Below are 72,089 nucleotides of genomic sequence, written 5' to 3' on the forward strand. Positions count from 1 at the left end.
TATAATACAAGGGACTTTTGATCCTTTGATTCTGCTTGTAAAGGAAGCTACCTGTACCCTAATTAATCAAAAATACTATGATCATCACATTACCCATTCTCTCCTCCATTTAACATTGGGCATTCTTTTGGTGTCAACTGTTTGTCTGTCCAACAGCCTGAATCCTTACAGGTATCAAGACCACATATTTTGGAAGCAATAAATTACTAGGTATTAAGGCCTCCTTTGCTCGAGTTCCTGACCAAGTGCTGGAGTAACTCAGCAGGTCAAGCAGTAACTCTGGAGGATAGGAACAGACATTTCAGGTCGGGACCCTTCATATCAATCGTAATATTTGTATTCTGATTCGGCACCAGGCACACCTCTCCTCCAGATGTGATTAAGGAACATGAAGCAGATACTGTCACCCTACCGATGTGTCGAGATGTCTCCAGCCCAGTTTAACTGCAACTAGTGAACATTGAGGCTGCCATATCTGCTGTTGATGTATTCACTCTCAGCGTCTCGACAGTCTCAGTGTCCGCATTCTTACACATGTATGAGTCTAGATGTCTGACACTCTCCGTCATGTCTTAGTCAACATTATTTATGTCCAGCAAGACCAGGTAACATCAGAACAGGTCCTTGGCTCTGTCAGATGATGACAAAGTTTACATTTCTGAGACAGATCAAATGATTAGTGTCTTACCAGAGACTCCAACTACTGCAAGAATAGGGTAGTAAATCTTTTCCACCTGATGAAGTATTGTTAGCGCGTGCATATCCTCTGGGATGTGTTGGCTGCAGGAGGCAAGTATTGCAGCTTGTTACATGATAAATTAGGAAGAGCAGTGTATTTATACAGGAAGAAAATCCCCTGTGTGATCCTTCACTTCATCATTATTAATATTAATTACAGATCATTGAACAAACAAGTGAAGAAAATGATGGGCGAAATCAAATGGAATAAAATATAATGAACTGTTATTTATATAACCAGAGAAACGTGCAAGCTGCTTAGTTAGTAGTATGATATTTCTTCAATGCAGATTGGTAATTTTGTATTTTGTCACTGACGTTATCTGTACATTATTACAATAATCAGTAATGTAATATTACATACCATTCATTCTCAGATAATCTCCATTCATTGTCATCACAACTATTAAAACAAATTAAATTAAACTAAACTAAAACTTCCCAACAAGAAGGCAAGCGACAAAGCTACAACTGGCACCCAGCCAGACCAAGTGGCTGGCTTCCATATACGCCCACCAGCCAGCTGTGAAGCAATCCATTAATGCCTGGCTGCAGCAAAATGTCATTTTGGTATAGGTTTATTATTGTCAAGTGTACCAAGATACAGTGAAAAGCTTTGTTTTGTGAGCTACTCAGTCATGTCATATCACATCATATATGAGTATAATCAAGCCAGACACAACAGGTCGAGAAAAAGAAAAATAAGCAGAGTGCAGAAGTTCATGTTAGAACGTTACTGCGTTACAACTACAGCGTACGTTCTGTTAAAAAAAAGGTCAAAGTGCAAAGGCAACATTGAGGTAGGTTGGTAGATCGGGACTACATCCTTTGCATATGAGAGAGGTCTGTTCAATAGCAGGTAGGAAACTGTTCCTGAATCGGGTAATATAGTACATGATTCCAAGCTTTTACTTTCTGTTGGATGGGAGAGGGAAAAAGAGGGAATGACAGAATGTGAATGCTTTTTGGCTGCTTTCCCAGTTAGTGTGAAGTGTAGGTGGAGTCGAAGGGGAAGATGAATGGTTTGTACGATGGGCCGGGCTTTGTGCAAAACTCTTTGAAATTTCGTGCAGCCTTCTGCCAAATTTACACCTATGTCTCCAAGCCTGTGCCTAAGGTCCATGGTCATTATTGCTTATTTTAACCTATTGCATTTGCCTTGTGAGCAAACCTGCTTTAAACCCATGGAGATTTAAAAAAATGTAATTGTGGGGGCATTGGGGTCATTGACCATTCATGTGGAGCATCGCTCCTGCGAGCTGCTTTAATTAAAATTAGACTCTCCCTGTGATGGAAACTGCTGCTATCGCCTATACTGGGAGGCTGCCAGCTTCCATCCAGTCATTTACAATTGTTTGAAGTTTGGTAAACAGAGGCTTAAGAACTTAGATCTTCTAAGAGCTGACATCTGTTAAGTGTTGTAATAATTCTAAATAAAGCTGGTTAGTGCTGCACATGTACTAGTGCTGAGCTTGTAACTCTTTTGACAGCTGCTATATAGGTTTAATCGTAGCGCTGATGAATGTACAACATAAAACTGCTTTATTTGGATTTTACCAGACACATGTGAACAAGACTATGATGGTCAGAGGTTGTGGCTGATATCAAGATGTTAAATGAATTAGATAGGATTTATCGGGCCTCCAGGAATAGACCCAACCAGAGCTGGCAAGAGAGTATGAATCCTGAAATCACTTTGCTCTGTTGTTGGCCTGCTTGGCGATGCCTTTAGTCGCCCCCGAACATGTCCCTTTTTAGCTCGGAATTGCATTTGTCCAATCGTGCCAAAGGGTATTACAGCAAAGTGACTTTGATGCAGAGGGCGGAACTGTGATTTTACAGGGATAGATTCCTTTCCTCTGAATGGAGAGGGAAGGGTAGTGGCAAGCAAGGACAATCTCACCCTGATTAACGAGGAACGAGGGAGTGGGAGGAAGATGGTATGTCGACCTTGTCATTGGTAGTAAGGACACACACAGCAACAATCTGAAGTAGGGATCACCTATTCCTTTTCTCCAGAGATGCTGTTTGACCCGCTGAGTTACTCCAGCTTTTTGTGTCTATCTTCAGTTTAAACCAGCATCTGCAGTTCCTTCCTACACATACAGCAATAATTAATACTTTATTTCTCCAACTTTGTGACTTTTAGACCTGGAATGGGGCCGTACATCGCCCGGCGCGGTCTAAAATGGCCGTGGGACTTACCAACGCCCGCTTGGGGCTTCAACAATGGGAGAAAAATGGTGCAGGGGTGAGAAAAGACTTGCCTTCCATCACAGTGAGGAGGAGATTCACTGCGATGGATGTTTGTGTGAATTGAATTGTTTGTATGTCTTGTAGGAATTGTTTCTGGTTGTATGGCTGTGGAAACTAAGTTTCGTTTGAGCCTCACTGAGGTTCAAATGACATGTAATAAATATTCAATTCAATTCAATTTATTTGATGATTTCTTAGCCTGCTGGCTTTTCCAAGCTAATCTATCTGTTTGCTTGTGTCGCTTGTGTCGGGCTATGTGATCCCAGACGTGCCTGCAAATGATAGTTTATTGTCTTCCTGGTGCCTGATGATTTTTGGGGCATTGAGGCTTTGTGTCAAGTTGTGTCATTTATTTGAAAGATTGCGCTCTTTTTTAAATTCTCAAACACTTCAGCTTTTTGCCATGAGGTGACATTTAGTGACTTGGTGACATTTGGTTCACTCGACGGTTTGCACTTAAACTTCTCCCTTAATGCAGCCTGTTATAGACTAGAAAACTGCAAAATACCTGTCGTTCTGGTCACAGTTTGGGCGGTAACATTAACGTAACCTCAATGTCCCTGCACTAAATCGGGAGGAGGATCAGTTAGCGAACTGTTGTTTGTCACTCCCCTGTGACCCACGGTGAAAGTGCTTGTGTAGAGGTTAGTTGAAAACAGAACATGAGAACCATGCCATGCCCGCAGCTGTGTTGGAACGTTCTATAAGGCACTAAGAGAATGATGAAATCTCGAGGTGGACCATTGACTGGAAATGTACCCCAATCAAAGTCAACACTTTCCAGACACATGAGAGGGGGAACTGCTGTAATGAATCAGTGAGGAGTGAGTGAGACGATTCAAACTTTATGGATTTAGTTTGGCTCCGAGGGCCTTTGATTCAAGCCTCGTGTCAGGATGGAAATGTTGGCCTGCAGCAGACAAGCAACTTAGAAGCTGAAAGCATTTCCTCCTTGAATTCAATATAAGAGTCAAGAAGTCAGGAAGTAGCTCTGTAGGACTTTGGTTAGGCTACATTTGGAGTATTGCGTACAGTTCTCGTTGTTCCATTACAGGAATGATGTGGAGGCTTGGGAGCGGGTACAGAGGAGGTTTACCAGCACATGGCCTGGATTAGAGGGATTCAGCTGCAGGGAGAGGTTGGATAGACTTGGATTGTTTTCAGAGCTTGAGAGTATACAATATGTTAGGCAAAGATAGGGTAGATAGTCAGAAACCTTTCCTCCTCTCTCTCTCATCTCTCCTCTCTCTCACTCCTCTATCTCTCTCTCGCTCTCTCATCTCTCTCTGTCCCTCTCCTCTCTCTCTCTACTCTCTCATCTCTTCTCTCCTCATCTCTCTCCCAAATCTCTCTCTCTCTCTCTCTCTCTCTCTCCTCTCTCTCCTCTCTCTCTCTCTCTCTCTCTTTTCCCTTTTGCTCTCTCTCCTGTATTTTGTGCAGTCTCTCTCCCTCTGTTCCTTTCTCCCGACTAGCCGAATGTTCCAGTATTTTTATTTATCTGTAGTTCAGATTTCTGGCATCAGTACAATTTTGCTTTTGGTTTGTAGAGTTTCAGTTTATTTCATTTTGGTTTGTTTGACTACATGTTCGGGGGTGAATATAGGCTGACTAAAACACAGCAGAACATAAACAGTTAGAGTAAACTGTTGTCCATTGCCCAGAGCTCCTTTAATTCCCAGTCCAAACCGCCCCTTCCCAATACATTTCTATCTCCAACCTGCAACCAGTGCCTGTCTACCACTATGTCCATAGTAACTGTTTGACTGACAAGCTGAAGCAATCTTGGGACTCATTGACTGCTCAAAGCTCCCTGCGTGGAATTTCAGAACAGCATCATATTTGGCTTACGAAGCCTGTGGGAATCCCATACATTTGTGGAGCCCCAGAAGAATGTTGTATCAGCCCACTCTATGCCCTTGGATCCTGACATGGGGCTTTCATATTCAGAATTAGGTGCTCCACTAAGCCCAGCCGTCTCCCCGGTTTGGATTCATCCACAATCAAGCTCAACCTATGCCTGAAGCAAATGAACAGTGATTCCCAAGCCAGACGTTCTTATAAAAAGCGTTCAATAACTCTGCCAGAGAAAGTCATTGGCCCCTTTCCCCAATCAGAACCCTATCTCTGAATTTCATAACCTCCCCCCCTCTACACGCATCAGTCCAATCCTCCAGCTGCCTCCCTCAAACTATCAGAACACCACTGCCAACATTCGGCTGATGATTGCCAACCAAAGTCCCAGCCCGGGAATAGTTTTGGGCTCCCACTGGGAGAGCTGAAGCAAGCCGCCTTCTGAGTAGTATCGTGGCCTCTCCTGATCTTGCTGTTGAAATGGAGCCTTTGTAACCATTCACCACAAAAGCCTTATTGTTCTGATAGTGTACATGTCCAAACATCCCTCACCAATTGGCTGAGTATTTCTGATCACAGCATTGGCTATAATAGTCAGTGACCTTTCAATGTAGCCTCCCTTCCGAGGTACCTTTTGAAATAATGTCTTTGCCTTCATTTTGTCTGGACTTCACTCAACCCTTTCCGGTTTCCACACACATTGAGCACATCCAAAGCTCTACAAAACTAGAGGAGATAGATAGATAGATAGATAGATAGATAGATAGATAGATAGATAGATAGATAGATAGATAGATAGATAGATAGATAGATAGATAGATAGATAGATAGATAGATAGATAGATAGATAGATAGATAGATAGATAGATAGATAGATAGATAGATAGATAGATAGATAGATAGATAGATAGATAGATAGATAGATAGATAGATAGATAGATAGATAGATAGATGAACCCTGTTCACCCATGGTTGGGCCTACTGAGGCCTCTGCCGTCGCCGCTACAGCAGCCCGATGCTTCAGGTTTAAGGTAAGGAGGAAGAGATTCAACGACATATGAAAGGGACCTTCTAAACCCAAGGAGTGGTGAGCACCTGGACCACACTGCATGAAAGAGTTGTCGAGGCAGTGTTACTGACAGCATTTAAGAAGTGTGTAGATGAATACTTTAATTGATTAGGTCTAGAGTGCTGTAGACTGAGTTGTAGGCAATGTGGTTGGTACGGAAGGATGTGCCCTGATCTGTGTGGATAAGTTACCAGCAATTTCCCTGCTGCCTTTCTTGAAAAAGGGGACAATGTCATTCTCAAGACAATAATAAACCAGTACCAATAACAATCCGGTACCTTACTTGTGTCCAGTGAAGATTTAAAATCTCACCCACACCCATAGCAACCTTTTCCTTCAGTAGTATCATGGGTTAAATCACAATTGGTCCTAGGATTTTATCCACCTTAAAGATCGCCAAGGTATCGACTGCCTCCTCTTTATTTAAGGAGACCTGGAAGTTTAATTTGCCCTTTAACTGAACCCTCCAACTACAAAGTCCATTTCCCTTGTGAATACTGATTGAAAGTATTCATTTAGGGTGGCACGGTGGTGCAGCAGGTAGAGCTGCTGCCTCACAAAGACCCGAGTTCAATCCTGACTATGGGTGCTGTCTGGGGGGAGTTTGCACGTGCTCTGTGTGACCATGAGGGTTTCCTCTCGGTGTTCTGGTTTCCTTCTGCATTCTAAAGACACGTGGGTTTGTAGGTTAATTAGCTAAAGTGTCCCTATTGTTTTGGGAGTTGAGGAGAAAGTGAGATAACATACAACTATTGACTGGATGCATCACAGCCTAGTTGGGAAATTGTAATTCTCAGGAATGAAAGAGGATGCAGAAAGTGATGGATTTTGCCTGGTCCATCAAAGATATTGACTTTTCACAGGAAATGCTGCCTCAAGAAGGCACCAATATCATCAAACAGCCATAGTTACCTAGCCATACTGTGCTCTCACGGTTACCATCAGGAAGAATGTACAGGAGGCTGAGAACCGTGACCTCCACACTCAAGAACAGTTTCTTCCTCTCTGCTATTTGTTTCTTGAAACACGCTGCCAAACCCAAACTGCAATCCTACCTCAGTTAGGACATTGCTCCACGGTGCCTCTGTACATCCATTTGCAACTAGATACTTGACTTCCTGATCAATTGAAGATAATCAGTAAAATTGGCAATGACACTTCCTCCTCAATAACCATCAGCAGAGGGGCACCTCAAGACTGTGCTCCCCCTTCCCCCCCACCCCTCCCCTGTTCTCTTCACTCCATACATATGACTGTGTAGCCAGACACAGTCCCAACTCCATCTTTAACGACACGACTGTTGTTGGATGAATTACAGATAAAATGAGAATTCCCGTCATGGGACATCTTTATACATAAAACTCTGATCTTGGATGTGTATTTATTTGTGTGATGTTCGTGTGCGTTTCACATCTCCTCGAAAATATGACGCACAAACGGTGAAATGTTTACATATTCCGATAGAGATTTACGATATGATGTCAAAAATCGCTTTATCTGAAAATTTCATGCATTATTTCTCGAGATATTTATGAAAATGTTCAAAAATTTCAAATAACTTGGAAAATAAACGAGATGGTCTCGTTGATGACGTCACAATGGCTCTACTCCTCACGGCCTGCTGCGCTATGTTCCACGTGCGGTGAGTGATTCACCCCACCCCTCTCTCTCTCTCTCTGCCCCTCTGTGTCTCTGCCCATCTCCCTCTGTCTCTGCCCCACTCTTTGCGTCTCTGCCCCCTCTCTCTCTACACCCTCCCCTCCCTCTCTAGATGCGCCTGTGAGTTGGGGACCATGCCATGAGTGGATAGGGCAGGGATGGGGTAAAAGGAGCGAATGAATACTATTAATATAATATCAAGGGGGGTGGTTAGTGTGTGTGTGGGGTTGGTTAGTTTGTGTGTGTGTGTGTGTGTGTGTGTGTGTGTGTGTGTGTGTGTGTGTGTGTGTGTGTGTGTGTGTGTGTGTGTGTGTGTGTGTGTGTGAGAGGGGTGGTTACTGTGTGTGTGATGCGCATGCCGCCCCCCCCCCCCCAACCGCGCATTGAGGAGACGGGACCCAAGGGGTCCCACTTGGTCTAGTATGACAATAAAACACTAATGACTCATAACTATAGTATTTGTTTTTGCACTATCTTGGTCTACTTTACTTAGAATAACCAATAAAGCATAATATATTTATCACTGTTGTATCTAATGTGCCTATAATGCTGCAACAAGTTAGAATTTCAAATTGCTGTCACTTCAGAGTTGCTGCCTTACAGCGCCAGAGATCCGGGTTCAATCCTGACTATGAGAGCTGTCTGTACGGAGTTTGGATCAAAGATGTTTGGTTTGGATTTCTCCACATGACCTAATGGGTTTTCTCCAGGTGTTCCGGTCTCCTCCCACACTCCAAAGATGAACAGGTTTGTAGGTTAATTGGCTTCGGTAAAATTGTAAATTCTCCCTAATGTGTAGGATAGTGCCAGTGTACAATGTGTAATGATAGTGCTAGTGTACAATGTATAATGATAGTGCCAGTGTACAGTGTGATGGCTGGATGGCGCGGTCACGGTGGGCCGAAGGGTCTATTTCCGCGCTGTATCTCTAAACGAAATAAACAAAAGTAATTTCATTGTTCCGGTTCATATCCCGATGCATATGAATTTATAAACACTCTTGATCTTGATTTTGATTAACAAACTGACAAGAGAATGAGCAATGAATAGTAATTTTATTTCAGTCCTTCCAAGCAGTTCAGTTTAGTTTATTGTCACGTGTACCGAGGTACAGTAAAAAGCTTTTTGTGGCGTGGGAACCGATCAGCAGAAAGACAATACATGATTACAATCAATCAATTTACAGTGTACAGATACGTGATAAGGGAATAACGTGAAAAAGGACTACATGATAAGGGAAGCACTATAACGTGATACATCTTTTGATATAACCATCAGACAAGGATAAAATTTCACACAGTATTAACTGAATTTGGTATTGTGTAACCCAAACGTTTCCAATAAAACGACAACACGATGCCTGAACTAGCCCGGCGCTGCAGTGAGAGGAAGGAATCCATTTCACAGCCATTTCCCAAATATACACCAATGAAGCATTTTTGAAATGTTGTCAGTGTTGTGCTGTTGGAAACATGTTCGCCAGCTCCCCACAAATTGCAGCTAGATACTCAGCAGATAATCGGTTGAGGGATGGATGCACTGCCCCTTCTTCAAAGTGCTGTACTCAGAGGGTCGTATTCGGCCGGACCACAACATTGTAAGCTCAGACACTACACTTCTCCTTCCGCATTGGTCTGGAGACTTAATGTTGCGTTAAAAACCTCAGTATTGCACGGCCTTGCAACAGAAGTGAGTGTAAAAACATTCGCTGACAGAGTTATAACAAGTGTTGGCAAACGGAATTCACAGAGCACAATTTGTGGGTTTAACGTAAATCTTATTGGATTTCCCAAGACGATCAAGTAATTAACTCTGCACATTCTAGTTTCTCAGCTGGCTCTCGACTCGCTTGGTGAAAAAAAAAAATTGGGGTCGAGATTAGCCTCACAGTCAGTGGAAGACTTGTAGCTCATATCCGGACTCTGTGCGTGTTTCTCGGGAGCCGGTTTCGGGTTTGCCTCAGTGCTCTGGTCGGACATTGACCCAAGGTGGGGTGGGAGCAAACGAAGCACTCCGCAGGTGCTGGGAGTGTGGGCATGTGGGACTAGTGTAGCTGGGACATGTTGGCGGGCGTGGGCATGTTGGGCCGAAGGGCTTGTTTCCACACTCACTCTATGACAGGGAGATTGCCTGCTCAGTGACTCTCTGTGTTTGTGAGGAGCTGACGGACATCTAACCTGACTTGTGTCAGTGTGGGGGTGAAACATTCTACAAATACCGTATCACCCATTAGGGTCAGCTATGGAAAATAACACAAGGGCTTATAGGGCACAAGGGAAAATAACAGAAACCCATTCCCAAGTTGTGAACGATGATAATTCTGTCTGCTTCATTTGTTCTTCCTCGCTTGATGCCATGATCTGTGTCAACAGGGCTGATGTGTGCGTTGGCTACATGTTCGATGGTAAAGGACCTGTCCCACGAGCATGCGACTGCATGCGGCGAACACGACCAAACCGGAAGCGGGGGCCGCGCGGAGGTCGAGTGATCCCGTACGAGTTGACGTGAAGTTCGAGCGAAGTCCGCGCGAGACGTACGGCGTCGAGACGCTCCGCACGCCCATCGAGGCGCTGCGTATGGCTTCAATGCGGCTGCGGGCCGCCAGGCCGTTGCCGCGCGGAATTTTTGGACAGTGTCAGTTTTTCGGAGCCCCGCATGATGTCGGGACCAGCTCCGCACAACTCCATATGGCTCCGGCGATCGAAGTCGGACCGGCCCCGCGAGGCCGTACGGCTCAAGCGACCACGTTAGGTCGCGCTTGCTGCATGCAGTCGCATGCTGGTGGGACAGGCCCTTTATAAGGCTGTTATCAGTCAGGTTCATAGCTGACCGTGTCGAAGCATCAACTTAAACTGCTCACACACTGTTTCAGTAACATTTTAACAGCACTCCGGCTTCACACAAGCTTTTTGTTTCCTGAGAGTAGTTTCCAGATTTGCAGTTTGTTGCTTTTAGCTGTAGATTGAACACTGGCTTCTGTGGAGTGCAGACCATTTTTTTTTTAATTACAAAGGCAGCACAATATTATTTTGCTTTCAAATATAACTTCAAATGAATAACAAGAACTTTCCACAAGAACAAAGTTGCTGCCTTGATCTGTATCAACATAGATAGCAAAAACAAAACCCATCTCCTACAACCTAACTTATTAAAATTCAAATGGCAATGCCTCGAACGTCCTCTCTGGAAGTTCCTCAGATCTACGCGGTCACATCGTCGCTGGCCGCTGGTTTAATGGAGCTAATCTTGTACACGTTGATTGCTTTGCTCTCGACTAAGTGAACCCGTTGGCAGTTGTAATACTGGGGCAATAGCTCCTCGTGGAAACTGACGGAGTGATTTCCTTTCCGTAACTTGGACGAGAGGTAGATGATAGTCGACCCCTTGGATAAGTGGTGCAAAGTCTTCAGTAGCAAGGGGTAGGTGAGGGAGGTATATACAATATCCGAGCCCAGAATAAAGTCGTAATCCATGGGGAAGTGTACGTGATCCTTGCCCCAGGATAGCGGACAGACTTTTGACCGATGTTTAGAGTCAGAAGGGATATTAATGGAGACATTGTATTGTATTTGACTCAACACGTTCTCTCGGTCTGTCAATGTAACATCCCCACCTGGCAAGAAACAAAAAGATAATTTAACAGAGTCCAAACGGAATAATCCTTTTCAGAATAAATTAGCGGTGTTTAATAGTGAAACATAGAAACGTAGAAACATAGAAAAATAGGTGCAGGAGTAGAACATTCGGCCCTTCGAGCCAGCACCGCCATTCAATATGATCATAGCTGATCATCTAAAATCAATACCCCGTTCCTGCTTTTTTCACATATCCCCTGTTTCCTTTAGCCCTAAGAGCTAAATCTAACTCTCTTGAAAACATCCAGTGAATCTGCCTCCACTGCCTCCACAGATTCACAACTCTCTGGGTGATCCCCCCCCCCCCCCCCCCCCTCATCTCAGTCCTAAATGCCTACCCCTTATTCTTAAACGGTGACACCTGGTTCGGGATTCCTCCAAACATCGGGAACATTTTTCCTGCATTTAGCCTGTCCAAGAATTTTATGATTCCGTAAGATATCCGCTCATCCTTCTAACATCCAGCGAATAAAAGGCCCCTTTAATCCTGTCAGTCCCGCCATCCCGGGAATTAACCTGGTGAACTCCCTCAATAGCAATAATGTCCTTCCTCAAATTAGGAGACCAAAATTGTACACCTTACTCCAAGTGCAGTCTCACCAGAGCCTTGTACAATTGCAGTAGGACCTCCTTGCTCCTCAACTCAAATTCTCTCGCAATGAAGGCCAACATTTCATTAGCTTTCTTCACTGCCTGGGGTACCTGCATGCTTACTTTCAGTGAGTGATGTACAAGCATAACCAGGCCTCATTGTACCTCCCCTTTTCCTAATCTGACACCATTCAGATAATAATCTGCCTTCCTGTTCTTGCCACCAGAGTGGATAGCCTCACATTTATCCACATTTTACTTCGGAGTCACGTGAGTGACTACGTGAAGAACCCCGCCAGGACGCATGCGTGTCATATCGCTACACACATTGCAAAGAGTCACAGCAGGGGGAACGACGTTCCCTTAGCGGCAGAATTTGAAAGCCGGGAACAGCAGGTAAGGAGACTCTGCGTTCCTTCCACTTACCTTACAGGTGGAGACATGGACCAGATCCACGAAGGCTGCGAAAAAGCTGGTGGGGGAGAACCGCGGAGTTGCGGGCAGCCGGCAGCAGCAGCCAACGGCATGCCAATCTCCCGAAATGGGAACAGCTGTGCCCGACTACGCTCCCGCACCGGCCACGGCCGGGCGGTAGAGCGAAGCAAAAAACTAACAGAGTCGTTGACTCCGATGAGTCCGACTCTGAATAGCCGCGGGCGGCCAGTGCCCGTGAGCATTGGGGCCGGTTGGAGTAGCTTCAGGAGCAGCCGCGAGCGGCCAGTGCCCGTGCGCATTGGAGCCGGTTGGAGCGGCTGGGAGCGGGGAACAAGAGCAGCCGCGACGGCCAGTGCCCGTGAGCATTGGAGACGGTTGGAGCGGCTGCAGGATCAGGAACAGCCGCGAGCGGCCAGTGCCCCGGAGCATCGGAGCCGGTTGGAGCGGCTGCAGGATCAGCAGCAGCCGCGAGTGGCCTATGCCCGAGAGCATAAGAGCCAGTTGGAGCGGCTGCTGGAGGAAATACTCCAAAGTGGCAGGCTCCGGGAGATGGAGGCTAGCCACAGTGGGCAGTTAGTAAGCCCCACAGCAGTACCTCTTGTGAAGCTGCACAGTGTTTCTCCCTCATCAGAGGGGAGCACGGAGGGTCAATTCTGGGCTGACCCTGAAGAGGGGAGTGATCAACATACCCCTAGTATGCCTGGGGTGAAAGAAAGCATGTTGGATATGGTGTCCCAGTTTATCCAACCCGACCAAACTGGCCTAAACCTGGAGCCGAAAATATTAGCAAGCATTGACTACATGTCTTTTAACCAACTACAGGGACAGGCATTATCGGACACCACAGCACGACACTTACCACCAGGGAACTGCAAGTCGCTAAATGTTCCCAGTGTCAACCAGTGCATCTGGAAACATGTCGGGGCATCAATTAGAACCAGGGACTTAAAAATACAGAAAGTCCTAAAAGTCCTAACAGCAGGAATTACGGCTTTTGCCCGCACATTGAATGAGCAAAACATGACCCAAGACCACCAAGATGCACTGGTTTTACTCTGCAACTCACAATACGAGTTAAACAATATTAGGAAAAGTGCTATCCAACCGGCTTTAGAACGCAAATTTGCACTACTGCGGCCAAAAACATCACCCCTACGCACCCACCAGTCGGCCAAGACAAACTGGAGAAAGCGCAAAAACCAGGAACACCCAACATCGGTCTTTTTTAGGCCATGGGCCAGACCGACCTTCCTGGAAAATGCGCAAGCCCTCAACACCAACCCAACTACAGACCCAGACAACGGCGCCTCAACGTCCACGGAGGATGCCGAAGAAGTAACACACCTACCACTGGTAACCATGGAGGTAGGTGGGTCTGTTTCCTTAAGAATTAAAGGGAGCATGGAAGTTGGTGGGAGATTACGATATTATTTGGATGCATGGAATAAGTTAACTACCGACACTTATATTCTAAGCAGTATCCAGGGTTATACCATAGAATTTATACAAAAACATACCCTCCAGTTCAGCATGTACTGAACCGAATGTTCGTGCTCACAGGCATAGAAAAATCTAAAGCACATGCTAAATTACTGCGGCTATATAAAAAAGGAGTAATTGAGAAAACCCAACACGAATCACAGGAATTCGTGTCCAACATCTTTATAAAAAACAAGAAAGATGGTGGTTTCCGCATCATCATCGATTTGACTACTTTGAATACCTTTGTACAATATATTCATTTCAAGATGGAAACCTTTGTTACTGCTAAGCAATTGATTTCCGAAGGCTACTACATGGCAAGCATCGATTTAAAAGATGCTTACTATACAGTACCCACAAGAGGTGACCACAGATGTTATTTAAAATTCAACTGGATGGGTCAGCACTGGCAATACAGGGCACTACCTAATGGTCTAACATCAGCCCCAGGCTGTTCACAAAAATGTTGAAACCAGCCCTAGCGTTACTGCGGAAACAAAAACACATGGTAATGGCATATCTAGATGACATACTTATTGTTGGCAAAACTTTGGAATTGGCTAAACAAGCGGTAACAGCCACAACACAATTGTTTGAAAAACTGGGGTTTCTCATCCATCCAGTTAAGTCTAAATTAACGCCTTCAACAAAAATGGATTCTGTGGGGTTCACCATTAACTCAGTTCTCATGTCAGTGACTTTGCCGAAAGAAAAGGTTACAGCCTTAATAGAGGCTTGTAGCGAAATCATCGACATCACCAAACCATCCATTAGACTGGTAGCTAGAATAATTGGGAAGATAGTGGCTGCATTTCCAGCCACACAATTCGGACCTTTACACTATCGAAATTTACAGAGCGCAAAAATAAGAGCACTCAAAATTAATGGTGGCCATTTTGACAGACCAATGAAGCTACCAACAGAGGCCATAATGGAACTACAATGGTGGGAACATAACATCAGGTATTGTTCCCATCCAATAATTATCAGCAACCCGTCTATGGTACTACAAACTGATGCCAGTGCACTTGGTTGGGGTGCTACCAATTCCATCTCCAGCTGTGGAGGGAGATGGAATGCACAGGAGGCATCATTATTACAAACACTGGGCATAAACTACCTGGAAATGTTAAGTGCATTCCATGGCCTTAAGTCATATTGTTCTGAGTTAAATCACCAGCATGTTAGACTACAAATTGACAACACCACCGTGGTAGCATATATCAACCATATGGGTGGAAACAAATCGACATCATGTGACAATCTGGTCAACACACTTTGGCAATGGTGTATCCAGAGAGATATTTGGATATCAGCTACCTACTTACCAGGTAAACTAAATTTAGTGGCAGACACCAGGTCACGCAAATTCAATGAAAACACTCAATGGATGTTGGATAAAAATGTATTTGCTGAAATTACAGCATGGTATGGAACACCAGATATCGATTTTTTCGCATCCAGGCTCAATCACCAGTTATCAAATCATGTTTCATGGGAACCAGACCTGGGGCAGCGACAACAGATGCATTTTCGCTGCATTGGGGGAAATTGTTTATTTATGCATTCCCTCCTTTCTGCCTCATCAGTCGGGTATTAAGGAAAATACAGCAAGACTCTGCGTCTGGTATTTTGATAGTACCCGATTGGCCTACTCAACCATGGTTCCCGGTGATACTAGACATGGTATTAGAACCATGCATCACCATCCATCATAGACCTAATTTACTGGTTCATCCAGTAACAAAGGAAAGATCACCCACAGATCTATGAACATCCCGTCTGTTCTGGAATTCCTGGCAAGCCTCCATTACGATGAGAGGCTCAGTCATAGTGCCATCAACTGCGCCAGAAGTGCTCTGTCAACATACCTGTGGCAAGGAACAGAGCGGCATTCTGTTGGGACACACCCTGGTAACCAAACTCATGAGGGATATTTTAATGTTAATCCCCCAAGAACCAGGTACTCCCAAATATAGGATGTGAGCATTGTACTGACCATGTTAAGAAACTGGTCTCCAGCTACAGCTCTGTCCCTACAGAAACTGACTATGAAACAGTCATGCTGATGACCTTGGTCACGGCACAAAGGGTCCAGTCACTATAGAACCTAAGGCTGGACAACATGACTATTTCATCTGGAAATTTAACTTTTCACATCAATGAATTAGTCAAACAGAACAGACAGGGGTCAGCAGGCCTAAAAACAGAATTCAGGGCATACCTGACAGACGATCGTCTCTGTATTGTAACACACTTACTATTATATATGGAGTATACTAAGATCATCAGAGGGAAAGAAATGTCACCTTTAATCAGCTACAAACAGACACTCAAAACAGACAGTCCAGACCATCTCTAGATGGCTAAAACAGGTCCTAATAAGGCTGGAGTAGACATTTTAAATTTCACTCCACCAGGGCTGCCGCTACATCAGCAGCTATAAAGTTGGATGTTCCTATGGACCAAATCCTCAAGACAGCAGGATGGTCAACGGAGAAAACTTTCCAATGATTTTATAACAAACCTGTCATTAAACCTGGAACATTTGCAGAAACAATTTTAAGTTCTGTAATATAATTTACCCCATAAATAGGGGCTATAATTTGGTGTTAATATATTTATCGTTGGGTTTTCAATATCGTATTGATGTCTAATGATGTTAACACTATTCTCCCCATAATCAAGGCAGATGTGATGCATGGACTCGTTTCCACGGCATGAAATCACAGAGCTTTAAAATCTTCACGTAGTCACTCACGTGACTCCGAAGTAAAATAGTAAGATTAAACGAGAACTTACCAGTTTGAAGTTTGATCATTATTTTATGAGGAGTAACGTTGAGGGATTACGTGCCCTCCGCTCCCACCTTAGATCATATACTCAACTGGTATCTCTTCTCTAATCTTACTATGTTTAGTCATTACCGTTATCTGTCATTTCACACCGCTGTTTTGAAGAATGACACGCATGCGTCCTGGCGGGGTTCTTCACGTAATCCCTCAACGTTACTCCTCATAAAATAACGATCAAACTTCAAACTGGTAAATTCTCGTTTAATCTTACTATTATACTGCATCTGCCATGTATCTGCCCACTCACCCAACCTATCCAGGTCACCCGGCAGCCTCATAGCATCCTCATCGCAGCTCACACTGCCACCCAGTTTTGTGTCATTTAATTCCCTCGTCTAAATCGTTAATATATATTGTAAATAACTGGTGTCCCAGCACCGAGCCTTGTGGTACCTCACTAGTCACTGCCTGCCATTCTGAAAAGGACCTGTTAATTCCTATTCTTTGCTTCCTGTCTGCCAACCAGTTCTCTATCCATGTCAATACCATACGCCCAATACCATGTGCTATAATTTTGCACACTAATCTCTTGTGTGGCACCTTGTCAAAGGCTTTTTGAAAGTCCAGATACACCACATCCACTGGCTCTCCCTTATCAATTCTACTTGTTACATCCTCAAAAAATTCCAGATTAGTCAAACATGATTCCCCCTTCATAAATCCATGCTGACTTTGACCAATCCTGTCACTACGTTCCAAATGCGCTGCTATAACATCTTTAACAATCGACTCCAGCAACTTCCCCACTACCGATGTAAGGCAAACTGGTATTCCTACGACCTGCGGACAGGCTGAAATGTGCCTATAATCGACTGTCCGCATAGAAATTCATCTTACATTTGTTCTGTACATCACCGAATATATCTCTCGTTTCCCTTTCCCCTATCTTTCAGTCTGAAAAAGGGTCTCGATCAGAAACATCACCTTTTCCTTTTCTCCAGAGATGCTCTCTGACCCGCTGAGTTACTCCAGTTTTTTGTGTCCATCTTCTAGAAATTGGCCACACTTTAGTGTTTGTGAAAGACGAGTTGAATAAGATTACTTCAAATAAAATCTAATTTGCATGGGGCGAGCATATAGTTTACAACACAGATTTTTGATTCAACACACAATTAATGAACATCGATATAACTTTGGAATATTTTGTCTAGAAACGGGAAACAAAAGGTTACAGGGCTGGAGTGTTAGAAAATAAATTAACCATTGCTAAAGAGTGCAAAAGACACAACGGCATAATTGTCAATTATTTTCTTCTCACCCGTCTGTGGACAAATGGGGCAGCACACTGGTGGTATCCAATGGTGCATACAGTGGCTGCCTCACAGCTCCAGAGACACAGGTTTGATCCTGTTCTCAGATGCATTCCAAGAGTACACTTTCCATGTAGGTTTCCACCCCCGGCCAAAGAGTGTATTAGGTAAATTGCCAGCCGTAAATTTCCCCGAGTGTGTAGGTGTGTGGCGGAATTTGGTAAGAAGGGGAAGTTGAGGAGACGACTCTGTGACTCTGTATATTTTGATTATAAAATGATGATCAAACTCAAATGATTAGTCATGGAGTCAGAGAGTCGTACTGCTAGAAACTGACCCTTTGGCCCAACTTGCCCACATGGACCAACATGTCCCATCTACACTCGTGCCACCTGACCGCGTTTGGCCCATATCACTCTAAACTTCTCCTATCATGCTTTATTACCACTTTGCTTATCTGCTACCGTGTGCATACCTAATAAATCTAACGTAAATAATCTTGTCTTGGCAGCATCCAGTAACTGCTGTGTAGTTTGTCCAGTAGATCACTGAGGGATTTTATTTCAGCAGGTGATAATGCCACAAAGGCCAACGAATCTACGAGAAGGCCCAGCCTCGGTGCATCTAATAATACCTTGTTCAAATTGAAACTAACCCCAATCAGAGCGGTATAAACAGCCCTGGAATCTCTTGAGATTTGCTTGACGATACCTGGTCAAATGTACTCTCTACAATTCAGGTCCTATCTGGTCTTGCACATGGTGATAATAATTCAGATATTAACACCATGCCTGGATTTAGGAATTTAACACCAGTCCGTTCTGAATCTTGTAATCAAATTCAACAAGCTTGGTGTTGGATTCTCAGAATATGGAAAACAATTTATTTAAGTGCTGATATTATATCCCCAGCTGCTCTTGTCAGACATTTTTTTAAATAGGCTGCAAGTGTAGCATTACTGCTGGTGTCATTGATACACGCTTAATTGAAAATTGGAATTCAAAGATGATCCAAAAACAATAATGTTTTCAAATTTGCACAACCCCTTGTAAGGGTCCTTGTGTCTGTGGTGTGTGTGTGGGCCAAGAAACTGATATCAACCATGTCCTTGCCCCCAAACTATTCTCAATAATTGTCCTCAGAATATTGCATTTCAACCCCAACGTTCCTTGGGCAGTGAGCTAATCTTTGGAACTAATGAGAAAGTGTTCCACCTGTGGTTACTACACTTCAGAACCAACATCACTCCCAACCTCAATAGTTGAGCAGACAAAATGTGTAGGAAAGAACTGCAGATGCTGGTTTAAATCAAAGGTAGACACAAAATGCTGGAGCAACTCAGCGGGACAGGCAACATCTCTGGAGAGAAGGAATGGGTGTCGGTTCGGGTCAAGACCTTTCTTCAGACTGATGACAATAGTCGAGCAGTAATATACAGATAACATGTTTGCACACTCACAGAAGCCAAACCAAGACATTATGGACTTAAGCAGCAAGAGCATTCTGCTCCTAGAACCTATGAACATGAACTGTCTTGGGAGAACATGCAAACTCCATACAAAACATGAGAAATCAGGATTGAACCCGTCACTTGACCTGTTGTGGAGACACCATTAATTACTGCATGGAAGGTATACAAAATTGCTGGAGAAACTCAGCGGGTGCAGCAGCATCTATGGAGCGAAGGAAATAGGCGACGTTTCGGGCCGAAACCCTTCTTCAGATATTTGACTTGCATGTGATGATATTCTAATGTGTTCTTGCATTAGATATGCCGCACAGGTTACATTTCCTTACAGGATTTAAAGTGACACTGTGTTGCTGAAAATAACCTTGACATTGGCAATGACATGAAAACGTGTCTATATTTAGAGTGAATTTATGCTAAATTTCAAATATTTCCACCACAGCATGGAAGAAACGATGTTACAATACTTGAGTGTGGAAAGCCTTTCATTGGGAAAAGGAAAATGCCTATATTTAGCAGAATGAATGCCTTCCAAATCACAATAATAACTGGCATAGACATACTATGTCAATTGGCTGTATCACTTTTCATATTAATACGACAGGTTCATTGTCACCCTTCAGCTCACCCAGGAGGGCAGCAAGAATCCCCACGAGTCCAGTGCCAGATCCCAGTTCGATCACCTTTTTCCCCAAAAAATCGATCTTCTCCCTTTCAAAGTACTGGCAAAGAACCAGAGCCTAGGAAACAGGTCAGACATGGTTGGAACAGAATCATTGCAAAAGGTGGTACAAAGCAATCCAAGAGACAAATAGAGAAGGCAAGGAAGAGGGCATTGCTAGAGCCATCTCCTGCAGAGACGAAAAATGCCTGGAATGGGAGCTGTTCTTACCTTGTCAAACTCACGCATTTCCCAGTGGATTTAGAGCCACATAGGCCCACTTCGACTGAAGGCACCTTCGGCAGTGATGGGGTGAAGGGAGGGAGGGTCCGATGTACAAGAGACCAGCGTCACAACATCAGGACTGGAGATGATAGAGAGGGGGTGCTGTGGTTACGTGACTTAAACACAAGGACCAGTAGTTTAAATAAGGTCGTTGTGAGCTGCTGGAGTTGACGGCAGCCAATATTGAAAAATTATATGGGGTCAGATTTCTCGGCAGTTGATGACGGCCAAACCATCCTTACTCCCCAACACTGTCAGCTACTTAGGGATTTGAGAGCCGATATGGCTTTCAAATCCTCTTAAATTGCTTTCATTAATCCACTCTACTTTCACAGGTGGCACTGTTTGTAACCCTCACTTCCACAGGCACACTAAAATCACTTGAAAGGATGTGAATTTGGGGATTTTACTAATTATTTTGCTGAAATGGATGGTCTGGTAGTGATTTTATAGGCAGACTTAAACCTGATTAAACCTGTAATAGCAAACTATTACAACCTAAACATTTGTGCACAATTTTTTTGCATTAATATTTCAAAATAATTGTTTTTAAAACTAATTCTCATTACACAAAGTGCATTATTTCAGCCTTCCACTTTAGTCATGTGAAAGTACAAATCTTTAGTTGGAATGCTTAAACATTTAATTAGAAATTCCTTCCTGGTTTTCTGTCCAAGAATTCTTCAATGCATGGAAATTTTTTTTATATTATTGGCGGCGAAATAGTCAAACAACTACATCGTAGGTTCCTGACCCCAAGGAACCAACTGAGTGATTACCTACCAGCAGCGTGTGTTGTAAAAAGGAGTCACTATAGGTTTGTGGAGAACATTTGGAGGTTAACAGGAAGCATTGCAACTTTCTGCAAAATGCAGGGCAGCATTACTTGAGATAAACAGGGTTGCTAATATTATGAATTGGTTTTATCATGCCAGGGAGCAGTACTGCATGGACAGAGCAAGTGGAAAAAGAAGGTTTGATTACAGCAGGCAATAGCTGTTTTTCTTTAATTTATCACTGACGCTGAGGATGTATTTGAAAGAGTTCATTAACCTCGAGGATCGGTGCGCAAATGAGGCAGAACATTCGAGAATATGCCCTGACAAGCTGGATCCCCGCCAGGGATATGAAAGCTGGTAAGTCTGAATACATACCCAGTAAGGAACTTAGCTGAGTTTCATCCATTAATTTAGTTTACATGTGTGCAGTGGAGAGCAAGAATAGGACAAGTTAGAACAAGCATCTGGAGGGTGTGGAACAAGATAGTATGATCCATAAGATTAATCCAGAAAAATAAGGAAGCATAGTATCTCATGGGCAGGGTCAAAGCCACAACAACTGTGGCTCCAACTTTGGTTAAGGCAATATTAGTGTTAAACTAGACCAAATGGGACCCGTTAGGTCCCTGTCACATGGGAGGCCTGGATCTCCAACGCAACCCATTCCCCAACGCAATATTCCACCACTTACCCGTTCTCCCAGCGCAACCTGTGCCCCCAACACAATATTCCACCACTCACGCATAGCCCCAAACTGCACAGGCGCGGCTCATTTCCCCTCATCCCCAGCACCCCCCCCCCCTCCCCCTCCTCTTCACTCTCCCTCTTCTTTCCCCTCTCCTCCTCCCCTCCCCAATCCCTCCCTCAACTCTCCCTACCTTCCCTTTCCCCTACCCTCAGTAACTCCCTTCCTCCCTCCATAACTCTTCTCCCCTCCCTACCTCCCTCCTATCCCTCTATCCCCCACTCCTCACCTCCCCCTACCCCCCCCCCCCACTATGCCTCCTCACCTCCCCCACTGCCCTCCTCTCATTCTATTCCCCACTCCCTACCTCCCCACTCCCCCCTCCTCGCCCTCTATTCCCCTCCTTGTCCCACTCTCCCTCCTCACCTTCCCCAGGTCCCCCTCCCTCAATCACCTCACTGTCCCTCCTCACCTCCCCAGGATCTCAAGGGTGCCGATGCTTTCCCTCCTTGTGCGCCCGGAGCAGCAGCGCCACCGCTGCCCTCAGAGCCAGGCTCAGCGCCCAGGCCTCGGATTGGCGTGGCCTCTCCACACCCCCGGAGCCTGCCGCGCAGGCCAAGAGCAGCAGCACAACCATCGGCCTCAGAGCGAGCTTCAGCACCCATGCCCCAGATTGTTGGCATGGCATCTCCCTGCCCCCGGAGCCGGCCACCGCTGCCCGCAGATGCAGCCCCAGCCTCAGAGCCAAGGTGGAGGATCCCCGCAGGCCCAGAGGAGAGCCAGCCTCAGTGCCCAGGCCCGGATCCTCGATGTGGCCTCTCTTCGCCCCCGGAGTACGGAGCCTGCCAGAGCCTGACGCCGCCGCCCACAGATGCAGCCCCAGCCTCAACTCCAAGGCGGTGGATCCCCGCGAGCCCGGAGCATCAATTATATGTTGTTTTCAAAATCTTACCTGTGTCGCCGTTGTGAAAAAAACATGGTAATCTGAATTCTGGAAAGGCCCCAACTGCGCAGGCGCGGCTGAGGACCGTCGGGTGCTCTTTGTGTCGCCAGTAAAGATGCGCACGGGAACTCTCCTTCAACTGCGCATGCGCGGGTGGAGACGCTGTTTTAAGTTACCTTTTTTTAAACCTTAATAACTTTTTAAATATACTATCGATTGGAACAAAACTTATTTCATTTACAGCACAGGACAATGGTGAGTAAGGTGGTCCAAAGATCGTAGCACTATCCTATACCGTTTTTGCGAAAATAGAGAAACAATGCAAACCTGCAGATAACAAGATGAGCGTTTTAGTTATATAATAATAATAATTATTATTATAATAATAATAATAATAATAATAATAGATAGATGATGTACTGACAGATTGGAGCAGGGAAGCAATTGCCCAAAGACCACAGGGGAGAAATTGAGACTGGATTATCAGGTCGTATATTGGAGTATTAAGTGTGGGCATTTTTGGGATAGTGACAATTAACTGATAAGGGTTGAAGAGATGAACTGCTTCCAAGGTCATGAAAAGAAGATCAGGGGTTCTATTTTTGGTCCTTACTTATTTACGGCAGAAATGGTACGCTTCTCCCAAACATGTTGTGGCTCACGAAAGGGAAATCAATGAGGAGTCTTGTTCAACTGATGACAGGCACAGAAGTATGCAATTAGGAAAGAATTTATTCCTCAGGTCAATTCAATTAAGAATTATTTCAGAAAGCATTCTTTTTCCACAAAGAAAGTACTCTGAAACCTTCACCTAAAAGGCAATTGCTATTGGCGCAACTGAACATTTTCAAGATGGAGGTGATTGTTAGTTTATGGTGTTAAATAATTGGAGAAAGAAGCCACAATCTCATAAAATGGTGGATCATATCCAAGTGGCCAAATTGACTACTAGATTTCCTGTGGTACCAGGAGTTGGTTGGGTGTAGTGAACTTCATTTACTACAGTAACCTGTATATAAAACGATAATAGAAAGCAGGATATTCATATGGTCTTGGCTCCAATATAATTTGATTGGAGTGGCTCCAGACCCCAATGTTTTGCCTTAAGGATAACAAAGTCCTTCATAATATTGGAACATAGGCATCGTGTTCAAATACTAAGCAAGGTTTCTTATTAACATCATAAACATGACAGAATCACTTTTTCTTGTCCAACCCATCAGCTGACTTACGGCTTCCCAGATAGAAGCAGAGAACCCCAAATTGCTGCCATGGTGTTGAGTGATGAGTATAGAATGTCCGCAGAAATTGAACTGTTTTTCACTTCGGAGGGGTTTCAGAAGTAGCCAGTCAATCGTGATGCAAGGGCTGGCAAATTCGCCTTGATGCTGGTTTCTTGTCACCTTCCCCAAGATTTCCTTGAAACTTCCCTGAGTTTTAGTCTTTCCTTTCTGATCGCCAGGTAGATCCTGACCAGATGTCTTTTCCTGGTCTTGATCATTTGGAATTCCACCTATCCGAGCCTGTCTGAATGAAAAAGAAAGATTTTAAGAACTCTCACCTGTAATGAAATATTTGCATAGAAAAATCATTGGTAGAAAAATATGACCTAGTCTATAAACAATGTCCCATATTCATGTACATTGTCCATGCCCTCTTCTATCCCCTCCCATCTACACCACAGAGATGTGAATATTTGGAGAAGCCAAAATGTTGTAGCCAATACTGAAACATGCTCTGGAAAATTAATTACGATATGCACAATTATGGTGAAGTTCACGTAGAATAAATTTTTCCTTACAGTAACATTTGAGGCACAAGACTCAGAAAACACACAAAAAACTAAGTTACATGTAAATCCTGCAAGAGATTGAAAAAAAAAATAAGAGATTAGTGTAAAACACAATTAGAAATTGTTCATGGTAGTGCAAGAGATGGTCATAGTCGATGTTCCGTTGTCGAGGTAGGATTAGTGTCGTGCAGGTTGGTTCAAGAACATGATAGCTGTACAAGGGTAGTTGTTCCTGAACCTGGTGGCACAGGACATTAGGTTTCTGTATCCTCCTGCCTGATGGTAGCAAGGAGAGGGGAAATCAACAGTAACAAATAATGCTGAGGTTTTCCCCACGGAAGATGCTGACATCCTTGCAGATGCGGATTGGAAGTTAGAAAAATTCCCTCCGCAATGCAAAACTAATTTAACATATTGCTCAGCCAGGAGACCACCCAAGTGCATAAATACAGATAATAATAATCTAATAAAGATATCCTCTTTTGGTCAGTTATATAAATCCATCAGTTCCTTAAGTATATTCAAAATGAAGGGAATGAAGATAGCAATTCCTTCACGAGGAGAATATCGGGCCCTGGTGTATATTACATAGTTTCCTCATGATACCTTTTACAACGGCCCATTATTTGTGTTTCCATCATGTGACTCTTCCCCAAATGGTGGCAAAAGGTTTGTCCAATTGATGACATCAGGATCATTTCCAACAGAACAATATCAATAGCTGGGCAAGGATTACATGGGTGTTTCATTGGGTGTTAGGGACCAGCAATGGGGTCATCTGTTCTATCTCTGGCCAATATTGCACATTATTTGAGTTTCATTATTTGTCTATGTAAAAATATCTATGAGCTCTTTTGATCCCATTTTAGAATTAGCAAGAGAGCCAATCATGTTATTGGAAGATTATGGACATGAATACTCTGATTCTTGATTAGGACTGTTGTCAGGGGTTATGGCGAGAAGGGAGGAGAATGGGGTTGAGAGGGTAAGATACATCAACCATGATTGAATGGCATAGGAGACTTGATGGGCCAAATGGCCTAATTCTGTTCCTATCATATGAATTTATGAACTCGTTTGAATTGTACAATAATACGACTGGATCAGAGTAACGCTTTCTGCACTACATTCTATTGCATATCTCAATTGCAACTTGAAAGCATGCAATATACATACCCAACCACTGTTCTCATTTACCACTCCATCATAAAGAGACGTCTAACACTATCAAGCTTTGAACGCCTATCTTATGTCCCTTATCAATTGGATTCAGCCGCCTCTAATACATTACATGAGATGATAATATCCTTTATGCTTTTGCCCTGTCTAGCAATTAGCTCACGGTCCCAGAGGTGAAAGACCATCATTTAATCACAAAACTCAATTCAACAGGAAATCTTTGACAACCACCCTCCATGGTGATTCAGTTATCGTTCCATGACCACTATTGAATGCAAAGCTTATTTGGGGAAGTAGGAGGGGTGTGCTAAAGACAATTTGAAACACAGCTAAAGCATGAAAATTATGGAGCAGTGTACCCATGGTGGTGTCAGCTGCATCAAAGTCTTCACTTTAGACAGCTAATGAAGAACTTGAGGCATGGAAGAATCAAACACTGGTGGGTCTCTCCATCACTGGCCTTAATGGATTCCTCATTGAGGTAACTACATCGTTTCACTTATTTCACCGCTCTTGACAAAAAGAAAGAGAGACTTACACAGTCTTGGGTCAAGTTGCCACTTGATCCCCTATTCTCACAATTCAAGGCCTTCTGACTAATGATCAAAAGCTAGGTACTGGTTGGTTTTCTTTTAACATTGCGAGATAAACTATTGTTACCTTTTTCATGTGGAATAGAGACAGAAAAAAATACAAGGTAGACAAAAATGCTGGAGAAACTCAGCGGGTGCAGCAGCATCTATGGAGGGAAGGAAATAGGCAACGTTTCGGTTTATGGAGCGAAGGAAATAGGAAACATTTCGGTCTATGGAGCGAAAAAATACAGATTCTTAAGAGTTTTAAAAAAGGGATAAAAAGCAGGCGATAGTGACCTGTGATCCCGCAAGATCATTCTGTAAACCAGGGCAAACCTCTTCTTCGGATCCACTTTCCCAGCCAATCTCATCATTCATTTCCCTCACAAGCTTGTTTGGTCATGAAAATTCCTCTGAATGTAGGTCATTTATTAATTTACTTTTTCTTCCACCCACAAACCAGAAATGTTGCAAGGTCATCCTTAAAGCTTCATCAAAATTCTACAGGTTAGTATGGCTTCAGAAAGTTTTCTATTGATAGTGTCATAGAAGAAGACTCTGCCCAAATCCATTGTTGGCGCATGACAGGCGGCAGTATACCGGTCGATGGACATCTATACCATCAAATAGTATAGAACATTTGCTGGATTTCACTTGCAAAATATTCTACCCTGCATCCCAATGCTGCAAGTTCACCACCACAGGCTTTACCTGGCGGCTTGAGGATTGCTTCAGCATTAAGGGACTAACCCTTACCTAATGCTGCTGGAGAGTCTGAGGTGTCCATCTTCCTCCAGATCCTTCATTAACTCCCCAGTTCCCTCAACACCACAACCCCATGCATGCCCACCATATTTTTCCACATCCTACATATCATCATGTCCCCCATTCCTTCTGCCAACCTCTACACCACCCACTGACATCAACCCCCACCCTCCACAGGCGTCTACCCACCCCACCAACATCCACCACTTAATCTGCCCCAATTTATTTGGCCTTACCCCTATTTACTACCCAACGTTATCATTTCAACTCCCTGCTCAATCATTCGCCAACCCCTGTATTGTTAAGTCCCTGAACAATGCTGTCAGTTGGCCAGCTCTTTCCCCAAATATCTTCTCCATACCCCACTACCATTGCCCCACAACCCTCCCTCCAAAGATAACTTCCTCAACGATCTCAACTTTTTAAACAGGTAAACTAGCAACACAATGGTCTCTTCCATGGTGCTGGATGCCTTGGGCTTCATGAACAGCTGGTTGTATCTATGTCCCATCTAGCAACAAGCCTTTGGTGGACCAAGACATACAGTGCATTCAGAAAGTATTCAGACCCCTTCACTTTTTCCACATTTTGTTATGTTACAGCCTTATTCTAAAATTGATTAAATTCATTTTTTTTAAATCATCAATCTACATACAATACCCCATAATAAAAAAGCAAAAACAGGTGTTTAGCAATGTTTGCAAAGTAATTAACAAGAAATAACTGAAATATCACATTTACATAAGTATTCAGACCCTTTGCTATGACACACAAAATTGAGCTTCGGTGCATCCTGTTTCCATTGATTATCCTTGAGATGTTTCTACAACTTAATTGGAGTCCACCAGTGGAAAATTATATTGATTGTACATGATTTGGAAAGGCACACACCTGTCTATATAAGGTCCCACTGTTGACAGTGCATGTCAGAGCAAAAACCAAGCCATGAAGACAAAGGAATTGTCCATAGACCTCCTAGACAGGATTGTGTCGAGACACAGATCTGGGGGAGGGTATAAAACAATTTCTGCAGCATTGCAGGTCCTGTAGAGCACAGTGGCCTCCATCATTCTTAAATGGAAGAACTTTGGAACCACCAGGACTCTTCATAGAGCTGGCCGCCCGGCCAAACTGAGCAATTGGGGGAGAAGGGCCTTGGTCAGGGAGGTGACCAAAACCCAGAGTTCCTCTGTGGAGATGGGAAAACCTTCCAGAAGGACAACTATATCTGCAGCGCTCCACCAAACAGGCCTTTATAGTAGAGTAGTAGCCAGATGGAAGCCACTCCTCAGTAAAAGGCACATGACAGCCTGCTTGGGATTTGCCAAAAGGCACCTAAACAAGATTCTCTGGTCTGATGAAACCAAGATTGAACTCTTTGGCCTGAATGCCAAGCGTCAAGTCTGGAGGAAACCAGGCACCGCTCATCACCTGGCCAATACCATACCTACGGTGAAGCATGGTGGTGGCAGCATCATGCTGTGGGGATGTTTTTCAGTGGCAGGAACTGGGAGACTAGTCAGGATCAAGGGAAAGATGAAAGGAGCAAAGTACAGAGAGATCCTTGATGAAAACCTGCTCCAGAGCGTTCTGGACCTCAGGCTTGGGCGGAGGTTCACCTTCCAACAGGACAACGACCGTAAGCACACAGCCAAGACAACGCAGGAGTGGCTTTGTGACAAGTCTGTGAATGTATTTGAGTGGCCCAACCAGAGCCTGGACTTGAACCTGATCGAACATCTCTGGAGGGACCTGAAAATAGCTGTGCATCGACGCTCCCCATCCAACCTGACAGAGCTTGAGAGGATCTGCAGAGAAGAATGGGAGAAATTAACCAAATACAGGTGTGACAAGCTTGTAGCGTCATACCCAAGAAGACTTGAGGCTGTAATCGCTGCCAAAGGTGCCTCAACAAAGTACTGGGTAAAGGGTCTGAATATTTATGCAAATGTGATATTTCAGTTATTTATTTTTAATTACTTTGCAAACATTTCTAAACACCTGTTTTTGCTTTTTAATCATGGGGTATTGTGTGTGGATTGATGATAAAAAAAATGACTTTAATCTATTTTAGAATAAGGCTGTAACGTAACAAAATGTGGAAAACGTGAAGGGGTCTGAATACTTTCTGAATACACTGTATATTGCTGCAAGCTTTCTTTAAGCTCAAATTACATTCAGCTTAGGAGAAAAAATAGGCTTTCATAAAAAGATAAATTGTTGGCACAAACTGAAATGGACATGACAAGCCTTTGCAGAAACATGGTTAGACACAAAGTGCTGAAGAAACTCATCAGGTCAGGAAGCATCTCTGGAAGACATGGGCAGACAATTTGGTTAAAACACTTTCTTCAGACTAATTGTAGTGGAGGGACAATAGAAATAGACAATAGGTGCAGGAGTAGGCCATTTGGCCCTTTGAGCCAGCACCGCCATTCACTGTAATCATGGCTGATCATCCACAATCAATACCCCGTTCCTGCCTTCTCCCCATATCCCCTGATTCCGCTATCTTTAAGAGCCCTATCTAGCTCTCTCTTGAAAGTATCCAGAGAACCGGCCTCCACCGCCCTCTGAGGCAGAGAATTCTACATTCACAACTCTCTGTGAGAAAAAGTGTTTCCTCGTCACCGTTCTAAATGGCTTACCCCTTATTCTTAAACTGTGGCCCCTGGTTCTGGACTCACCCAACATCGGGAACATGTTTCCTGCCTCTAGCGTGTCCAAACCCTTAATAATCTTATATGTTTCAATGAGATCTCCTCTCATCCTTCTAAACTTCAGAGTGTACAAGCCCAGCTGCTCCATCATCTCAGCATATGATTGTCTCACCATCCCGGGAATTAACCTTATAAACCTACGCTGCACTCCCTCAATAGCAAGAATGTCCTTCCTTAAATTAAGGGACCAAAACTGCACACAATACTCCAGGTGTGGTCTCACTTGGGCCCTATACAACTGTAGAAGGACCTCTTTGCTCCTATACTCAACTCCTCTTGTTATAAAGGCCAACATGCCATTCGCTTTCTTCACTGCCTGCTGTATCTGCATGCTTACTTTCATTGACTGATGAACAAGAACCCCCAGATCTCGTTGTATTTACCCTTTTCCCAACTTGACACCATTTAGATAGTATTCTGCCTTCCTGTTTTTGCAACCAAAGTGGATAACCTCACATTTATCCACATTAAACTGCATCTGCCATGCATCTGCCCGTCACCTGTCCAAGTCACCCTGCATTCTCATAGCATCCTCCTCACAGTTCGCACTGCCACCCAGCTTTGTGTCATCTGCAAATTTGCTAATGTTACTTTGAATCCCTTCATCCAAATCATTGATATATATCGGTCCCTGCACCGAGCCTTGCGGTACACCACTAGTCACTGCCTGGCATTCTGAAAGGGACCCGTTAATCCCTACTCTTTGTTTCCTGTCTGCCAATCAATTCTCTATCCATGTCAGCACTCTACCCCCAATACCATGTGCCCTAATTTTGCCCACTAATCGTGGGACCTTATCAAATGCTTTCTGAAAGTCCAGGTACACAACATCCACTGGCTGTCCCTTATCCATTTTCCGAATTACATCCTCAAAAAATTCCAGAAGATTAGTCAAGCATGATTTCCCCTTCATAAATCCAAGCTGACTCGGACCGATCCTGTTACTGCTATCCAAATGTGCCGCTATTTCATCTTTTATAATTGACTCCAGCATCTTCCCTACCACCGATGTCAGGCTAACTGGTTGATAATTCCCTGTTTTCTCTCTCCCGCCTTTCTTAAAAAGTGGGATAACATTAGCTACTCTCCAATCCACAGGAACTGATCCTGAATCTATAGAACATTTGAAAATTATCACCAATGCATCCATTATTTCTAGAGCCACTTCCTTAAGTACCCTGGGATGCAGACCATCAGGCCCTGGGGATTTATCAGCTTTCAGTCCCATCAGTCTACCCAACACCATTTCCTGCCTAATGTGGATTTCCTTCAGTTCCTCTGTCACCCCAGATCCTCTGGCCACTAGTAGATCAGGAAGATTGTTTGTGTCCTCCTAAGTGAAGACGGATCTAAAGTACCTGTTCAACTCATCTGCCATTTCCTTGTTCCCCATAATAAATTCACCTTTTTCAGTCTTCAAGGGTCCAACTTTGGTCTTAACTAATTTTTTCCTCTTCACATACCTAAAGAAGGAGTGGAAGACATGGATATATGACATTATGGGTCAGGGCTCCCTTCAGACTGACCCGTTGAATTTCTCCAGCACTGTGTCTTTTTTGTAAACTGGCGTCTGCAGTTTCTTGTGTCAGCAGAGACATAGTTGACCAGAGCTAGGAATTAAATAGTCCCGATTTATATTTTTAGAAGATAGGGGAAAAAAGAAAGTGAGGAGAGGCTGCCCTGATAATAAACAATGTGGCAATGACAGGATAGAGGAAGGATCTTGGATCAGAAAATCAAGCATTTCTTGAATTGCTGTAGTAACGATCAATAGATCACCAGCAATGCATGTCATTGTATAAAAATTGGGAGATGGGATGTGCATGTTACAATAATCGAGGAATATTGAATCTGTATGCACACTTGGCAAGGCATATCATCAGTAATAATATGGAGGAGAAAGGAGCGTAAAAGATGTGGTTCTCCAGATCAGTGCATCGAAGCAATTTAAACAAGGAAACATGTTATTTTGGATCCATTATGCTGAGAAAAGATTAATTAATAATTTAGTTGATAAAGAGCCTTACAGGAAGAGTGATCGTAGTATTTTGTATAAAGACTGAATGGCATTTATTTCAATCCAATACCAGAGCCTTAAATTCAACAAAGCAAACTTTAAAGGAGTCATGTTTTGACAATGTGGAAATTATGGCTTAATTCTTTAAATATTGATTATTCAGTATTTAAGAAGGTTTAAGTTAACAATTTTAATTTAACAAATAATTGCCAATATTGAAAGAATTAATGCATAATTTATAACATATGTTCATCCATTTAAGGCATAAACATATGGCAGTGGTTAGCCATGGCTAACTGAGAATAACATTATGTCAAAAGTCTTATCAATCACCAGAGAGAACAGAAGGTTGAGGAATTGGAATATTGTGTTCAGCAAAGCAGGACCAAAAAAAAAATGAAACAAAAGTTGACTACGCGAGTAATCCAGTAATAAATACAAAAATTTGATTATAAAAAGTTTCTACAGATTTATAAAACAGAAATAAAATCAAAATTAATTTTAGTCGCTTGCAGACAGATTGGAAAAATTATATTCAGGAAACCACTGAGGAATTCAACATTTATTGTTCCTCTTTTCATGGAAGAAAACACAAAAAACTCTGCTGTCAACAGTGGAGATCAACAATCCTGGAGTAATGATTAAAAAAAATAGAGCAGAGCAAACGGGCCTAGACCTGCTTTAATTCCACTACTTGTTTTAATATTTTGTGCAAAGCAAAACATGAACACTGGAATTGCCTTCTAGCATAAAAATTGGTCTGGAAAAGAAACGTTAGCCAAGCTGACACAAATTTAATGTTCAGATCAGCCAAATACTTTATGAAAATCATCACAAACTGCAACTCCTGCCCAGAAGTGTAAGAAATAATATTTGCTCTAATTGTTGCCATGATCATGGGCTTTTTGATAGGTTGGTTCCAATTTTATTGCAGATTTTTTATATAATAAATTGAATATATACAATCCTATAAAGTTTATAGCTGGTAATCAAAGGAAGGACATTGGTTCTGTGCCAGGTTAATTTCCAGCATGTATGGAGATGAAAGGAGTACTATTCATATCTGCACGCAATCCACACTTTACATGGACATGTGTCTGCATACATTCCTCTCCTTGAGTGCTCTTTAGTAGAGCAGGCCGCTGTGTGCATGAAACTATTTGTTTACAGTTATTAATGCAGACAAAGGAACATTCTCGGAATAGAGGCCATAGGAAACAAGCATATCAGGAGAATTTGATCATGGCTTCTTACTAGTAAACCCTTACACGACTCCTCTCTGCTGCCAAGGAACTTTAATGAATTGGAGAAATGAATGGGATTGGGTAGGAGATGGGGGAACAGGGTTTCAGGTGGTGGAACAAAGTAATGGGATGGGGTAACAGGCAGTGGAGTAGGGTAATGGGGTGCAGCAACAGGTGGTGAGACAAGGTGATGGATAGGGTATCAGTTTGTGAGGCACTGTAGTGGGTTGGGGTAATAGGAGGTGTGACAAGGTAAGAGTCCTAGAGTCATACAGTGTGGAACTGGGCACTTCGGCCCAATTTGCCCACTTGACCAGTCCCACCTGCCTGCATTTGTCCCATATCCCTTTAAATCTAACCTATTCATGTATTTGTCCCAAATATTGTGATATTATCTGCTTCAAATATCTCATCTGACAGTCCATTCCGTATTCCTACAATCCTTTGCGTTAAAAAAGTTGTCCTTCAGATTCCTACTAAATCATTTCCCCCCTCACCTATGTCCTCTGGTTCTTGATTCCCCATACACTGGGTAAAAGGCTATTAATTTACCATATCTAAACCTCTCACAATATTACACACCTCTGTACGATCACCCCTCATCCTCCTATGCTCCAAGGAATAAAGTCCTAGACTGCTCAACCTCTCCCTGCAGCTTAGGTCCTCGAGTCCAGACAGCATTCTTGTAAATCTTCTCTGCATTTTTTTTTTTTTTTTTCATTTTTTAAAATTAGAAGTACAGTAAATTACAGTAATACACATCACATATAAATTATCTGCATTTTTAACAGCTTAACAGTATCTTTCCTATAACAGGTTGACCAAAACTCCAAATGTGGCCTCACCAATATCCTGTACAACTGCAACATGCCCTCCCAACTTCTATACTCAATACTCTGAGTGATGAAGACCAATGTGCTGAAAGCCTTCTTGACCACCCTATCTACCTGGGACACACTTTCAAGGAACTATGTAAGTTTGGATGGGGTAACAGATGGTGAGACAGTTAATGGGATGGGATAATGGGTGGTGGGACATGGTTATGGGATAGGGTAAAGGTTGATGGGAGAAGATGGTGGGTGGGATAATGGGATAAGATAATGAATGGTGGGTCGAGGTAATGGGATTAGGTGGTGGATTGGGGTCATGGGGAGGGGGAAGAGACATTTTACCTAATCCATATCGGCCTGGAGCTGACTCCCCTTGCCCGCTTTGACTCACTTATCGTGATAAAGCAGAGAAGTGGGAGATGTTCAACATCATCTTCTGCATGTCACCTGGACCATGCTTGACGAATACAAATATTTTATCTGCTCCGATGGGAAAACATTTTCCACCGCACAGATTCATCAAAATTCCGGTAATTCCAGAGACGCATTTCAAATCTATACTTTCCCCTCAAATTGAGATCTGTGTTACATGTTCTCTCCAGTAAAAGATAACTCGCCTACATCCCTAACCTGGTTACATTGGCTTATAGGTTTCTTTGTAACACGAAGAAAGACGCAAAAAGTTGGAGTAACTCAGCGGGTCAGGCAGCATCTCTGGAGAAAAGGAATAAGTGACGTTTCGGGTCGAGACCCTTCTTCAGACTGAGATTCAGGGGAAAGGGAAACGAGAGATATAGACGGCGATAGAGAGAGATATTGAACAAATGAATGAAAGATATGCAAAACAAAATAAAGATGAGATGCTGGTTTGTGTGTCTACCTTCGGTTTAATCCAGCATCCTACATTTCTTTGTAACGTCCCACTTAACCGCTGGTAACACACAGGAGTTTCCGCCGTGGAGGGGTTTGTCCACCTTTATTCTCATCACGAGAGGAATCACTCTTTTGCGCAGAAATAATGTGCAAAGACCTTTTCGTGGACACAATTAGTCACTTTACAGTACAGGATACACAGATACATCTCATTATTTGTTTTCAAAAGTTCCATCAATCTTGTCTCCAAGACATTCGGGACAGAGAAATAGAGCTGTCAGTCGTGCCTGATGCATCGCTGTTACTAAGACCAAGTGTAAATCATTTGTGTTAGTTGTCGACTGTACATAGAAACATAGAAATATAGAAAATAGGTGCAGGAATAGGCCATTCGGCCCTTCGAGCCTGCACCGCCATCCCTGCCTTCTCTCCATACCCCCTGATCCCTTTCGCCACAAGGGCCACATCTAACTCCCTCTTAAATATAGCAAATGAACTGGCCTCAACTACCTTCTGTGGCAGAGAATTCCACAGATTCACCACTCTCTGTACACATTGGGTCGACGCGGTTCTGGGTTTTTAAAAATCAGACAAGGAGCCTCTCCCTCTAACCCAAAGGTCACCTCTGACCCCCCCCTCCCTCCCCCTTCATTCATTCTAGCACATTTTAAAGTCGCTAAAACAATAACTCGCCAAAGAATCTCACACATGCCAAGGCTGAGATAGAACAGCTGCCAATGACCCGGCAATGACACAGCGCCGAGCAGGGGGTAGCGCCCGCTGCGTATCTCTGACCCCTTTACCTCATGTTGTAACTGGCGATATTAAGCAGGTGAAGTCTGAACCAGGGTCAACTCAAACGATGCTGCTTTCTGTTAATCGAGAGGAAGAAATGACCACTTTCCAACGACTCCACACACAAATGATACAAGGCTGTGGCCGTGTCTGTCCCAAGTCCCGCCGAACTCCTGCAGTTCGCAACTCCTCACAGCCCGCTGCAGGTGAAGGGCTTTAAGTCCTCCGCTATTTTTAGTGCAACTGTTAATGCGTCCGAGTTGAATTCCAGCCTGTGCTATTTTCGTTTGGTCATTAATATGTTTAGTTCAAAGTGGTTGAATGCATTCAAGTAAGTTTGGCAGCAAGTTAACACCAATGCTTTCGCCCGATCGTTGTAAATGTCGCGGAGTGAAACTAGGACATATGAAGTTGAGTAAAGAAATTTGAAGTTCTGCCAGGGGCGGAGTCAGGAGTATTTGGATTAATGAATCAACGCGTGAATGGATTAAGATGGCACTCCACATGCAGTTAAATTAACACACGAGTGAAAGTTAAATGCGATTCTTTCTTTCTCTGATTCTCAGCGTAGAATTAGAATCATAGTCACCGAGTCAAACACCGTGGAAACAGGCCCTTCGGCTCAACTTGCCCACTCCAACCAACCTATCCCATCGACACAAGTCCCACCTGCCTGCATTTGGCCCATATTCTTCTAAACCTATCCTATCCATGTACCTGTCGAAATGTTTCTTAAACGTTGCAATAGTACCTGCTTCAACTACCTCCTCTAGAAGCTCATTCCATATCCCTACCACCTTTGTGTAAAAAGGTTGCCCTACAGGTTCCTATTAAACCCCCGCCTTAAACATATGTCACAATTTCTTGATTCCCCTACTCTGGGTAGGGGAATGCACAATTACACTATCTATTCCACTCATGGTCTTAAACGCCTCTATAAAATCGCCCTTTATCCTCCTGTGCTCCAAAGAGCCAAGTCCCAACCTGCTCAACCTCTCCCAATAGCTCTGGCCCTCGAGTCCTGGCAACATCCTCCTAAATCTGCACCCTTTTCTAGCTTAACAATATCTTTCCTATACTGTGACCAAAACTGAACACAGTACTCTAAATGTGGCCCACCAATGCTTTGTACAACTGTAATATAACCTCCCAATAATATAAGTTCTGGAGAAGACAAGGTCCAATCCAAATGTAGGTAAGTAAATAAGTAAGTAATTTTTATTTATATAGCACTTTTAAATCAAATCACGTTGAAGCCAAAGTGCTTTACAGAGAAGAAATTAGATTACCATACATCCATATAAAAGAAAAAAAAGAAAAAATACACAACACACTATAGAGTTTAACATGAACGTCCCCCCACAGCAGAATCAACATTTTCCACTGTGAAAGAAGGCAACAAAAAGTCTTCCATCACCTAAGATATACTGAAGCAGAGGAGGTCTCTTCGGGAAAGAGATCCATTGCTAAAAAGGGAAGAACATGCTGATGTTCTAAGGAAAGACTGGATCAGTGGGTTTATTAGTAAACATCCATCGTTTGTTAGAGGAAAAAGGACATAGTCAGAAAATATGTTTTTCATTCCTAGTGATGACAGTTAAATGAGTGTTTGATGACACCCCATAAGGTTGCTATCCGGAACACTTGGAAAGGATTATTTGTAGGTGAATACCCCTGAAAATGTATTTTGTCCGGACTCAATAGCTGCCTGTCATCTCCGAACAGGCTGGGAAAATACTTTGGCACGGAATCACGTCCTTGTCTGTACCAAGGCCAAGACCAACAGTTCATAGGGAATCCGAGCTAACCGCTCACAAACTCGGCCTATTGCAGCAGTGAGCATAAACAGTTTTAGCTTTGCTGCTTCTGATGTTTGGAAGATATACACACTAACAGCTGTCTCTTTGTGTGGCAGTAGTTTGTGAATCGACTGCGCTCGAATCCTTGAATCCATTTATTATTAAAGCAACATCCTTGACTTTTACATTTCGATTTTCAAATTTAACAGCATTCCTTTTTATTTTGTTGTGAAATAAACTATACAAATTGAATAAAGATGAGGCCTTGCTCGGTCCTATTCTCTCTCAGTTAGAAGACCCAGAAAATACAAAATATATGGTTTAAGAAGGAACTGCAGATGCTGGAAAATCGAAGGTAGACAAAAGTGCTGGAGAAACTCAGCGGGTGCAGCAGCATCTATGAAGCGAAGTAAATAGGCGACGTTTCGGGCCAAAACCCTTCTTCAGACTGATGTAGGGTGGGGGGAGGGAAGAAAGGAGAAAGGAAGAGGAGGAGCCAGAGGGCTGAGGGAGAGCTAAGAACGGGAGGAGACAGCAAGGGCTACCGGAAATTGGAGAAGTCAATGTTCATGCCGCTAGGGTGCAAACTGCCCAAGCGGAATATGAGGTGCTGCTCCTCCAATTTCCGGTGGTGCTCACTCTGGAGGAGGTCCAGGACAGAAAGGTCGGATTCTGAATGGGAGGGGGAGTTGAAGTGCTGAGTCACAGGGAGATCAGGTTGGTTAATGTGGACCGAGCGGAGGTGTTCAGCGAAACGATCGCCAAGCCTACGCTTGGTCTCACTGATGTAGATGAGTCTGAAGTCTGAAGATAGATGTGTAGCTGCGAAGCTGCGTCGCTTATAAGCCAACAAACTGAATGCCGCTCAACAGAAATGTCAAATAACGGACATAAAGTTGCCGGGGGGCAGGACTTGTCAGCGAATGGTCCAGACCCCCACGTCCATCACATCACTGGCCGGTGGAGACGGGAGGGTGGGGGTCATTTTCCCACACAAGCCATAGGTGACTGGGCAATCTGAACCTGAGCACCAAATTGTAAGCGGCTGAAAGTGCGCATCCCTCAGGACAGTGCGCATCCCCACTCTCCCACGGCCATGGCCGTCCTCCGCCTCATCTCCCCTGTGCGGCCGCACTGTGAAGGGCTGTGGGTCACATGGAGCGGAGGTGTGGGACAGGCTAAATCCTCCACCCAACCAGAGTGCACCGCCATCGGACCCCAACCCCCACACCAGGGTGATTTTCCCCAACCCCTTCGACCCCTGGACCCCAACCCCCACACCAGGGTGATTTTCCCCAACCCCTTCGACCCCTGGACCCTGACACCTACACCGGTTGATTCATCCCCACCCCGGCCGTGGGGACAGATGGCTCAGGGCATAGTAAATCACTTGCCCCGAAAACATAGGGACACACAGACATTCCCTGGTGGGCCGATGACAAGTGTGCATGACAACAAACAATTTTATCTTCTCCCACCCCCCCCCCCCCCCCCCCCCCATCTGTAAACTGTTTTAACCAAAGATGGACACAAAAATCTGGAGTAACAATAACAGGCAACATCTCTGGAGAGAAGGAATCGGTGACGTTTCGCGTCGAGACCATTCTTCAGACCTGAAGACAGTGTCTGAAGAGTCTCAACTCGAAATGCCACCCATTCCTTCTCTCCAGAGATACTGCCTGTCCCACTGAGTCACTCCAGCATTTTGTGTCTATCATTGGTGTGACAGTTGTCTCATTTTATCGGCTTCATGTATTGCGAGCATGGAAGAGACGCTTTACATGCCGCTTGCATCTATTCATCCAAGTGTGCTCTTAATGAAATCTCACATCTTTGCGAGGGAGGGATGGAATGGATACCGGCTAAAGCAAAGGCATAGTTAGGACAGGGAAATAATCCCAACACTTAATTAAGCAGGTTCCCGAATGTAAGAACTATTTATACATGTAACATTTTTGTTTTTAAATCAATGTAACTCTTTTTTGACTTTTAATGCCGAGTTAAAACCCCGTCCTGTGGGAAGGGCTTGCGGCAGCTGGTTTCAAAGTGCCTTCATTGTTGGTAGGTGCTGTCATAGAAACATAGAAACATAGAAAATAGGTGCAGGAGTAGGCCATTCGGCCCTTCGAGCCTGCACCGCCATTCGATATGATCATGGCTGATCATCCAACTCAGTATCCTGTACCTGCTTTCTCTCCATACCCCCTGATCCCTTTAGCCACAAGGGCCACATCTAACTCCCTCTTAAATATAGCCAATGAACTGGCCTCAACTACATTCTGTGGCAGAGAATTTCAGAGATTCACATCATGTTTTTCTCATCTCAGTCCTAAAAGATTTCCCCTTTATCCTTAAACTGTGACCCCTTGTTCTGGACTTCCCCAACATCGGGAACAATCTTCCTGCATCTAGCCTGTCCAACCCCTTCAGAATTTTGTACGTTTCTATAAGATCCCCCCTCAATCTTCGAAATTCTAGCGAGTACAAGCCGATTCTATCCAGTCTTTCTTCATATGAAAGTCCTGACATCCCAGGAATCAGTCTGGCGAACCTTCTCTGTACTCGCTCTATGGCAAGAATGTCCTTCCTCAGATTAGGAGACCAAAGCTGTAAGCAATACTCCAGGTGTGGTCTCACCAAGATCCTGTACAACTGCAGTAGAACCTCCCTGCTCCTATACTCAAATCCTTTTGCTATGAATGCTAACATACCATTTGCTTTCTTCACTGCCTGCTGCACCTGCATGCCTACTTTCAATGACTGGTGTACCATGACACCCAGGTCTCGTTGCATCTCCCCTTTCCCTAATCAGCCACCATTCAGGTAATAGTCTACTTTCCTGTTTTTGCCACCAAAGTGGATAACCTCACATTTATCCACATTATACTGCATCTGCCATGCATTTGCCCACTCACCCAGCCTATCCAAGTCATCTTGCAGCCTCCTAGCAACCTCCTCACAGCTAACACTGCCCCCCAGCTTCGTGTCATCCGCAAACTTGGAGATGTTGCATTCAATTCCCTCGTCCAAATCATTAATATATATTGTAAATAGCTGGGGTCCCAGCACTGAGCCTTGCGGTACCCCACTAGTCACTGCCTGTCATTCTGAAAAGGACCCGTTAACTCCTACTCTTTGCTTCCTGTCTGCCAGCCAGTTCTCTATCCACATCAATACTGAACCCCCAATACCGTGTGCTTTAAGTTTGTATACTAATCTCTTATGTGGGACCTTGTCGAAAGCCTTCTGAAAGTCCAGATATAACACATCCACTGGTTCTCCCTTATCCACTCTACTAGTTACATCCTCGAAAAATTCTATAAGATTCGTCAGACATGATTTACCTTTCATAAATCCATGCTGACTTTGTCCAATGATTTCACCACTTTCCAAATGTGCTGCTATCCCATCTTTAATAACTGACTCTAGCAGTTTCCCCACTACCGATGTTAGACTAACTGGTCTGTAATTCCCCGTTTTCTCTCTCCCTCCCTTTTTAAAAAGTGGGGTTACATTAGCTACCCTCCAATCGTCAGGAACTACTCCAGAATCTAAAGAGTTTAAAAAAATTATCACTAATGCATCCACTATTTCTGGGGCTACTTCCTTAAGTACTCTGGGATGCAGCCTATCTGGCCCTGGGGATTTATTGGCCTTTAATCCATTCAATTTACCTAACACCACTTCCCGGCTAACCTGGATTTCACTCAGTTCCTCCATCTCATTTGACCCCCGGTCCCCTGATATTTCCGGCAGATTAATTAAGTCTTCCTTAGTGAAGACAGAACCAAAGTAGTTATTCAATTGGTCTGTCATGGTCTTTTTCCCCATGATCAATTCACCTGTTTCTGACTGCAAGGGACCTACATTTGTTTTAACTAATCTTTTTCTCTTCACATATCTATAAAAACTTTTGCAGTCAGTTTTTATGTTCCCTGCCAGTTTTCTTTCATAATCTATTTTCCCTTTCCTAATTAAGCCCTTTGTCCTCCTCTGCTGGACTGAATTTCTCCCAGTCCTCTGGTAGGCTGCTTTTTCTGGCTAATTTGTATGCTTCATCTTTTGTTTTGATACTATCCCTGATTTCCCTTGTTATCCACGGATGCACTACCTTCCCTGATTTATTCTTTTGCCAAACTGGGATGAACAATTGTTGTAGTTCATCCATGCAGCCTTTAAATGCCTTCCATTGCTTATCCACCGTCAACCCTTTAAGAATCAATTGCCAGTCTATCTTGGCCAATTCACGTCTCATACCCTCAAAGTTACCTTTCTTTAAGTTCAGAACCCTTGTTTCTGAATTAATTATGTCATTCTCCATCCTAATGAAGAACTCGACCATATCATGGTCACTCTTGCCCAAGGGGCCACGCACAACAAGACGGCTAACTAACCCTTCCTCAATACTCAATACCCAGTCTAGAATAGCCTGCTCTCTCGTTGGTTCCTCTACATGTTGGTTCAGAAAACTATCCCGCATACATTCCAAGAAATCCTCTTCCTCAGCACCCCTGCCAATTTGATTCACCCAATCTATATGTAGATTGAAGTCACCCATTATAACTGTTATACCTTCGTTGCACGCATTTCTAATTTCCTGTTTGATGCCATCCCCAACTCCACTACTACTGTTAGGTGGCCTGTACACAACTCCCACTAGCGTTTTCTGCCCCTTAGTGTTTCGCAGCTCTACCCATATTGATTCCATATCCTCCAAGCTAATGTCCTTCCTTTCTATTGCGTTAAACTCCTCTCTAACCAGCAATGCCACCCCACCTCCTTTTCCTTTCTGTCTATCCCTCCTGAATATTGAATATCCCTGGATGTTCAGCGCTCAGCCTTGGTCACCCTGGAGCCATGTCTCCATGATCCCAACTATATTATAGTCATTAATAGCTATCTGCACATTCAACTCATCCATCTTATTACGAATGCTCCTTGCATTGAGACACAAAGCCTTCAGGCTTGTTTTTACAACACTGTCCTTTCACATGGACCGCTGTCAGTGCCTGTTTTCTCAATGTCCATAGCCGCTCTGCATAAGTGTAGTCAGATGTGAATCCACTCTATGATCTTTGGCAGATTTTAAAACAAAAATGTTACATGTATAAATAGTTCTTGCATTCGGGAACCTCGTTGTCATGCACACTTGCCATCGGCCCGACTGGTAGGTGGCGTTTCGGCTGAGCAGCCATTCGGTGAGTTTGCTTTTAGGCAATGCAGCCGTTCGGTTAGTTGGGTTTTAAGCGTCCCACCCTTTCGGTTAGTTGGCGTTTCGGCTTCGTACGCTTTCGGTTATTCGACGTTTCGGCTTCATTTCCATTCAGTTATTTGGCTTCCACTTCTTTGCTTCGGCTTCTCGTCCTTTAACGCCACGTCCGCACACGGTTTCTATGTTTCTATGTTCCACGCTGATATGAATGCAAATAATTCTTCTCAATTTAATCTTAAATATCTATTCCCTTTTTCCGAGATTCTGATTCCCAGATGTAGAATTCCCAGCCAGGGTAAAACACTTTCAACACCTACTCTTTTAAGCCCGTTATGAATTTTATTTATTTTAATGAAATAGCCTCAGATTCTCTGAATTTTGGGATTGTAGGCCCAGTCCTCTCTGAGAAGTAATTCATCCATCTCTGGCAAAACACAAATTGCTCATAAACTTGGCAGGTCACGCAGCATCTGTGGACATAGATAGGTGACATTTGCGGACAACACCACTCCTTCAGACCTTTCATTCAAACACTGCTCAAGTGTAGGTGTAGACCAGTCAGCCTCTCATTCTTGCTACACAATTTAATAAGATCATGGCTTACCTGATTGTAACGTCAATATCACATTCCCCTCAACCCCATCTAACTTTTCATCTGTCTTAAGTAGATGACACCCATTTTTAATTAGTGGCCCTTTTATATCAGAGTCATAGCCCACCAGATCTGTGCCAGCCATTTGGCCATCAACACTAATACCAATTGACCACATTCATATTGTATCCTTCTATGCCTTGCGTATTTGTGTTTGTTTAAATGCTTCCTAAATATAATGATGTATGCTGATTCACCACCTCCTATGCCAGCATGCTCTATTCTCTGTAAAGAACATTCTCCACAGATGTCCTTCAAAATTCCTTCCACTCACCTTAAATCTACACCCTCTTGTTTTTGATACCCCTACCATGGGAAAAAAGATTTTTGAGAATATAACCATATTTATGCCTCTTATGATCTTACATACTTCTATCATGTCACCTCTCCGCCTCCTTCACTTCAGGAAATAACCAGCCCAGCTGATCCAATCTCTAAAGTCTTACCATTAACTATAGTCCTCCAATCAAGGCAACATCCAAGTGAATCTGCTCTTTACCAGAGTCACATATTCTTATAGTGTGGCAACTAGAACTGCACACAGTACTCCAAAATTAGCAAGTTTACTGATGATACAAAAGTGGGTAGTTTTGCTGACAGTGAAGATGGTTGTGAAAAATTGCAGTAGGATCTTGATCGATTGGCCAGGTTGGCTGAGGCATGGTTGATGGAATTTAATACTGAGAAATGTGAGGTGGTGCATTTTTTAAAGTCTAATGTGGGCAGGACCTACACAGTGAATGGTAGGGCTCTAGGGTGTGTCGTTAGTACACTGGCCTTCATCAGTCAGAGTATTGAGTGTAGAAGTTGGGAGGTCAAGTTACAGTTGTATAAAACATTGGTGAGGCCGCATTTAGAGTATTCTGTTCAGTTCTGGGTACCATGTTATAGGAAAGATGTCAAGCTGGAAAGGGTACAGAGAAGATTTATGAGGATGTTGATAGGACTAGAGGGTCTGAGATATAGGGAGAGGTTGAGCAGGCTGGGACTCTATTCCTTGGCACACAGGAGGATGAGGGGTGTTCTTATAGAGGTGTATAAAATCATGAGAGGAATAGATCGCGTAGATGCACAGTCACTTGCCCAGAGTAGGTGACTTGAGTACCAGAGGACATGGTGGATTAGATAAATCTCTTCTCGAATGTTTCTTCCACAGAAGTTTCAGAGCTGTAGGGTTGTTGTAACATCAATAATTCTTCGCTCCCTTCGTTCTAGCTTCCTCACACAAACTGGTACATAAGTACAAAAGTAAAATTAGAAGAATGATTTCAGTACATTATCAAAGTTTTGCTTTATTGAAATGAAAATACTGGAGTTGGTGGACATATACAGCGAGTAAGAATAAACAAGTTGTTTATTGGTTAGGACTGTGACTGATAGGGTGCTTTAGGGATTCATGCTGGATGTTAGCAATCTGTTATTCAGATGATGGGATCATGTTTAACATAGGTAACTCTTTCTCCTCCCCAGCTCTTTCTCCTCCCCAGCATGTTTAACATAGGTAACTCTTTCTCCTCCCCAGCTAGCCTTTGCTGCGGGGTTCCACAAGGCTCCATCCCAGGCCCCATTCTCTTCTCTCTGTATATGCTACCCTTAGGCCAAGTCATGCAAAGATATGGCATTTCCTTCCACTGCTATGCAGACGATACATAACTCTACTTCCCCCTCAAACCCAACAAACAATCTAATCTACTCAGCCTTACCCACTGCCTCAGGATATAAAGTGTTGGATGGCCCAGAACTTCCTCCAACTAAACGAGAGTAAGTCTGAGGTCATCCTACTCGGCCCCTCGGAATCCATCAAAATGATAGCAGGCAGCCTTGGTAGCCTTACCCCATTACTCAAACCTCATGTCAAAAACCTTGCTGTGATATTTGACTCCGCATTGAAATTTGACAAACAAGTCAATGCCGTGGTAAAAGCTAGCTTCTTCCAGCTTCAAACGACAGCAAAAATAAAACCTTTCCTCCGATTTGACGATCTCGAAAAGATCATCCACTCATTTATCTCCTCCCGTCTTGATTACTGCAACTCCCTTTACACTGGCATCAGCCAATCATTCCTGTCCCGCCTGCAATTGGTCTAAAATGCTGCAGCGAGACGGGCACCCGAAAAAGGGTCCACATCACCCCGATTCTGGCCTCTCTCCACTGGCTCCCAGTACGGTTCCGAATCAATTTCAAGCTCCTTCTTTTTGTATACAAAGCCCTTAACGGGCTCACCCCCACGTACATCAAAAATCTGCTTTCCCACCATACCATTTCCAGGTCCCTCAGATCGGCCGACTTGGGGTTACTGACCATCCCGCGGTCTAGGCATAAGCTCAGGGGTGACCGCGCCTTTGCGTCCTCCATCAACTTTTAAGTCTAGACTTAAAACTTATTTCTACTCTCAAGCCTTTCTTGAGGACCTCTGAGGGAGCGCTGTATGTATTTATGTATGTATTGTTGATCTAAGTACCACTGTTTGTAGCACGTTAGTACCTGCACTAATGTAAAGAACTTTGGTCAACAAGAGTTGTTTTTAAATGTGCTATAGAATTAAAATTGACTTGATTTGATGTTTAATATAAGATAGACACAAAAAGCAGGAGTAACTCAGTGGGACAGGCAGCATCTCTGGAGAGAAGGAATCGGTGACATTTCGGGTCAAGACCCTTCTTCAGATTGGTTAGGGATTAGGGAAATTAGAGATATAGACAATGATGTAGGGAGATAAAGAACAATGAATGAAAGATATGCAAAAAAGTAACGATGATAAAGGAAACAGGCCATTGTTAGCTGTTTGTTGAGTGAAAACGAGAAGCTAGTGCGATTTGGGTGGGGGAGGGATAGAGAGACGTTTAATATATGTGGGTTTGTTCGTGATACATTACCGCTTGTGAGGGTGTTGCAGGGAGGCTTCAGGGAGAATAAACTGGTTAAATGAAGCAACGAGGTTGTGGAAGATGGAATGTAATTGGAAAATGTTGCAGAAGAAGTAAAGAGTGGAGTAATTTTTAAATGGGCAGTGATTGAGAGATGTTGGTACTCAGAGGGACCTGGGTGGCCTTAGACATGGAGCACTGGAGGATGGCATGTAGGTTCATTAAGCTATTGAGAAAGAAAGTGGATATTGGCCTTTAAGGCAAAAATATTTGAGCATAAGATTAAATGGCATTCTAAACTGATTTATGGGCACATGGAATGTCTCCATTACTTAGGAAGGATGTTCTTTCTGTGGAGTGAGTGCATGGAAGGTTCATCAGATTGATTAGTAGCCAGCTGGACAAGAGAAGATGAAACAGACCCTATAGAGTTTCAAAGAATGATGGATGATCTCACAGAAATATCTTGAATTCTTAAAGGCACGGCAGAATAGGTGCACAAATGAAGTTTCCCCTGGCTCCGTACCTGGCATGAGTGTCAATATGAAAAAAAAATGTATGCCATAAAGGAAAGAGGAGAGAGGAGATTCCTTTATCAGGAGTACAGTGTGTCTTTGGAATTTGCATTGCAAGAGGGTTGTGGGTTCTTTATATCCCAACGTTCGCAGTTTGATAGATATTTAGATATTTAGAAAATAGCATGCAGGAAAATGGTACTGAGGTAAAAAAAATCTGCCATGATGTAGTAAAATGATGGAGAAGGCATGAAGGACTGAATCACCTACTTCCGCTTTTGCCTCTCATCTAGGTATGCTCTTAACACTTGTATACATCCTATTGTTCCTGTTCCTCAGGTACATTTCTTGCAGAAGACCCATCAGCTGTTTCCGTCTAATTCTTAGCAAAATAAACTGTAAAATTAAATGCAAAGTTTTGACCTGACTGGGAAGCAAGCTGACCTACAGGAGACAGGCAGCAGGAATAACCATCAGGAACTCGACTGGGCAGATTATGTGCCGTGGTGTGCATTGTGAGGATCTGTGAGGAAGACAATGTTTCCTGGTGTCCCCATTGATGGGATGGGAGCCATATTTTTAATTCTGTTAATTGCATTAAAATGGGCAGCATTCTAAACAGAAATTATAAATTACAAAGAGATTTTAATAGATTGAGCAAATTGGGAACATTTGGCAAATGAACGTTCATGAATGCAAATGTGAGACCATTCAGTTTGGACAAAAGAAAATTGTGGCAGGTTATTTTTTTAAACTGTGAAGAAAACTTCGACTCGTATTGGGAAGGTCATGAAGTCTTGGAGCAAAGAATAAGGCCATTGAGCCCATCAAATCTACATCAACTGATAGAGAGATTGTTATGGTACACAAAATTGCTGGGGAAACTCAGCGGGTGCAGCAGCATCTATAGAGCGAAGGAAATAGGCGACGTTTCGGGCCGAAACCCTTCTTCAGAGAGATTGTTATGTTTGACCTGGCTTTTATGTGTGTCCCAGCTGTCCTCTTAATTACAGCCAGATTAAGGTGACATAAAAATAAAATTTCATATAGCAGTGGTGACTTTCTCAAACAGTTTGGTTTATTAAGGTTTTATTTCAGTAAATACTGGAGAGCATTCCTGAGAGCTCAAAAATACCCTGTCCTAAAAATCTCCAAGTACTTTATAACATTCTCACTGTGATAGTTACACATGAATTCTACAGTTTCACAATAAATTATCAAGATCCTGTTCTTAATTTATACCGGGCTGGTTACCCCCCTCATTCTTGTCGAAAATGATTCCTTCTTTGTGGGCCTGCAGAACTGCTTATCCTGTGAATTGTCTTCCATTCTCACACCCACACACAGCTATATCTGTTCTAATGAACTCTGCCGTCGTTGTTATAATCAACCCTATTTTGCCGTCTCTGTATCTTTCCACTTTAACTACTGCACTGGTCTTTTTTGTCATGATCTTCAAGTTACCTTTACCAAGTTAGCCCAATTTCCCATCATCTTCAGGTATATAGAAGCATTGAATCATACAGTGTGAAAACAGGTTATTTGGCCCACTCATCCATGCCAGCCAAGATACCCCATCCAAGCTTGTGCCATTTGCCTGGACTGGGCACATTTCCCTCTAGATCTTTTCTAGTTATGTACCTGTCCAATTGCATTTTATCATTTTGTTGTATTTTCATCAACTACTTCCTCTGGCAGTTTGTTCCATATACCCCCCACCCTCTGTGTTCCTATTAAATCATCCCCCTCCCACCTTAAACCAATTCCCTACACTAGGGTAAAAAACCTCTGCATTCACCCTATCTATTCCCTCATGATTTTTTACACCCCTATAAGATCATCCTTCCCGTTTCTGTGCTCCAAGGAATAAGGTTGTTCAAGCATGCCCAACCTTTTCCTATAGTTCAGATCCTATAATTCCCGGAAGCACCTTCCCAAAACTTCTTTGCACTCTTTCCACTTCATGGGACCTTCCCTATGGCAGGCTGATCAACACTGAGCACAATATTCCAAGTGTAACCTCATCATTGGCTTGTGCAACTGCAACATAACATCTCAATATTTAATCTCAACTCGTAACCCTTTCACACTCCCTTCTTCCCTGCTAACCACAGCTTTTGTCAAGCTAAGGCAGTATTCCAAAAGAGCATCATTCATAAGATGACAATCAGCTTTTCACAAGCGATGATACCTTCCAGGGGACTCCGACCTGTTGTTGGATTGGAATTATAATACATAACATGATGGGGAGCGCCTGTGGGCCTGGCCTTCCCTCCTATCAAGTCATTCAATTAGACCAGAGAACTGTGGATGATGGCGGCAATGTAAACTACAGGTAAATACTCATGAGTTTGCATACACAGTACTGGGAAAGTGTGTGCCCAGATCTGAGTCAATGGTAGAGAGGAGCAGGTCTCTTCCAGTAAACGTTGCTGGTTTCATTTGCTCCTGTAATGGGATGCTCCTGTAATGGGATGCTCCTGTAATGGGATGCTCCTGTAATTGCTCCAACTTCAACCTCCGGATAGACCAAATAATTTGCCCATTCTCAAAATGCAGTGAGGAATTTAACTGATCGAGGACGTCCATTCCAAGGAGGGCTTGTTGCACATGTCCCCAATTCGTGAGAGTCAAGCATACGGATATGGGCTTAGTTTTCCTTCTAACTCATGTATTACCGCCAGCCCTGTAACAATGGCGGCACTCTAGATAACAGGGTGAAGCATTTCCCTAGCGTAGAGGTAAACAAGTTAACTCAGCCCCTGTATTCCCAGCCCGAGGGAGGAGCGGTGCCCAGTCGGGGCGGCCCAGCCCGAGGGAGGAGCGGTGCCCAGTCGGGGCGGCCCAGCCCGAGGGAGAAGCGGCGGCCTGGCGCGAGGCTGAGACAGTAACGGCACTCACGTGAGGGCAATCCGGCTCGGGGCTGGAACGATGCTCCGGTGGCTGGGACTGTGTTCTGGCGGCGGTGACCTGAGTCCGGGGTTCGGCCGCGGGCCAGCGGCTGCGTCAGCAGGACTGGTGGGCGGCAGCTTCGACCATCCCGGGGCCGCGGTGTTTGAGCCGCGGGACTGTTTGCTACATCGCCCGGTGGGGTATCGCCTCAGCGCAGAGAGAGAAGAGGAGGGGAGAGACTGCAGCCCTAAGACTTTTGCCTCCATCACAGTGAGAAGGTGCTATGTGGACTCACTGTGGTGGATGTTAATATGTGTTTATTGTTGTTTTTTTATTGTATTGTATGTATGTATGACTGCAGGCACGAAATTTCGTTCAGACTTCGGTCTGAATGACAATAAAGGAAACCCTGTAACCCTGTAATGCAGGCAGAGGTGGATATACTGTGAAACTAATGAAGTTTAAGCTTCAGGGCCCCTAATCCCGGAGGGGCCCCAGAAGTGACATTAGTCCAGATATTCTTCCGATTTCAATCGGAATTCTAATTTTTTTTCTTTTCCTTTAAATTGATCTGATTTTTTACCTCGACTAAACCCCTCGTATCAACTAAACCTCACCTCACACTTAAACGTCAACTCACTGAACCTCGCCTCGACTAAACCTCCCACTTCACACTTAATCCCCGCCACGACTAATCTCCGCCTCTCTTCCGCTCCTGCTTGCCTGGACCCCTCCCCTCCCACTGGCTCTCTCGGGCAATGCGCCTGCGCCGCTCTCCGTGCTCAGCCCCGCCCCCCTGGTTGGAGCCGTTCCGCTCACGTGAGGCGCCGCCAACGGCCAGAGGGGGTTGGGGGGCTATAAATAGCAGGAGCGGGAGAGAGGCGGCAATTAGTCAAGGCGCGGATTAGATGTAGTTTAGTCAGGTTGAGGTGGGGTTAATGTGCGAGGTTTATTTGAGGGGCGAGGTTTAGTGAGGTACGGTTTAGTCGAGGCGAGGTTTAGGTGTGAGGAGATGTTTGGTAGTGAGGTATCATCGAGGCAAGGGGTTTAGTGAGGTGAGGGGCTTAGTCAAGATGTAGGTGTTTAAGTGAGGGGAAGTGTGCGTAGGTGAGGTGAGGAGAAGTGGGTGTCTGAGCTCAGGAAGGGAGACCGAGGTGCTGCTGAAGGAGACAAGACCACTGCCTTCTGTGGCAGAGAATTCCACAAATTCACAACTCTGGTGAAAAAGTTTTTTCTCATCTCAGTGCTAGGCAGAGACATTTCAGGTAACATATTTTTTGTAAAGGTTTTTTTTAGCTGTACAAGGCCATTTATTGAAACATATAAGATTATTAAGGGTTTGGACACGCTAGAGGCATGAAACATGTTTCCAATGCTGGGGGAGTCCAGAACCAGGGGCCACAGTTTAAGAATAAGGGGTAGGCCATTTAGAACAGAACCCATAGAGTTGTGAATCTGTGGAATTCTCTGTCTCCGAAGGCAGTGGAGGCCAATTCTCTGGAGGCTTTCAAGAGAGAGATAGAGCTCTTAAAGATACCGGAGTCAGGGGATATGGAGAGAAGGCAGGAATAGGGAACTGATTGTGGATGATCAACCATGATCACAGTGAATGGCGGTGCTGGCTTGAAGGGCCGAATGGCCTACTCCTGCACCTATTGTCTATTGTCTATTTCATGAAATATATCTTTTGGGGGTTATTTTACTGCTGATGTGTTCAAAAAATTCTAAGCTTCTGTTATGTAAACTGCCAGCAGAAAGCTTGAAAATCACTTTCAATTTATTGAAAATGAATCCCCACTGGGGCGCTGCCCCTGGACCCCGCTGGGGGCCTAGCCAACCTCCTGGACCCCCGGCCTACATTTTTATTGGAGGTGAACATCATGCTTAGTCCACATTGCTTAAAAATTTTGGGTCAACTTACTGTATGAGAAGGGGTTTAAAAAAAAATATATATAATAATAATGTAAATCAATACAAAATCATAATTAAAATGAAAATTAAAAGGTTATTAAAGTATCATGTAGGCTAGCCGTAAATGAAAAACTTTGAAATTAAGGATGTTTCATTCTAAATATATTTAATATAAAATAATTATAAATAATTTAAAACACCATCAAGATTTATGACAGAAATTATAATGTGTGGTGATCTGTCGTGGAACAACACCATTGAAGAAGGTGACAGTGGTCACCCAGACCTCGTTGCTGGTTGCAAAAGGGCCCACATAACAGTTCAAGCTTCAGGGTGCCAAAAATGTCAGTCCGCCACTGTATGCAGGAGCGGATCAATGTCTTGGCTGCCCACGCTCACACTTATATATACCCCGTCTCTCTGGTGTTGCATGAAGCCTTGTAGAGGTGGAGCTGGGGCAAGAGTCAACACACGTAGTTTTTTTTTCATCACACCGATTATTTGATGTTGTTGTTTATCAGACAGTTGATTAAACCGTTCCAAAGGCTTGTGGTCTTTTGCGAGTTTCTTGGTCTGCTGAACGTTATCTCTCTGCTTTATTTTGCACGTCCTTGCCCAATGTCCTTCTTTTCCACAGTAATGGAATTTGCCCTGTTAAAACCTTTTTGCACCTTCTCCTCCTCCTCCCTTTTGGCAAACCTGGAGAACTGCAATTGACACTTTAGTATCACGTTCCAATTTGCGGCAATGTTCAAACAGAATAGCAAAGGTGTCCCAATCTGTGCAGTCCCAGTCAGAGAAAGGAGCCTTCACCATCTTCCATGACTTCGGTTAAGACTGACTACGAAGGTAGACTTCAAGGCCCTGTAGTTACTGACGTCAAAATTGCCAACATCAGTACCAGAATATTCTGTCCACGCTGATCAAACCCAATCTTCAAAGTCTGAGATGAGGGGCTGTATCCCCAACGCCAATTCCTTATCGCTTCCCATCCTTCATCAAGCTTTGCTTGTTTTCACCTCGGCCCATCAGAATGCTTGCCTCTCGTCCCGGGATCATAAACATAAAAAATTGGACTCACATCCCGCGGTTGCCGTTGTGTAATACTGCTCAGCTGAATAAGCTGTTCCCATGTTTTAATCCCTTCTTAGGGAGGGGGGAGGGGAGGGGGAGGGGGAGGGGGGGGTGCGTTGGACAATTTATTGATTTTATCAGTGTCGGCTAGGGCATGCATCAACGTAACATCATATTGAGCAGTAGAGGATGAGCCTCCGTCTGGGTTTTTGATCTTTTCTTTCTCTTCCTCTTCAGCGAGGCAAGTCGCATAAGTGATGGTTCTTCATCAGTATCAGTTGCGCTATCCTCACTAGAAGATCAAGGTGGCTTTGTGCTTGCCGCAGCTTACTGTTCTTGATCCAACGTCTGCAGATTAGGGTAGACGCTCTTTGGTCGAGTTCCGTCCGGGATAGGCAGTTTACAACAACGGTCGCCTTTTAATTGTCTCTTACATTTTTCATTATCCACTTTTACTTATTTTTAACCCTACTGATTTATATATGTTTTGTTGTAGCTTTTCGAGGAGGGCTTTGGCCTGATCATTCGCATTGGTCAGCTCGCGGTTATGCTGTGAACGTTCAATAATAATAGCCTGCCATTGGCGGACTTGGCCCATTAAAGGTCCTGTCCCACTTGGCGATTTTGCTGCGTCATATCAGTGTCGCCAAAAGGTTTTGAACAATTCCAAATCCAGCGGCGACAAAAAAAAGGGCGCGACACTTGAAAAAACACAGCGCATCATAAGTCATTATGCCGCATCACCGCCGCGTCATACATCATCATGCCGTGTCACCACCGCATATTTTTCGGCGACCTGATTCGTCAGTCAATTATGCCGGCAGTCGCCAAAAAAATCGCCAAGTGGGACAGGCCCTTAAGGCTAAGAATCATCTAACATTGTCCTTACCCCTTAAATAAGTGGTCTTTCCTCACACATGTTTAATATCTTCCAGGGACTATTGTCCATTGGAGGCACAATATCTTTGTTCAATTTCTATACGTCTTTTGCAGGTGGAATTGTTGTTCAATAAACTCTTTTAATTTATCATAAATCTTATTATTGCTTGCACTTGGCGGGGCATATCCGCCTTTCACTGCTGTAGACAATGGCTCATTTCTATTACTTGCAGTGATATCCTTTTAAGATTTTTTTTAATTGAGTCTCGAATTGTGAATCTATTTATTAGACCAATACACTTTTCCGGATCGCCGCTGGAGTATTTCACATATCAGTTTGGGAACTCGAGCCGGCTACTCAAATGGAAATATCTTTGGAGGCACACCGGGTTCTGACAATGTCCGAGGACTTTTATTAAAGAAAGAATCCTTACCTTTTGGGGGCCCATGTGGGTTTGATGTCTGGTGATCTCGGTGCTTATCCTCCAGCGACCTTGCTTGTAGCACCAGGATTATTGCATTCTTATTATTGAAACTGATGGATTATTGAAATCGAGTCCAGTGGCAGCGTTTAAAACTTCTTATTCAGGCTCTGTTGTTACATGGTCTGAGAGAGACATTCGAAGACAAAGGTACTTCCCGCACTCCCTGAATGTTATCTTCCCTTTTTTTCTATTGGTTTTCTATCACTATCTGAAATTACCCAATGGTTCAATCATTGTTTCAATGGTGCTATATCTGTCACATATGCAACTGCACAGTGAAATTCTTTTTGCATATATTACACTTGCTGGTGCCACCATTTTTCGCGCCATTATTCAAAGTCTAAAGTCCGTTCAGCCCGCACGCTCGATGTACTGGAGCAGTTCCTTCTCATCCAGCCTGGGAGCACCTCCTGCAGCCGACCTTGAAGGTTCTGGAAGCAAGACCGCAGTTCACTCTCCTCTCCGCCCACTCATAATGCCCGATGTCTCCAGGTTCTTCCCAGTTACACCGTCGGATAAGCCTTCGGGCTGAACGTTTTCGCAGAACGACAAAATGTCTCTTGTGGTTTAGCTCCTTGGCATTTACTAACTCATTGCCACTCCCCCTATATGGGAGTTCCAACTGTTTCTCGGAACCAGTTTCATCAGATCTGAACCTACACTACAGTACTGTAACACCCCAGGTTACATGCAGTCTCATCCTGGCAACAAACAATTCACATTTCTCTCTCATTATGACGTACATTCCCATCCAAATCATTGACGTAGATGAGAAACTGCAATGGGCCAGCACTGAATGCCAAGGCATAACACTAAAAAAGTTAAAACAAAACAGCCTTCCCCCCATTAAGTTAATTCTGTAACCAGTTTGCCTGTTCCCGTGCAATCCACTCTTCCAGTGCAACCTACCATGCAGAACTTTATCAAAGGTCTTGCTGAAATCCATATGGACTATGTTCTGGACTGAGCCGAGGCCACAGCCAAAGGAGCAACATCGGCATCCAATTAACCAGAACTAGATCAACCCTCCTACACCTCGTCGGCCCAACTCCTTACAACTAAGGCAGTTTGAGCTGGGTGGTGAAGAAGAGAACTGGGGCACCTCCCTACAAGTTGTCATAGAGTCATAGACTCATGCAGAATGGAGATAGGCCTTTTGGCCCAATTTTCCCTCAACGACCAACATAGCATGCCCCATCTACACTGGCCCACTTGCCTGCGTTTAGCCCCTATCCCTCTAAACCTGTCCTATCCATGAATCTATCTAAATGTTTCTGCATCTTTACGATGGTACCTGCCTCAACTACCTGCTCCAGCATCTCGTTCCATACACCCACCACCCTTTGTTTGAAAAAGTTGTCCCTCAGGTCTTTCCCCCCTCACCTTAAACCTATATCCTGTGGTTCTCGATTGTGTTTCCCTTTGGCTGACTTGGAGGAAGTCCGAGATGCTGGGACAAACCTATGACTGCCAGTGCCTCCTCACCTGTCCACTGATGATGAGGGACTGTGCCCCCACATAGACTCAGAACTGTTCCTAGCCATCACCTTTTTATTCGTAAATAAACCTTTTCAAGTGAGTTTACCCTACCACAAGAGTGTCATTGTAGACATCGTCGGCCTGGCATCTTCCTCAAGCCACATTAGCATTGATTGAAATAAATTATTCCTAATGGAGACATGAAAAACTGCAGTTGCTGGAATCTGGAGCAAAGCCAAACTGCGGTAGGATCTCAATGGGTCAGGCAGCGTCTGCGGAGGGAAATGGACAGTCAATGTTTCAGATCAAGATCCTTCATCTGGACTTTAAGAATAGAGAGTAGATAGCCAGTATGGAGAGGTGGCAGGTGGCAAGAGCTGGCATGTGATAATTGTATTCAGGTGAGGAGGGGTGGATTGGTGGATGGAATTAAATGAGGGAGAAAGAGGTGGAGATAACAGCAGAGGCTGGGACATAGTTGGTGAAAGTAACTAGGGGCTGCAGATAACTAAATCTGATGGGAAAGGCAAGGGAAATGTGGGATCAAACAGGGAGCTGGAGCAGACAGTTAGGAATAGTGGGGGAAGGGATCCCAATGGGAGGAGCATGTGGATTATGGGCTATGTGGAAATGGAGGGGATGAGTGAGAGGGGGAAGGTTGCAGTGGGAAAGAGGGGTGTGAATGGGAGGATCTGGGTATTCAGAGGGAGTGAAGGGAAACAGGATATCTGAAATTAAAGAATTCAATGTTCATGTCATCAGGTTGGAGACCACTGCGATGGAATATGAGGCGCTGACTTTTAGTTTGCATTTGGCCTCACCTTGGCAGTGGAGGGGGCTGAGGTCAGACAGGTCAGTGTGGGAATGGGGAGGGGAATTGAAATGGCTAGCAATCATGAACTCCAGTTGGTCATGGTAGACAGAGGTGAGGGGCTTGTCAAAGTAGTTGCCTGGTCTCCGCTTAGTTTCACTTATTATGCCCCTGTCCCACTTAGGAAACCTGAACGGAAACCTCTGGAGACTTTGCGCCCCACCCAAGGTTTCCGTGCGGCTCCCAGAGGTTGCAGGTGGTTGCCGGAGGTTGCAGGTAGTGGAAGCAGGTAGGGAGACTGACAAAAACATCCGGGAACCTCCGGGAACCGCACAGAAACCTTGGGTGAGGCACAAAGTCTCCAGAGGTTTCCGTTCAGGTTTCCTAAGTGGAACAGGGACATTATGTAGACAAGGCCACATTGAGAGCACTGAATGGAAAAGACGAGGTTAGAGGAGATGCAAGAGAATCTCTGCTGCACCTGGAAGAGCCGGCTGGATCCTTGGATGGTGGTGAGAGTGTGAGTATAGGGACAGATGCTGCACATTCTACAAATGCAGGAGAAATTGCCTGCAGCGTTTTGAGGATGGGTGGGTATTCAAATTAGTTTTTGACATATACACCAGGGTGCAATGAAATTCCTTATTCACATAAAGGTCAAAGAATAAACTTTATGTGGTTGACAGCACCATCAATAACAGTGAATCGTGGCCTCATTTCCTCATTACCAGTATATATGTTAATAATATATGCAACACTAAATATGACAAATGTTAAACAGCAGAATGGTGCAAGATTGTAGTGCAAAACTGACTAGTGCAAAAGAATGTTAGTACAATTATGGAATAACCAAAGTAAGTAGACCCCACCCCTTCCTCAGTGAAATGAAAACTGCCAACACACTGAAAGCAATAGTGAGTGTCATCGTGAATTTGCTTAGAGGCCGATCCGGAGATATAAAACATCGTTCACATTTTCAAAGTGCCTTACTATAGATTTTGGTACAACACTAAAAGAGTTTGCTCTCTCCTATACGAATATTACTTTGAGAATCGACTTTAATGAAAGTGATCCAAGTTTGCTGCTGGCAACACATTCCTAGCCAACAACTACATGATCAGTGGCTGACAGCCTAATCTATCTGTTTCTCACTCCCTCAGATTGGCGCAGTTGTGTGGATTCAACTTTATTCTTGTCCATTGCCAATGAAGAAACTAAACAGTTGCAACATAAAATAAAAGCAGAAATGCTCATGCAATATCTGCAGAGAGAGAAAATGAGTCAATGACCTTTCACTAGAACTGGGAAAAGTATGACATACAAATTGCAGAGAAAGTGGAGAGGCTTCAAATTGCAGAAATAGCTGGTGAGAACCAAAGGTCAGTGACAGGATGTAGAATGGAATGTTCTTTTGTCAACTGATCATGAACGGATCATGAAAGATAATGAATAACAAATAGCATAACTAGTGTAAATAAATTGGGGGGAGGGGGAATAGAACCCATGAAATTATTATTAGTGCAGGGAGAAAAAGAGAAAAAAGGTGTTTTGTTTAGTTTTGCCAGGTTCACAGAGCAAGGTCACAAACAAAAAATCTTTCAGTGACGGAATAAACAATAGGAGGAGAAGAATTATGATTATCTTCCTCCAGAACTGTGCAATTAAAATAAATTAAAGATCATATGTACTAATGTGTAAACTGGATAATTATACTGCACACAGTCATGTGACTCAGGCGCAGCAGCAAGAGGATATCATTGATAAAGAAACTTGATAGGATATCATTCAACTAGGATGCTCACAAAAACTTATAATTGCATTAGATGCACACATGCATAATTACATGCACACTTGCATCCCAAGAGAGTCAGAGGCCTTTTTCCAGGATAGGAAAATCTAAATAGAGAGAGCATGGATTTTATGTGAAGATTTTATAGGAGTGTGAGGGACAAGTTTTTCCACACATGAAACCATCTCCAGAGCGGAGCCAGAGACAGATACAACTACAAGGTTTAAAATATATTTGGACAGGTAGATGATTAGGAAAGGTTTAGGAGAATATGGGCCAACCGTTGGTATATGGCATTAGCCATAATGGTCATCTTGGACAGCATGGACAAGTGGGGCTGAAAAGTCTGTTTCTGTGCTGCCGGTTATTACAGTGCTGCAGTTTGCGTCCCTCATCGGTCCTGTGTCCATTCATTCCGCTTTTTTTTTTTAATTGACCCCGGAGCAAGGCAATGCATTGTAGGGTATTCAAAGAGGCAAAAAACACGCAGTTCTCAAGCAGTTCGCTTTTACCCGACAGTAAATATTCTCCTTGTCTTTTATTTGTGTGACTGGTTCACCCAAAGGAAATAAACGACACAATGGTCCGGATGACAAGAGATCCACTAGTTATAAATATCCCATTTGTGAGCAAAATAAGCCTGTCACTTTGTCCATGGTTTAAACAGCATTATTAAAAGTGTAAGTGAAATGATACTATGTGTAGGTAGAAAGTTTTCAATCTGGTATTAGGTAGAGTAGCGGTAGAGTTGCTGCTTTAAGGGCCTGTCCCACTTGGACGACCTAATCCACAAGTTGAAAAAATCCTCCACGAGTTGAAAAAAATGTCAAGGTCGTGTTGACTCGCCGAAGTAAAAGACCTCCTATGACCTTCTATGACCTTGTGGCGACCATGCTGCGAGTATGAGTCAAGGGCAAACTCATCAGAGGTCGCCAATTAAGTCATGAAAGTGGGACAGGGGCTTTACAGCGCCAGAGACCTACGTTCGATCCTGACTTTGGGTGCTTCTGTATGGAGTTTGTACAATAGACGATAGACAATAGGTGCAGTAGTAGGCCATTTGGCCCTTCGAGCCAGCACCGCCATTCAAAGTGATCATGGCTGATCATCCACAATCAGTACTCCGTTCCTGCCTTCTCGCCATATCTCCTGACTCCGCTATCTTAAATTCTATCTAACTCTCTCTTGAAACCATCCAAAGAATTGGCCTCCACTGCCTTCTGAGGCAAAGAATTCTACAGATTCGCAATTTTCAGGGTGAAAACGTTTTTCCTCATCTCCGTTCTAAAAGGCCTAAACTGTGGCCCCTGGTTCTGGACTCCCCCAACATCGGGAACATGTTTCCTGCCTCTAGCGTGTCCAATCCCTTACTAATCATACGTTTCAATAAGATCCCCACTCATCCTTCTAAATTCCAGAGTATACAAGCCCAGCCGCTCCATTCTATCAACATGACAGTCCCGCGATCCTGGGAATTAACCTCGTGAACCTACGGTGCACTCCCTCAATAATAAGAATGCCCTTCCTCAAATTTGGAGACCAAAACTGCACACAATACCCCAGGTGTGGTCTCACTAGGGCCCTGTACAACTGCAGAAGGACCTCTTTGTTCCTATACTCAACTCCTCTTGTTATGAAGACCAATATGCCATTAGCTTTCTTCAGTGCCTGCTGGACCTGCATGCTTACTTTCAGTGACTGATGAACAAGGACCCCCAGATCCCGTTGTACTTCCACTTTTCCCAACTTGACACAATTCAGATAATAATCTGCCTTCCTGTTTTTGTCACCAAAGTGGATAACCTCACATTTATCAACATTAAACTGCATCTGCCATGCATCTGCCCACTCACCCACCCTGTCCAAGTCACCCTGCATCCTCATTCTCCCCGTGACCTGCGTGGGTTTTCCCCGGGTGCTCCGGTTTCCTCCCCCACTCCAAAAACGTACCGATTGGTAAGCTAATTGACTCCGGTAAATATTTTAAATTGCCCCTATTGGGTAGGATAGTGTACGAGGATCGGTGGTTGGCGCGGGCTCGAAGGGCCGAAGGGCCGAAGGGCCGGTTTCCGCGCTGTGTCTTGAAACTAATCTAAACATTGCACAATTAGCAAATAAAAAAATGATTGATTGACAAGAGGGGCACCAATACAAGCAGAAGGTGAAAGGGGCGCTATTCTGCACAATGCCTGTTTTTTTCATATGGTCTGGTCTGGCTACATTCACACCAACAGTGGCTTCCGAAGCCTTGAACTTGAGATTTCGTCGGCTGATCTTCATCATCTGGAATTGAACTAAATGGCAACAGGAAATGCCGCGAGTGGTAATCCTAAACTCCCACGGTGATTAGCTGTAGCTAATGATGGCTCACGCGTAATCCGTGTCTAAATCTCACAGCCGGGGATGCTTAACGTGAGATGTGGAAGACTAATTTGTAAATTATATCTGCTCATTCAGATTTCTAGAGCTCAAGCGAGGTTTAGTTTCATTGTGACCACAGGCAGAAAACCGTGCAGTATAATTGCGAAGTTAAGCAGTTCGAAATTACCATTAAATCAGTCTTACATTTTAAATTCCAATTATTTATCTTTTTTAAAGAAGCAAGAATATTCTTGCCTATGCTCTGTTCGGGAGTCGCTGTCGCCCAACAACAACCAATGGCTGATGTTGGTTAAAGAAGGGTCTCGACCCGAAACGTCACCTAATCCTTTTCTCCAGGGATGCTGCCTGACCCGCTGAGTTACTCCAGTTTTTTTTGTCTGTTTTCGGCTTGTGATTCATTTCCATTATCGCGATCCGTGATCTACAGACAACGAAATTCATCCTTCACACTAGACCTTCCCTGGTTTATGTTGAAAGCGGTAAACGAGCTCCTTGCTATCCTAATAACTCACCTCACTCTACCAAGAAAGTGATGTTAGCTCATTCCGGGAGATCATTTACCCCAGAAGGCGCCCGTATCTTCGCCCAATGCGTTCAGATCCAGGCTTTAGTGTATTCAGGCCACAGCCGGCGCTGGACGAAATTCCGCAGCCCACGTTTCCTTCTGATCGAAAAAACGTTGCGACAAACCTATTGCATTTGACGGGAGTTTGACGATGGGGGCGATATTCTTCCAGTGCAGATGTGAGTGGTTGTAAAGCAAGACGGATGCCAAGGAGTTAGCGAGCTTGCCTAGGTGCAATAAACGAGACAATATTCACTGTTTAATAGGCACAAAATGCTGGAGTAACTCAACGGGTCAGATAGCATCTCTGGAGAGAATGAATAGGTGACGTTTCGGGTCGAGACCCTTCCTTATTCAGATTTCAGAGTCTGAAGAAGGACTCGACCTGAAACGTCACTTTTTCAATTTCTCCAGAGATGCTGCCTGACCCCTTGAGTTACTACAGCATGTTGTGTCTCTCGTTGGTGTAAACCAGCATCTGCAGTTCCTTCGTACGCTTTCCACTACTTCCCGGCCAAGTATATAGAAGAGGGCACTAAGCAACTCCAAAGCTAAAATCAATGTGGTCCATCCGATAGCAGTTGATTGCAAAATGTGTTTGGGTGATCTTGTCGTGACCCGAGTCGTGGTCTGTGAGCGAGCAGGATATGTTCTCCTTCCGTTCTCTAGCTGTGACTTCGCACCTTGCGAGGAATGGAAATGATCACAGCGGGCCTGCTCAAGTTGTGTGTCCCAAGAGTGGAGCAGACTATTGCCCCCAGTTTAAATCTGAATCACGGGAGATGGGCACAAAATGCTGCCTGTCCCGCAGTAACACGGCGGTATCTCTGGGATCCGGCCGGAGGCTCTCGCTGCAGAATGTATTGGTAAAACCTCTTTCGATCCAGCGACAGTTGCAAGGTAGAAATGGTCTCGATTTACTGTCTCATGCCTTGTTCGCTCTATTTGAAGGATTCTGGATTTTGAAGGAAATGTTGAAGGAACGATCAGCATCGTTGGGTGATTGCTTTGCTTGTTTCATTGATTTAAATATATAGCATGGAAACGGGTCCTTCAGCACACCGAGACCACGCCGACCATCGATCACCCGTTCACACTCGTTCTGTGTTATCCCGCTTGTGCGTCCATTGCCTACACGCTGCGGGTAATTCACGGAGGCCAATTAACCGACAAACCTGCACGTATTTTGGAATGTGGCAGGAAACCAGAGCACCCGGAAGAAACTCACGCGGGAGTACGAGGAAATATAAACAATACGTGAAATAGAGTGGAGCTGGACGTCTCCGGTGCTATGAGGCAGCAACTCTATAATTTGTTAAAATACTAATACTGGAATATAAAATAATGGACCGATTTCCTTTACAAAGTGTACTTGGTCGAAATGGACTCATCAAGGCTCTTGAAGACCCCCTACTCGTGTATGGGGCAAAGTTAGTTGCCTAACCTTTTCTAGGATAACATCTTCGAACGACGGGAAGCAGGGTGTGTGGAAAGCCGGCAGCATCTTTTGTGACATAAAGGTTACGAAAAGATATTTTTGTAACTACAATGAGAAACACAAGGCACAATTCATGACTGCAAGAGTCGAGAGAGGTTAAACATAGGGAAATAGATTTAAAATAACTGGTGCAGGGATTATAGGTACTTTTTTGGGGGGGTGGGGCTGGGGCAACTGGAGGTTGTTAAGAGCCTGGAATTCGCTACCTGAATGGTCAGGAGAGACATCTGTATTTCTCACCGCGATCCGAAACAGTGAATCCGTGTTGCAATTGTTTCTTGGCGAGCGCATTGTGATGTGCGGTTCATTGTTTCAGGGCCCTACATTGTTTCAGGGCGGAATATCAATTCCCTGGACGAGTAAACAGCTATGGGTAGCGTCGCGGTTATCCAATGGAGTTGGGAGTAAACGGAACAGCGCATAGCCGAATAGACTGGAGAAACAATGTGTGCAACTGTAATTATTTGATTAGGAGCACAGAGTTCTGTACTTTCCTTTCTCGTCGCCAATCCAATTACGGCACGAAGTTATTTTAAATTCGCTACAATCCGTGTTACCAATTTGTGACTATGACTTTTCCAATAAAATGACTCAAGACAAAGTGTCCCTAGTTTTATCTACGCCCTCCATCTGACTAAAAACATCTAGTGCAGGGGTGGGGAACCTGCGGCCTTCTAAGCCATTAAGCATTTTGAATGAATTCAAATTTTGTAGAACAAATCTTTTTATTATTATTAATATGTTTTTGTTCATCTTTTATTATTTTTATTTTTATCTTAAAATGAACGTATTTAAAATACTAAAAAGTAAAAGAAGATTCAACGAAATAATCCTCCTCGACTGACGGCCACAATTAAAACATTAGTAAGTCATGGGGGCTGCTTTAACAAAATAATATACATTTTGAAGTATATCTAATTGAAGTTTCTTGGATGCGGCCTTATTAGATTACGGCTAACTTAATGCGCCATTCCTCCATGAAAAGGTTCCCCACCCCTGATCTAGTGTTTAAGAAGGAACTGCAGATGCTTGCTTACACCGAAGATAGAGACAAATGCTGGAGTATCTCAGTGAGACAGGCAGCATCTCTGCAGAGAAGGAATGGGTGACGTTTCGGGTGGAGAGCCTTCTTCAGGGTCTCGACCCGAATCTTCACCCATTCCTTCTACCCAGATATGCTACCTGTCCCGCTGAGTATTGCAGCATTTTGTGCCTATCTTAAATATATTTAGTGGTGGGCCCGGCGATCTTATATCATAATTGATATATCATTATTTCATAATTTATATCATAATGATATAATGATATAATAATGATCTTATATCATAATTGACCGGCCATTGTTGGCCGGTGTGTGCAAGTTGGGCCGAAGGGCCTGTTTCCACACTGTATGACTCTGTAATGCTGTAGATCTTGTAGCAGGGTGTGTGGAAAGCCGGCAGCATTTTTAGGTTAAAGACAACCTGACAGATTGTTTTCACACAGAAGGTGCCGTCTTTCTGGAACAATAAGAACATTTAAAAGACAACCGGACATGTACATGGATAGGAGAGGTTTAGCGGAATATTGGCCAAACAAATACGAGTTCTGCGGATACATTTTAAAGATCGCTCGTTTCATCAATGCGAACCTCGGCTTCTCGGCCTACGTCTTGCAGCAGCATCTTGTTTTATTTGTTTGGCCCCAACACAATAACACATTAACACCCTCATATTGCATTCCCAATTACTTGCTGTATCCGTCTGACAACTGTTTCTGCTTCACATCCTCAGACAACGGACCCCTTTGTACCAGAACATTTTGTAGCCTCACTCCATCTCAATAATAATTTGCCTTTTCACTCGTCCTTCCATAATGTACAACCGTTCACTTAATCAACTAATTCACATCCTATTTGAGGGAACGTTCGTGTGCTCGGTGCGGAATTAGGTCATTCGACCCTTCAAGACATTTCAGGACGCAATATCTCGATGATGCTGAAATCGTCAGGATCTTCTACGTTTTAAGATGTTCTGATGTTGCAACGGCGAGAGTAATGCGGCCTATTATTATCTGTTTGAGTAATACTATTCTTGACCAGTAAGGGTGTCAAGGGTTACGGGGAGAAAGCAAGGGAATGGGGTTGAGAGGGCATATATATATATATATATATATATATATATATATATATATAGGAGCAGGCTCGACGCGTGGAATAGCCTAATTCTGCTGCTATGTCTTATGGTTTTGTGGATGGGATATTGATTGAGAAGAGTGTAGATGCCAGCCCACTGACCAATCAGAACAGATGGGGCAGGTCAGCGCCTTCCTGCGACACTGAGATAGGGTGTTGCAACCGGTAATATTTCTTAAAATACTTAAATGATGACCACTTTTGCCTATTCACTCAGAAGTAAGAGAGTCAGGCCACATTTTGCAGAAGTGGGATGGTTTTTGTTCTCGATGATACATAACATTCTGCCCTAAACCCACACCACTAAAACATGATAACCTTGCACGTTGCTCTTGACAAAACAGTTGGTCTTGAGCGACTATGTAGCATTGGACTTGCGGGGTACTTGTGGCGAGCGGAATTCTAGAAGGGCGTTATATAAACGCCGGCTCAAACATTTTCAGGAAATCACTTGTGCTAATTCCCCGCAAGGAGCGAGTCCCACCACAGTTTCTTGAGCACTCAAAGGGTGAATTTCGGGGGATTAAGATGTCGGCTGTCCGACGGGTGGAGCCGCCTTGCGACTGCGCCGCGAAAGACGGGGCAAGTGACCCCACCGTCATATTCGAGAACAAATACGAGTTCTGCGGATACAATTTAAAGATCGCTCGTTTCATCAATGCGAACCTCGGCTTCTCGGCCTACGTCTGGGAAGCTGTAAGTTAACTCAACGACTGGAGTTTGCCGAGTTTCCCATGTGTTACATTTACCAGAGGTCAACAGGCAGATGCTGAATACCTGAAATAACGCGCAGCAAATCAGACAGCGTCTGTGTTGGAAAAAGTCAGAACTCTATTTCAACAAGATGCATTTTCATCTAATGACTAAAGGTTCACAGCCTGAAATGTTGTCTTTTTCTCTCACCACAGACGCTGCCTGTCCTATCGAATATTATTTTGTAGTTTTCTTTTTTTCTCTAGATTGCAACATCTGCAGTCTCTCGTGTCACCAGGGGGAGTAAAATCTCGACCGTATAGGCTAAAGACAACCTGACAGATTGTTTTCACACAGAAGGTGCCGTCTTTCTGGAACAAGCTGTGAGTTAAAGTGGTTGAGGCTGGTACAATAAGAACATTTAAAAGACAACCGGACATGTACATGGATAGGAGAGTTTAGCGGAATATTGGCCAACCACGGGAAGTGGAATTTGCTTAAATGGGGCATTTTGGGCGGTATGGCCGAGTTGGGCAGAAGGGTCTGTTTCCGTACGGTACGACTCGCTGGCTTTATGTATTGGAGAGATCACGCCTGCAGTAGTTTGACAGCGCTCAGCGCTGGGATCTGGAGGTCCTTGTTCATCAGTCTATGAAAGTAAGCATGCAGGTAGAGCAGGCAGTGAAGAATGCGAATGGCATGTTGGTCTTTATAACAAGAGGAGTCGAGTATAGGAGCAAAGAGGTCCTTCTGCAGTTGTACAGGGCCCTAGTGAGACCACACCTGGAGTATTGTGTGCAGTTTTGGTCCCCTCATTTGAGGAAGGACATTTTTGCTATTGAGGGTAGGTTTACAATGTTAATTCTCGGGATGGCGGGGCTGTCATATGCGGAGAGAATTGAGCAGCTGGACTTGTACACTCTGGAGTTTAGAAGGATGAGAGGGTATCTTATTGAAACATATAAGTTTGTTAAGGGCTTGGACACGCTAGAGGCAGGAAACATGTTCCCGATGTTCGGGGAGTCCAGGTCCAGGGGCCATAGTTTAAGAATTAGGAGTAAGCAATTTAGAACGTGGACAAGGAAACACTTTTTCTCACAGAGAGTTGTGAGTCAGTGGAATTATCTGCCTCAGAGGGCGGTGGAGGCCGGTTCTCTGGATACTTTCAAGAGAGAGCTAGATAGGGCTCTTGAAGATAGCGGAGTCAGTGGATATGGGGAGGGCAGGAATGGGGTACTGATTGGCGATGATCAGTCATGATCATATTGAATGGCGTTGCTGGCTCGAAGGGCCGAATGGCCTACTCCTGCACCTATTGACTATTGTCTATTGCTGTTCGGATGTTCCAAGCACCGAAACAAAAAGTGGTGTTGGGATATATGACCAACCCGGTGCCTCCAGTCCATGTCTACCTACACTTTGCATTTGTTTCACATGTTTAGGCTAAACAATGGCAGTTTCTGTGGTCTCATCTCTTGGGCTAAGGTGCGATGGAAGCTCATTGGATCGCGATTACCGCTGCGATATTTTATATATTGAGGCTTCAATTACTTCCCACTGAACCCTTACTTGCAGAGGCTCCTGACCTCTGACCGTAGTAAACAGATCCTCCTTCGCCCTCTGGTCACCCTAAGTGCGAGAGGCGTGGCGTGGGGAGCGCAGTCCACCCGCCCACACCCGAAAAGGAAGGGTAGGCATTGAATGTTTTCGCCACTTGGTACAAACCCGCCAGAAAAACAGGCAGAGTTCGTCCAGAAAGATCTAAGTCATTGCTGCAGCTGTAGCTGCGATGCGGACATATTGATAAAGTGATGGGACAGTGGGCTTTTGAATTTTGGGTGATGTGATGCGGGCACCGTTTAGATCGTTTTCTTGAGGCATACGCCTCTTCACAAGAAAGCGCAAACACACCTTCCCGGCGCTAATTTTAGACAGTGCACAATGGAGTCTCGTGTCTCTATAGTGAATATTTATCACATTCTCTTCCCCTGCATAACAGTAATGGTCGGATTCAGATCACTTCCTAAATGAGCCCTTTACGCCTTCCATTATTTCAGGGGGTCGCTCTTTGCCGGTACTTTGAGAAGCAGAACGCCAGTTTTACTGGGAAGACGGTGATTGAACTGGGATCGGGAACTGGGATCGTGGGGATCTTAACAACGTTACTTGGTAAGTGCACACCCCGGAAGCGAAATGAACTCCAGCGCCTCCTGATATCAACAAGGAATCTGGATAATAATGATGGGCGTGCGGGTAGCGATAAAGGGGTGTTATTGTTCAGGAATATTGGAGTCATTAATTCCCAGCTGGGAAATGTGTTTCGGGGGATTTAAGTCAGAGAATGCAAGTCAAGTCTGAAGTAGAGCTAATAGGATTTGATGTTTCAATTCCTGTAATAATTCGGCACTCTTGGTATTTGCAGTGGGATTGGAGTGGTGAAAGGTCATCGGGGTCATCAGGTGGGCACCCTCCTTCTTTGACGTTTCATTGATAAGCCCACAACATCTCCAGAGGGCTCAACGGTGATACCTAGCGTCCCAGTTACACCCCCCCCCCCCCCCCTCCCTCAATTCCATACCCTCCAGTCTTCATCTTGCAGCATTTTGATCCAAATCTTTTGCTGTTTTTTTCTGCAGAATTCGATAATGATTTGATTGCTTGTTGGAGGGAGCGACCCCTCACCCCCATTTTATTTAATAGCCTGGTCATAGATGTAGCAACAAATCCCCAGCATCCCGCTTCGATAGGGAAAATCTTGGTCTTCCAGCCATTCTGGGCCGCTTCAGTTGCCAGTTCAGAGTACTTGGTCTTTTTCCTCCCCTAAGCTCCTTCAACACCATCTTCCCATGGAACTGTCAATTCCACAACGTATGTCAACTTGGCTGTTGTGGACCACATGACCATGTCTGGCCGGAGTGTTGTGGATGATGTTCTCACGCGAATCTGCATGTGTCGTGGCCTGTATAACAAAATCGTGTCCCGGGGCAGTTCGCTAGGTGTCAAGGAAGGTTAAAACCCTAACAACAACAACCTAGACAACCAGGCCATCTTTTTTGTTCTGTTCCTAATTGATGTGATCGTCCTTTACAAACGAGGGACTGGGTGGACTCTGGAAGTCCAACGCGTCGCCAATCTATTTGACCTTTCTGCTAGTTTTAAGATAATGATTTATCCCATTCTCTTCGAAGTAAGTTTCAATACCGCCCGACATTGTGTATCATAATATACTTCGTGATCAATGAAATTGAAAGTAAAGAGAAATGGATTTCACGTTTCTCTCGCTAGGTGGAGAAGTGACCATGACAGATAAACCGAACACCCTGAAGCAAATAGAAAACAACGTCTCCATCAACATCCCCTCTGCGTGCAGGCACCGGATAAATGTCCAGGCCCTGACATGGGGTGAAGACCACGCCCGCTTTCCCACCAATTATGACTTCATCTTGGGTTCTGATATTGTGTACAGCTCAGTTAGCTACCCGGCACTCGTGGAGACATTGTGCCATCTCGCCAAGCAAGGAGCTACAATTTACCTCTCGTCCGAATTACGAAAGATGAATGGTTCACCCTACTTCCACGACGAGCTTCTACCTCAGCATTTTAATTGCCAGGTAGTTGATAAGGTAGATGGAAAAAATGTTATAGTGTATAAAATGACCAGAATTGGTACATATCCACGGGATGGGTGCTTAAACTAAAAAAAAAGCTTGGGATCGTCTCAGCGAATCTTATAAGTTCTTGGTTTTAAAATAAATCAAATAAATATCATTCGCTGAAGGGTCTTATTCAATGTTTTTTTTAATGTCGTATTTCACCCTTAATGCTACTTAACGATGGTAGTGTTTCATTTGTGTTGGTCAAGTGTTTGTTGGTTCTATATGGTAATTGGTTTAAAGACACACAGTAACGGTCAGAACATGGGGAATTGTGAAATCTTTCGTGCAAAAGACACAGTACGGGAGGAAACCGGTGGGCCAGGCAGCATCTGTGGAGGGGAACATACAGATGATGCTTCAGGACGGGACCCTGCTCCGGACTGATGGAGTAGAGGGGAGGTAACTGGAAGAGAAAAGAGAAGGGAGGGGTGAGGGATGGGCTGGCAAGTGACAGGCGGACTCACGTGAGGATGCTTCGATTGGCAGATAGGTAAGCTGGGGGAGAGGAGGGTGAAGGTGAGAAGTGGAGACGATAAAAGCTGAAGCTCGTAGAAATCTGATAAGGAATTTGGGAAATGTTGGAAGAGGGAATTAAGATTACTCAAGATTCCAGCAATTGCAGTCGCTTGTGTCTCCATACACATACATTAAGACATTATTTGTGGTCGCCGGGGAGATGGCCGGCAGTCTGTTCGTATTTTCTTTATTTTTGTTATTTTTTAGTGTGTTAAAGGTTTGATTAAATGTTCTTCGGTTTGTTTTATGTGGGGGGAGGGGGGAGGGGATGGGGAAAACTTTTTTTCAAGCTCTTACTTTCCCGGAGATGTGATCAATTTTTCGGATCACATTCTCCGGGCTCTGTGGCCTACCATCGCTGGAGCTGGAAACAACCCCGGACTGAAGTGAGCCCCACCGCGGGGCGCGGACTTAACATCGGAGCTGATCCCTTGCCTGGGATCGCTCCCACCGCGACCACCGCGGAATCACCAGCAAGGGCTTGCAGTCTTGGGTGAGGCTAGTCGGGAGCTCCAACGTCGCGGAAGGCTCGACCAGCCCCGATGCGGGAGCTTGATCGCCTCGACGCGGAGGGCCCGAACGCCGCCGGCTACGGGAGTCAAGATCGTCCCGTCAACGGGGTCTCGAGGCCCCCGACCGAGGAAGAACAAAAGGAAGAGACTTGTACTTTATTTCACCTTCCACCACAGTGAGGAATGTGTAGGAGTCACTGTGGTGGATGTTCATGCTGAAATGTGTTCTTTGCGTGATCTGTTGCTTTAATTGTATGACTGACCTGGCCAATGAAATTCCTCGTATGTTGCAAAACATACTTGGCGAATAAAGTGTGATTTGATTCTGATTATCGGTAAAGTGGCCAGGGAATTGATGATTGTAGCCAAATCCTAATACTCCACGTGCCTTCAGCTCCATATTTAAGACATTGGCTTTAGCTGTACATTCCCTGCACTTTTTGACGATTCATTTGGGGCTTTCCATGATTGTGCAGATTTCGCATTGGTGGTTGCCATGTTTAAATAAGTTACTTCTGTGAAGACTATTTAACTGTTTCTACCGTCGATACTCTACTTTCAATCAACACATCACTTTCTGAGCTGCGTGCACTGTACAGGTTTACCAATCTTGTTTTCTTGCCAACACCCGTTGTGGCTGTTAGACAAATTACTTGAAGTGTACGTCTTTATTGACAAAGGAGAACTGATGAAGTTAACTGGCGTCGTCAATTTCCCGTCTCCTGTATCTGGCTCAGCCATCATTCACAAGAGTGGTTCGGGGCGAGGGAGAATCATTGTTTGATCTCGAAATTATGGAAGAATAAATATATTTACCGTTTAAATCTTTAGGATGTTGCGCCTAGGGCAATTTTATATTCAAAATGTTCCTGATCAATAAAACAAGTATCAACTATTGTTAAATTGTCCAGTGATTTAAAATAATTCCTGCTGCTAAGGTGTAATTTTTTTGCGATGTAATTTCACAATCCTAGGCAGTGAATGCTCAGGACACCAGTGTCCTTCAACGTATTCGAGTTAAAAGATAATCTATACTCCAGTTCTCGGATAATTAGTCTGAAGAAGGGTCTCGACTCGAAACGTCAACCATTCATTCTCTCAGGAGATGTTGTCAGTCCTACTGAGTTACGCCAGCATTTTGTGTCTATCGCGGATAATCAACTTCGTAAGGCTCCTGACGGCGGCGGCACTGCTCAATGAGCTTGAGACGTTGTAAGATCGGGCGAGAGGTGCAATTCAACTGCAAAATAATTTCGATTTGAACTCGAACTTTTTCCAAATATGACATGATGTAAGAAAGGGGATGACCATTACTCTGCATCCTTGCTCCCCAACATTGTTCCCCTCTGTTAATTTCCACTCTTAGTTCGACATCATACATTTGTTTTTCCCTTAATTTTAAGTGATAGGCTCATTACCAGGATTGATTGATACTTAATTATCACATGTGACATTTCACAGCGACATTCTTTGTTTTGCATACTAGGGGGGCGCCGTCCTGTATGGTATGGCTGCCCAGCCTGCAGCTGCCCGTTTTTTTCTCTCTTTTTTATTTTTAGTTAGTTGAGTTTTTTGTTCTGGAGTTCTAGCCTTTTTTATGTGGGGGAAAGGGGGAAACTGCGTTTCTAGGCTCCCTACCTGGTCGGAGAGGCAGCTTTTCTCCGGGCTGCACCGTCGACCCGTCCTCGCGGCCTACCAGCGGGCCTGGAGCGGCGTTTCCTGTCGTGGACCGCCCAGAACCTCGGCTTCGGCAGCGGCACAGCGCTGGAGCGCTATCGCGGAGCGGGCGATGCCCTACCCGGGTCGTCGCGCTGGAACTCCGGTGAGCTGAGACCGCCGATAAAAAACATCGCGGAGCTGCCGGTCTGAGGAACGGCCAGCTGCGGGTGGCGGCGCTGACTTTTCATCGGCAGCCTGGGATCTCTCAGCGAGATCACCAGTTGTGGAGCTCCATCCGGCACGGCCTTGTTGGCTTCGGAAGCCGCGGCCTCCAGTACGGAAGCGGCCGTTCCAGATGTCCCATGCCGCTGAGAGGATTCTCCCGACGCCGGAGCACCATCACCCGGCGAGAACGGCCTGGAACATCGGGCCTCCGTGGAGGCAACTGTGGAGGCCTCAATAGGCCCGACTATGGGTGAACTGGGGATGGGGACTGGACATTGTACCTTCCCTCATAATGGGAACCATTGTGGGGGGGATGTCTTTATGTTTAAATATCTTTATTACTGTTATGTCTGTATTCTTTCTTTATGTGCTGCATTGGCAAGAAGCATTTCACTACACCTAGGTGTATGTGA

At 44.2% G+C, this 72,089-nt stretch overlaps 2 protein-coding genes across 2 annotated transcripts in view; one reads left to right on the top strand and one right to left on the bottom strand.

The window, feature by feature from the left end:
- Nucleotides 1-10,377: 10,377 nt before the first annotated feature.
- LOC116976787 (EEF1A lysine methyltransferase 3-like) lies at nucleotides 10,378-35,832 on the bottom strand. The gene is made up of 4 exons (XM_033026692.1): nucleotides 35,441-35,832; nucleotides 23,875-24,169; nucleotides 19,918-20,029; nucleotides 10,378-11,186 (listed from the first exon to the last, which is right to left on the bottom strand). Exons 1-4 carry the CDS (start codon nucleotides 35,443-35,445, stop codon nucleotides 10,774-10,776), a joined length of 825 nt encoding a protein of 274 aa, XP_032882583.1. The 5' UTR covers nucleotides 35,446-35,832; the 3' UTR covers nucleotides 10,378-10,773.
- Nucleotides 35,833-64,943: 29,111 nt separating this feature from the next.
- LOC116977294 (EEF1A lysine methyltransferase 3-like) overlaps nucleotides 64,944-72,089 on the top strand; it is a 9,634-nt gene continuing 2,488 nt past the window's right edge. Inside the window, exons 1-3 of the mRNA XM_033027791.1 lie at nucleotides 64,944-65,111; nucleotides 67,166-67,277; nucleotides 68,394-68,719. Of these exons, the coding sequence (XP_032883682.1) occupies nucleotides 64,944-65,111; nucleotides 67,166-67,277; nucleotides 68,394-68,719 (606 nt within the window). The remainder of the gene's footprint in view (nucleotides 65,112-67,165; nucleotides 67,278-68,393; nucleotides 68,720-72,089) is intronic.

This window comes from Amblyraja radiata, chromosome 9 (assembly GCF_010909765.2).
Source record: "Amblyraja radiata isolate CabotCenter1 chromosome 9, sAmbRad1.1.pri, whole genome shotgun sequence".
In the NCBI taxonomy this organism is placed as follows: Eukaryota; Metazoa; Chordata; class Chondrichthyes; order Rajiformes; family Rajidae; genus Amblyraja; species Amblyraja radiata.

What these genes read in the sequence shown, in the direction of transcription:
- LOC116976787 (XM_033026692.1), bottom strand. An exon ending in CTGCTTCTATCTGGGAAGCC is followed by an intron (nt 20,030 to 23,874) that starts GTAAGTCAGCTG and finishes CCTGTTTCCTAG; the next exon opens with GCTCTGGTTCTTTGCCAGTA. An exon ending in GATTCTTGCTGCCCTCCTGG is followed by an intron (nt 11,187 to 19,917) that starts GTGAGCTGAAGG and finishes GTTTCTTGCCAG; the next exon opens with GTGGGGATGTTACATTGACA.